The 50,999-nt window shown below is 34.6% G+C and overlaps 3 protein-coding genes across 3 annotated transcripts; 2 read left to right on the top strand and 1 right to left on the bottom strand.

Annotated features, from left to right (window-relative positions):
- Nucleotides 1–20,320: 20,320 nt before the first annotated feature.
- LOC138317408 (uncharacterized) lies at nt 20,321–27,904 on the top strand. Its single transcript, XM_069259045.1, has 4 exons — nt 20,321–20,599; nt 24,770–24,879; nt 25,296–25,500; nt 26,256–27,904. The coding sequence occupies exons 2-4, from the start codon at nt 24,790–24,792 to the stop codon at nt 26,300–26,302; spliced, it is 342 nt and encodes a 113-aa protein (XP_069115146.1). The 5' UTR covers nt 20,321–20,599; nt 24,770–24,789; the 3' UTR covers nt 26,303–27,904.
- A 2,008-nt stretch (nt 27,905–29,912) lies between these two features.
- Nucleotides 29,913–41,103, top strand: LOC138317406 (uncharacterized). The gene is made up of 12 exons (XM_069259043.1): nt 29,913–30,065; nt 32,550–32,640; nt 33,246–33,352; nt 35,782–35,952; nt 36,982–37,093; nt 37,494–37,577; nt 38,134–38,171; nt 38,326–38,367; nt 39,737–39,875; nt 40,042–40,162; nt 40,361–40,498; nt 40,681–41,103. Exons 2-12 carry the CDS (start codon nt 32,554–32,556, stop codon nt 40,857–40,859), a joined length of 1,218 nt encoding a protein of 405 aa, XP_069115144.1. The 5' UTR covers nt 29,913–30,065; nt 32,550–32,553; the 3' UTR covers nt 40,860–41,103.
- A 3,418-nt stretch (nt 41,104–44,521) lies between these two features.
- LOC138317407 (complement C1q subcomponent subunit B-like) lies at nt 44,522–49,508 on the bottom strand. Its single transcript, XM_069259044.1, has 4 exons — nt 49,392–49,508; nt 48,681–49,094; nt 45,573–45,769; nt 44,522–45,130 (listed from the first exon to the last, which is right to left on the bottom strand). Exons 2-4 carry the CDS (start codon nt 49,066–49,068, stop codon nt 44,912–44,914), a joined length of 804 nt encoding a protein of 267 aa, XP_069115145.1. The 5' UTR covers nt 49,069–49,094; nt 49,392–49,508; the 3' UTR covers nt 44,522–44,911.
- Between the last annotated feature and the right edge of the window lie 1,491 nt (nt 49,509–50,999).

Genomic DNA, 50,999 nt, shown 5'->3' with positions numbered 1-50,999 from the left:
AAATAAACAGGAATAATAGAAGTTATTACTTTGTAATGTAACCATCGGTAACAGGATTTTAAATTTAATCAAAGAGATGTGTGAACAAATTATCCCTAAAAATATACCGCTCATGTGTTTGTGTATTTCATATTATAGTGAAATGAGATCACAACGTAGTCTTTTAATCACGCGTAAAGGTTTACACTGTAAAATTAAATTTCGCGGGTACAAAATTTCGCGATTTTTTGTTATTCCCGGATGTTTTTTTCGAGAATGATTGCATCCTTTGAAAGTGTCATTTGTGTCAGCGTGTGCTATGTTACTCCATTACCTATGAATAATTTTGCGGGGTATTTTAATTTTGCAATTACAGTATAATTCGCGAATTTCGCGAAATTAAAACCCCCCAAAATATTCACAACTATACAGTATACTATGTTTATAATTACATCATGCGTATAGTACCATTGGGCATCAGTGCTTAACGCATTTTACGTTAGGTTTCGCCCAATGAAATATAATGACAAAACAATTATCCTGTACATATATGTTTATATTATCTCCAGACCATTTTCAATGCATAAAGGAACAATATAGGTGGTCAGTTATCCAGCTTGACTACGAAAATACTCTTCTAAAAGTAGTGCCAAGTCAAGCTTTATATAGAACAATCACGCCGCACGCGGCCGTGTCAAAAAATATAATTCAACAGAATCCGGACAACCTCCACATCAGATGCGGCTACTGTATCTTCTTTTGCTGTTATTTAACTCTAAATTTTATTTCCTTACGGTGCTAACGACTCCATTTTAATTACCATCTCTTTGTTGCCGATTCTGACAACTTTTTTCTCTGAAACGCTTTCGTTCCGCCATTTTGCTTCTAGTATGCAACAATGGTCATGCGCAAAACTTTAAAAACCCAAATCATCGCAGTTTCATGTGCATATAACCCCGTCCGCCACACATCGGTTATAAAAAACAAGGATTTCCTTAAATAATGTATTCAAGAAGCCTTTTCTATTTCATACACATTCAGAAATTAAGTTGGGGTATTTAAGATATATGTTTTTTTTAAACTTTTCTCCCGTTTATCGGGTTTTACAAAACTTTGGGCGAGACCTACCTTTCACTTTTTCTGCTATTTGTTAATGTAAAACCATCTTTTCGTGTGATCAGTTTTTAGCACAAAATCAATCTTGAAAATTAAGCGAATTCATGATATGAATTCAAGCTATCTATACGATGACAATGCAAGAAATACAATTTTATTTCGGGCTACAATTCTGACAAGAAAAGCTTACAGATTACCGTGAGATGATCGCCACCACACGTAAAATGTATTGTTTAGCTCCATTGTCCACTGTGTAAACGTTAAGTATGAGCAGGTAAATTATTTTTAAATATTTAATTAATTCATGTCACCAGGTTTATCGTGGACCTGCAGGTAGGGCGTAAAAATTGTACCTGCTGTCCCTATGGCATGATCGTAAAAGGCGACTAAATTTAGGATCTTATCTTTTCTCTTCTTCCTAACTGACTTTATCTTTCCTAATGCCTCCCTTGGTACAGCCTCACTTTTGGCCTTGAGTTGAGCGTTCGCCCCTGTGAGGAAGGCTCTGGGTACTGTCCCCTGGCCGAGACACACCAAAGTCTAAAAAAGTGGTAGTTTCTGCTCCTGCTTAGCGCTCAGCATACAGGGAGTGGGACGACTGGTTCGCCCGTTGTCAGTATAATGTGACCGGGTGGGGTGTGTTGCTTGGTGTCTTTGACGGCATGCTTCAGTGATATAGCACTATAAAAAGGGCAAAAGTTCCACTATACAAGAAGACACAACATGAATATACCGCAGTCTCCTGAAACACGCACCTCGCACAACATACACGCAACACACCGCATACATGGGAGGCCGTCCTTACATGACCATAGCTGTTAATAGGACGTTAATTAATCAAACAAACAAACAAAATTGCCCGTTGTCAGTATAATGTGATCAGGTGGGATGTGTTGCTTGGTGTCTTCGGTGGCATGCTTCAGTGTTATAGCACTCTATAAAAAGGGCAACAGTTCCACTATACAAGAAGACACAACATGAATATACCGCAGTCTCCCAAAACACGCACCCACGCACCTCGCACAACATACACGCAACACACCGCATGCATGGGAGGCCGTCCTTTCATGACCATAGCTGTTAATGGGACGTAAGAATCGTGCCACACAAATTATGTTCATACCAATGTCAATACACTTCGTTATAGCTACAAGAAAATAAAAAAAAAAAACCAACAACAATATTTTAAGCAGGGAGTAGAAACAACTACTATATAAACTATGGTGTGTCTCGACCAGGGGACAGAACTCAAGAGCCTTCCTCACGAGAACGCTCAACCGAAGGCCAAAGTGAGGTTAGGAAGAAGAAAGAAATAATAATATCCTAAGTATCGCCTCTTACGATCATGCAATATGGGGCTCCAGGTACGATTCTTACGCCCTACCTGCAGGACAGACTAAGCTGCAGGCATTTTATTTAGTTTATCATATTAACAACCATGGCTCATGAAAGGACGGTCTCCGATGTATGTAATACGTGGTGCGTGTTTTGGGAGGCTGCGGCTTATTCATGGTGTGTTGTGATAGAGAAACATTTGCCCTTTTTAAATTGCTATTCCATTTACTCATGCCACCGAGGGCACCAAACAGCACATCCAACGTGGTCTCATTACACAGACAACGGGCAGACATAGCTGCATGGAAGTAAGGAGTTTATCAACAGGAGGTAATGTATGTGTAACTTTGTTTGTTTGATTGATTAATTAATGTCCTTTTAATAACCAGGGTCCATTTTATAGTGCTGTATCACTTGAGCATGCCAGCGAAAACACCAAGCGACAAACCTCACCCGTTCAGATTATACTGACAACGGGCGAACCAGTCGTCCAACTCTTTTTATGCGGAGCTCTATTCAGGAGTACACACTACCGCTTTTATATACTATGGTGTGTCTCGCCCAGGGAGAAGAACCCAAAGCCTTCCTAGTCAATGCGTTATGTGACGAAAAACTTATCATTTTAATGGCATAGTTATGGATATGAGCACGGCAATTTATGTAGCTTTAGACAAACAGTGGGTAGCTACTGTGATTCACATGACGAAATATTGCTCAATAATCACAGGTTATTTCGTGCAGAATTCCGCAAAAGTGTTGACAAATAAAATCAAGTTTCGGTCTTTCTGGGGTTTCTCATAAAGATGTCAAAGGTGGAAACGCGTCGTTCAAACAACCTTATTTATGAGCAAATTAAGCTGGCAGTTATGTATCATGAACGAATCTGGTAGCACCTAGGTGCATCACGCTTTCGCCACGTTATTAATTATCTTACATGGCTACCCATGCAATACAGCCTCGTGATGTCACGGCGTCAACACAATTACTATTTTCTCTGTAAAAGTTTAACATGTTTTTCATAACCTAGGCTGATTTTACTATCAAAATTCAAACAATGGTAATTGCGTTGAAAATATTAGGCCATTTTCATGTATGGAGAATTGACTTAAGTCGCGGGATTTTTTCAAACATATTACAAAATCGCGGGATAGCATATTTGAAAAAGAAACGCTCATTCAAACAAAATTTTCTACCCTCGGTATCACAAAATGTTGTAAAACCCCCAATAAGCCTCGGGTTTAACATTTGTTACCATGGGGTAGAATAGATATCCTATCATTCATGTACGCGTATGGAAGAGTCTTATTATATTTAATTCAATAATCTTTGAGAATTTGAAATTAATCTACTGGTTATTAAGATTGCGACATAAACCTTTAATATTAGCTTACATGAACTTGCTTTGTGTTTAAAACTTCTTAATAATCCAAAATATATATCAGTGTAACACAAATTCAGCTGCATGTTATATACTTACAATTCAATTTTAAAAATATAAAAAGAGCTTTCGAGACAGACATGATCATCAAAGCGTCAATATTTAACAAATCGCACATATTCGTATGTTTGTAACCAGTGCAACATAATAAGGAATTTCTTAAAATATTTGTTAAAAAATAAAGCACATAAAACGATTTTTATACTTGCATGTTCAAACTTTAATTTTTTCATTTCTACCTACCCAGACGCTATGTTTTCTGTTGATCACCACCACCCAAGAGGAGGGAGTGGGGGTCGGTCCAGCTATTCCAGGGGGTACCATAATGTTACTTAGTGCATTTATTTACTCTATTGACGATTGGTTAACTAGGGGAGAAGTAGGTAGGCGACTACATACTGAGATTTAGTACTAACCCCACACATTAAACTCAATATACTGATAACACAGGCTGGTCCTTAGGTGCACACGACTACAACCTTAAATAAGAATCAACATGACATCATTACAGCGGAATAAGGATAAACCAGAAACCTGGAAATATGAAATGGTTATATAGGTTTAATACATAGTCATTTAAATTGAAAATCGAAGATTTGTAATCACATGAATATTGTTAATGGCCCTGCAGGTAGGGCGTAAGAATTGTACGTGCTGCCCCTATTGCATGATCGTAAAAGGCGACTAAATTTAGGATATTATCTTTTCTTTCTCCCTAAATTACTTTGTTCTTCCTAGAGTCTCACTTGACACCACCTCACTTTTGGCCTATGATTGAGCGCTCGCCCCTGTGAGGAAGGCTCTGGGTTCTGTCCCCTGGCCGAGACACACCAAAGTCTATAAAAGTGGTAGTTTCTGCTCCTGCTTAGCGCTCATCATAACGGGAGTGGGACGACTGGTTTGCCCGTTGTCAGTATAATGTGACCGGGTGGGGTGTGTTGCCTGGTGTCTTCGGCGGCATGCTTCAGTGATATAGCACTATAAAAAGGGCAACAGTTCCACTATACAAGAAGACACAACACGAATATACAGCAGTCTCCCAAAACACGCACCTCGCGCAACATACACGCAACACACTGCATACATGGGAGGCCGTCCTTACATGACCATAGCTGTTAATAGGACGTTAATTAATCAAACAAACAAACAAAGGATATTGTTAAGCTTGACCTTTATATTTCTTTCTCTAGTCCTACAGGTAGAGCGTTAGAATTGTAACTGCTGTCCCTATTGCATGATTGTCAAAGGTGGCTAAATTTGGGATCTTTTTCCGTCTTCTCTTCCAAATATTTCCCTTGATAAGCCTTCGAGTTTGGCCTCTATTTGACCGATCACCACATCCCCTGACCGATACGCATGCATGTAGTCCGTAAAAGTGGTAGTTTTTGCTTCTCATGTTTAGCGTTCAGCATACAGGGAGGGGGACGACTAGTTTGTCTGTTGTAAGTATGTGTGTTGTCTTCGGCGGCGTGCTTTAGTGGGACAGCACTATAAAAATGGCAAGAGTTCATATATTACAGGACAGCACACCAGGAATATACCGCAGTCTCCGAAACTGCAGCACGCAGTCCACATACACAACACACCGTATACATGGAAAGACGTCCTTAAAGGGTCATTGCTTTTAATATAAATAAACTCCATAAACCAAATGCATGTACTTAAGGACAAATATATTATAGCCACTCCAGCAGGTCTTGTTCGGCTAGACGCTTTACCAAAGCAAAATGTAACTTTCAAACATATCCAAACCAGACCATAACCTAAATTTCAATTTCGAAATGAATTTTTCTTCTGGATGAGCTTGTTCTGAAAACAGATGTGTTGTCTGTGGGTCACATCTTTGGTGTATTATTGATAGACAGATAGAAGGAGCTAATTCGAAAGTTTTGCAACATTGAGGGGCCATTTCAGATATTGATATTTTACATTCAATTCATATTTTTCAATGTAGTGGAAAATCAAGCACTTCTGATTCGATTTCGATCTTTGTTTACACGAATATATACCGTATAACGGTTGTTTTGTCAGTGTCTTATTTGCGCTATTTACGCCATAACATGACATTAAACAGGCTTAAATTAATTATTATATAAGTGAGAGAACATGGGCCAATGAAGTAATATCAACAGTTATTTTTCATATAACACTGGATCCTTAAAGACATATGTCTGTAGGATACGAAATACTTAAAGTAGTAAATATAGGGCGAAGAAGTAATTCTAAAAGTGTGGCAAAAGATTCTCGAATTTTCGAGGCGTGTAACAGCCTATACGTCATGGTTTTAAATATTTCATCGACTAATCTTGTCAGACTAATTAATTAGTTAAAACTTTGATTATCTATGTTCTTTTGACAATTGTTAATTATTCACACTACCTTATAGATTGTGTGTTTAATTGAAATTCAAACTACTACAAATACAAAAAACATGTGTCAATCGGGTACTAAACTTTATAGTTTATATGTACTTTGAGATAATTCTTCATTAACCCTACTGATTAAACTATACATTCTCCGCCTAAACGGTTAATGAAACATCTCTTCTCTTCGTAAGTGAAAACATATGATTTATATAGCACTTGATTTCTACGCCATGTGGTAAAATTAAGTGACCTTCGTCCAATCACGTGAGTATGTTAGTAGGTCAGTGAAGTAAATTAGTATCTTCATGTAAGTCATCGTACATTTACACCAGGAAAGAACAAAGAAAATTTCTTGTTACCATATAGGAAGTCGGCATAGAGGAGATGGTTAATCTAAGAGTTTGATTGTACATTTTTCATTATTTTCTCTAGAATTTTCAAAATTAAAAGAATTTACTAATATTTGCACAAATAAATAAACAAACATTTTTTAATAAATATGAATTCTGACTCTGCTGTTTCAGCGAGACGGCACTAAAAGGGGCAAGCGTTTATAGAGATATAGTATAGATATACCGCAGCCTACCAAATATACAGATGTTTACACACGCAATACATTCATGTATGCTTCTCTAGGCTACACGGGCTAGTGCGGCAAACAAAGAAGCGGAGAGAAGACATCCACGTATGCAAGGAAGGTCGTCCCTAAATGACTCTAGGTATTGATAGTACACTTAGCCTAATCAGTCGACCTACCTATCCAGCTTATCATCTACACCATACAGACATTCACACACCACTTTATACACATGGACGGCCAACCCTAAAGATCATCTTAATAGGACGTCAAACTTAATAACCTAAATGAGGCCAAAGTTATTTATCGAATAGAATGCAGCGCTAAAAGTACATTTCAATGTATTCATATATCGTATATAGCCAAACGATGAAAGCATCCGAGCTGTTTTTCATCACAATTTGACATTGCACTAACATTTACTGAAATATAAAGTTTATTTACGTCGTCATTGCGTTACATGTCAAGTAGGATGCTATCAAATATGCATAGTTGTTCTAATAATATACAGATCTTTTATATAAATCCGTCAATATGGCATCAAGAGATATTTTAAGTACAATATTTAGATATCACTGACATCCCCTTCCTATCTAATAAGTTATTTTGAATATGTGTATACACTTTATTTCTGAAGTTCGTAATCCAAATGCACCATGGTGTTATTAGAATGAAATTTCTCCGTTGCATCACCATGCTTTTACTTACCCTTATCACATTTAGGAGAGTCCTGCCTGTTTTTTGGGGCCGCGGTGGCCGAGTGGTTAAGATGTCCCGACATATTACCACAAGCCCTCCACCTCTGGGATGCGGGTTCGAATCCCATGTGGGGCAGTTGCCAGGTACTGACCGCTGGCAGGTGGTGTTTCTCCGGGTACTCCGGCTTTCCTCCACCAACAAACCTGGCACGTCCTTACATGACCCTGGCTGTTAATGAGACGTAAAACTAAACAAACCAAACCAAACCTGCCTGTTTAAGGGCGCAAGTAAAGGAAACAAAAGCAAAGCAAATTTTATATTAAAATGCTAATCCTTTCCTTCAATCTATCTCAAGAATAGCACAGCATTAAGGAAGTAGGGCGACTGGTTGGCAGTACGATGTGACCGGATATGGTTAAAGTTTTGTGTCTTCGGTGGCAGTGATATAGCACTATAAAAAGTGCAACAGTTCCATTATACCAGAAGAAATAACATGAATATACCGCAGTCTCCCAAAACATACACCTCGCACTTCGTACACACTACACACCGTATACGTGGGAGACGGTCCTTACATGACCCTGGATGTTAATAGGACGTTAATTAATCAAACAAACAAACAAACTCAAGCGTTGTTCTGTTCTGTTTACTTAATCTGAACTAATGATATTCAAATATATTATAACTTCATTACATTGAAATTGGTACTATTGGTCTGTATTAGAGCTTGATCTATTATCGTAAACCTATACACTTTAATTAATAATTGCAGTATTATTACGTCTTCTCCCAAGCACGCCATTCATATTGTTTTGGCAATGGTTATTTCACCAATTTGACACTAATTTGCCAATGCAATACGATATTTCACCACTATGATACTAATTTGCCAATGCAATGCGATATTTCACCGATAGAATATTAATTTGCCAATGAAATATGACAGATCTTTAGAACTCACGTACTACTTCACAATAATACTGCTGGGAGACATATAAAAACAGAAAAATAACATGTGCAACTTATCGAATATGTAAAAATTAAAAAAATTAAATAAATAAAAACGTTGAGTGCTTAACAGTTGCCATGTACCAGTATTGTATATATGTAGTAATACAATGATGTTTTAAAGATGTTTGATATCACCATGATAAAAATAACTCCAATCGATCTACTGGTAAAAACTTACTACAAATTTAAGGACGAATGACCAACAAGCAGTCTAGTACACATATAGTTCACCTCTTGTTACCGTCTTCATCTGTTAGTACATTTTTGTCATAGTAAAGTATAGGCGTAAGCTATGCTAAAACCAATAAATAATCTAATCAGTTTCGAAATCGACTGGAAACTTCCGTGAACAAATTAATTGATAGATACGCGACTTGTTTTGACAACTACGGAAATTCTCTATTGGTTTATGGTTTTGCCGTAAAAATGGCCGTAAACTTTGTATATTATACATGATAAAGGTCAGTGTTTCGATTAGCCAAGTCATAATGTGACTCAGCTTAAAATGAAACAAAGACTAAATAATACAATCATGATTAAAAAAAATCGAGAACGTGAACAATCTTATCATGTTACCAGTTCGATTCCATATTAGTGTATATATATATATCAATCTCTTTTCCTCCCGCTATATTATATACATGTACATAAATCATTGATTTTCTTTTACCTTAGTTATTTTCCATTTCCTCTTCCTTCAGCATGTGTACATTTCTTATGTTATTGACTTTGCGGCTATTGCTGAACTCTCGTTTAAATAATCATATATCTTTACGCTATTGCCCGTTTATGGGAAACATTGTTTTACATTTTAATATCTTTATGGAAATCTTTATTTGTTCTATAGCGTCAGTATGAACCTTGTTAGTTGGTTAAGATATCTCACTTCACTTAGATAATCATTGTTTTACTTATCGCTTTGTTGTATCCCCCACCCATCCCCACCCCCGCATTATATAAATCCATGTTAGTTTATACCTTTTCGCTTGTTTTTGTGAGTCAATGTTTTCGTGTCCTCTCGTGGTAACGTATGAACATGTGTATTGTCATGGGTGTACTGTAGAGCCAATTTGTATCAGTATGAACGTATCTGTAGACTGATCTGATTTCCATTATGTTAAGCGTTGTTCCATATGAATCATTTGTTTTCTGTTGATGTGTTCCGAATCCCTCCGTACATCCTTACGCATCTCATTCACACAGCACCCCGCTAGGAACACTGCTGATCATATACAAGCAGACATATCGGTTTTTCCGTTTATGAATCATGTTGATGCGGTGTACTCTTACTGAATGATTTCGAGTTGAAGATAGTATATATCGCCTTAATTTGTTATTTTCACAAGCACATAATTCATGACACAGATACACTTATCAAATGATTTAGTAATTTTTAATGTTCCAAAACTCGAAGCACGAAGACGAAAACTTTATGTTATATCGTACAGTGGACGTGTTTGCTTATTGTTAAGAGTAATTAAAATTATAAAAGAAGTTGGTTCTGTATTGACCCATATTTGTAGCATATTGTCTCTTTAAGTGGCATGTGTTGAGTGTATATCTGTTATTGCATACAAAATCGAGTTTTATCACATGAAAATGTGAGGCGGTGTCAATGGAAAACGTTAGGAAGATTTGGTTTTGTTTTATTAGTTTAACGTCTTATTAACAGCCAGGATCATGTAAGGACGTGCAAGGTTTGTTGGTAGAGGAAAGCCGGAGTAAGCCGAAAAACTACCGACCAGCGGTCAGTACCTGGCAGCTGCCCCACATGGGATTCGAAATCACGACTCAAAGGTGGAGGACTTGGGGTTATTTGTCGAGACATCTTTTAAAAGCACTCCGCCACCACTGCTCCACGTGAAGAAGAAAAAATTTAGTTAAGAGGAAGAGAAAAGATACGATCCTAAATTAAGTCGCATTTTACGATCATCCGATAGGGGCAGCAGGTAGCATTCTGTTGAGCGCTTGCCCCTCTGAGGTAGGCTCTGGGTTCTGTGCCCTGGCCTAGACACACCAAAGTCTATAAACGTAGTAGTTTCTTATCCTTCTTAGCGCTCTGCATTAAGGGAATGGTTTGTCCGTTGTCAGTATAATGTGACCAGGTGGGGTATGCTGCTTGGTGTCTTCGGCGGTATGCTTTAGTGATATAGCACTACAAGGGCAAAATTTCCACTATACAAGAAGACATAATATGAATATACCGTAGTCTCCCAAAACACGCACTACGCTATTCATAGGCACTACTTACATGGCCCTGACTATTTATAGGACGTTAATTAATCAAACAAACAAATCAAATTTAATCACATACTAATATGCAGTGACTTCGGCCATGTTTTTTTTTATTTGCATATGTCACTAGTGGACTATAACTTAGAGCGCTGTTATTCGCTCAGCATTGTGACGTCAGAAAACTAAAGAAAATAAGAGGATGTGGTATAAAAATGGCAGCAACCGCTGGATTGTTGCAACCCATTTTGACGTTGAATTTCTTTTCAATACATGTAATAATTTAAAAAAAAAGAATCTTAAGTTTGTGTTCACTGCCATTAAAAAGTATTTAGAAAAAGAAAATAGGGTGAGCAAACTTCAGTTACTCGTTCTATACTATGGTAACTAAAAAGTACAATCTACATCGGGGTATTGCGTTCAGGTACAATAGAATTGGAATTTTTATGTGATTAAAACTATATAAATATACTTGACTATCAGATTGTACAATGTATATGATAGAACAATAATGGAAGTCCGAGACAACATGAACATTTTCTGAACAAACATCTTCGGTTCAACAGCTAGCGTTTCGCAGAAGCAGTACGCTTCAACATATTGTAAATCGCTTTTTGGATTTTTTTTTCAACAAGACTAATCAGAGCGAATGTACAATTGTCTAGCTATAATTAGTGTTGATATGGAGATAGACGTAATAATGTCAATGGACTTCCTGTTTCGATGAATGACTTATTAGTTCTTAATAACCATTAAAGTGTTTTTATTTGAGAACTAAGATTACATAAATGTGCGGGGGTGGAGGTTAACGTTCGTGCTTTTGTCATCTTAAAACGAGACTGTGTAAATCTGCAGTAAATTCCTCAGATATTTTAAGATGATTAATTTGCTCAGAGTAATAATCTAAGATGTGTAGCTTTAAATGTCATTTTAATTAGCTTAATGTGAATAAAAGCTTGTTAATGTGTTTTCACATCCGATTGGTTTTGGAACTCAGACGACATGTTTCTGAAGGCGTCGTGTGGTTGTTAGTATACTTCATTAGCGCCATTAGTACTGATGTCGTTGTGGGAATTTCGCGGCATTGACACTAGTGGCGACGACAAAATAATCTATATCAGACGATTTAGATAAACAATACGTATATATAGATCAGCAACTCAACTTTGATTATAAATTATTGCATTACAACAGGATTATAGGGGACAACCAACTAAATATCTGGAAAAAAATAAAGGATTCCGTGTAATATTGATCTTTTGCTATTGGATCGATCAGAAACCGACAATTAATCCTAACGAAAATGTTCATTGATATGATAGAACGCCATTATTCTAAACCGCGATATTAGAGAGATCACAACATTTAGTTGGTTTACAATCCGATGGACACAAAACATCACCGAATGAAACGTAGAAATGGAAAAAATGTAAACGATTATTGGTGAGTACATTGAAAAATAACGTAATTTTGTTGCGATGATCTGAAATCAGGGGCAGCTGTAGATTTTACATATGTAGTTGGCAACCGATTACCTTTTCTAGTTTTATATTTTTTATCTATTTTATTTCTCATGTAAGAAGCTTGGTATGGGGTCGATTTAATCCAGACGAGAAACCATATACAGTGTGATTTATACAAGAAAGTAAAAATTATAAAATAATTTGAATTAGTAATGCGATGTCTTTGCATAATGGAAAAGTTTATGAATCTCGATATTGTAGGATAGCTCTAAGCTGAAAATATTCGGCCAAGTTCGGCTCTCGTATTGTTTCTCTCAGTGAAATGATGTTATTACGTTTAGTAACTGCTTGAAGACTATAAATCAACCATGCGTTGGCGATAATAGTTCGTTGTACACATGGATAAGCTTAACAAACTATTTCCGCACAACAAAAAGTGTTTGACACAGGGTGTGGTCACCATAGTTTGTTCCGAAGTTATTATTAGTATATGTCTAAACTTCGTTTGGGTCGGGGGTCTCTAAAAAGGATTGTTATGTTAAATAATGGTCATGTACAGGTATTGTTTTGATCATTTAGCTACAATAACCCAGCATGCTGACCATTAATATTACCAAACGACGTCACAATAGTACCACAAATATATCATTTCCGGGATGGATAACGCATGTCCCAGAAATAACTCCGATGGTTTTACGTCTAACAACTCAAATCGCTATATATCATGATGATAATATGTTATGGTTTTCATTAACATTTTAGGGATAGTCTTAGTAAAGTATCGAAAAAAATCTGCATGTTCCTTTTAAACTTTCTTATCGTAACATGGATTAAGGTTTAAACCCTTGTAGATATCATTTCGTACGATACTGATTTTCATTTTAATATTTTTCAATATTGTCAATGCCTTTGATTGATTGACAGAAAATAATTCCGTTGCACATATAACTACTGATATCTAGTACATATAGCTTTCGATGGCTGTCAATGTCGACCTTCGCTGTTACCCATAATATTATGATTGACGAATACTGTCTTATCAGTTATTGTATTAAGTAAGTAGTGGTATTGCACGGTGTATATTATCTTAAAAAACCTTAAATCTCCAGAAGATTTGTTCGTGATATTGTTGAATTCGAATTGTAAAAAAATACCATGCACGACAGATAGAAACAACCAACACTAACGTCGAAAGTAAGGCCTCTGTGCCCAATGTAGCCATTTCCTTTGTATGATATTGCCAATATTAACTGCTGTAAAATACGCAGTCGTGGATAGAAATAAGACATTAAAAGATATTTACCGGTGGATATATGTGATTTATTCTGCATGTGTATCCTATTGTGTTTTAAATTAGTATGTTCTATTGTGTTTTAATTTATTCTATTGTGATTTAGTATATCATGTAACTGTCTTCCACTGTGATGTGTTGGTATCATAAACAAAGTCATTTAAATGAATTTGAAGCCATGGTAACTATATCAAAATTCGTCTTTGTCAAGGCATTATTTCGAAATCGATGGATATTTAAAATTCTCACCCTCTTCAATTTAATACAGTAAAGCATCTTGTTTACTAATTATAATCTTTAAAAGCATAAGTATTATTCGTATATGTATTTTCTGCGTTTACAATGAAAAAGTTTAACATGGGTTTCTCGTAATGATATGCACTGTTTCATTTTAAAATGCACAGAAATGTCCGCATAAAAATGCCATTCAATAAAGCATGCGAAATAATGCTGTATTTTGCTTTTGTAGAAGGGCTGTCCCACAATTGTCCATATCAATATATTATAACAAAATTTTGAGGAAAAATCAAATACATAATTTTACTTTAGCATAGATGTAATTCTGAAGTTTTTCGCGCTGCCCTGTCTCACATAAACTATTTAAAGGTTTTTGATATAGTGCCATATGTAATAAGCACTCAATAATATCCATTCGTTTACACATTTCGTGGCAGATATAGCAATTGTGACTGCATTCACCATAGAGTTGGTGTATATAAAACTGACAAGTAATTATAGTCCTGGGCCGGTCAACGTCATTCCGTACATCTACTTGGCGATAACCTACGGGACACCTGGTACTGAAGAATGCCCATCAATTATATCTTGCGCATGTTCACCTTCAACGCAGCTCACCAGCCCAAGTTGGTATACAACTGAAAATATATTCTGGAAATCGAAAACTGATGTGAAATATAAACTTTATTTAATATTGGTTGCGAAAACCATATAAAACCACTTTCGATACTCGCGAGAAAACCCATGTGATCGGGCAGGTGAGCTATTCTCGTCCCTGCTGGTAATATCCTGTCCTGATTTGTAAGTTTCCGGCAGTGGTGATAGTCTTTCAATATCAAACGGTAGTGTGGAGGTACCATGAAAAACATTGCATCCAGTAACGCCGAACATGGTATCGCCAAGGGAAACACTTTGTTCACAATTATATCCTAATATGGACAGTAACGCTTCCAGTTCTTCTGTTATGTTTATGTTTAAAGATGCTCCACCGCCGACAGAGCATAAACGATATTAATCATTTTAACAATAGTTGGTGTCTTATCATGTACATATTTGTCTAATTAACACAAAAAGTAATTTAAAATGATTTATTTGCTTTTGGTGCATCCGATATACTTCATTCCATTTAGGACATAGTGCAAGGGATTTTTTCCCTGATGCAATTAGATATTTTTAATATTTTTTTTATCTTTTTGTAAAATTAGAACCTCAAACTTGTCAAAAGCAAGTAAATGTTGTAACTGAAGAAAAAAAATACCATTGTCAGAAAATCATATGTTGTTTTTTTTAGCTTGTGATTGTTGTGATATACAGAGGTGGTAATTAAAGCAGATGATTTTAATGTTTCTAAAATGCCGCCATTTAAAAATCGCCTTGTTGCTGTCCTTTGCCATCTGAGCAACTCGGTCAGAAGACGTTTCGAGAAAACACAAACAACGAAAAGATATAATAGATGAAAGATCACTATAAATTCTAATGCTAATGACTTGTTTCATAAGCCGCGGTCAAAAGTCCTTTGTAAAGGAGTTAACTCTTACCTAAAATACACATCATTTAAAGTTGGTCACTTGGCAGCCAGAATGACCAACATCTGGTCTTTGTCCGTAATTTATGCGTCCAGACAACACTTGATATACGTAACTAGTGCAATAAACGACTGGATACAGACCTAATACAGAAATAGCATTGCTTTGACTGCATACAGCATCACTATATCAAAATGGCAGAAACTGTACTCTTATTAACTGATGACGAAATCAACGGAATGTTTGTTAGAAAGTTTAGTTTACTTTCAGTTTTATTTTTTCCAGGAGATAAAATGCTGTTTTTTTTGTAATCTGAATATATTTTTTTACATTCAAACACTATAGACGAACAAGCGATCTTTTTTTTTTTATTTTACTGTAAGATTTTAATGTGTATAACGAAGTATAGGTATTATATATTTTTACCTGTGGAAACTATATTAATGATACTTCATTTTAGATAGCCATTCAATGTGACATATGTGTATTGATAATATTCCTTACATTTCTGAGACCCAACTTTCCAATCATTCACTACTCATTTAACCTGCTAGCACAAGGTACATAATATAATGAATGGCGTCCGTTCTCTGTTTTCCCATGATTTAACACAGTGTTACCGTTTCCTTTTGAGCTGTGTTTCTTTCAACTGCAAAAGGTTATGTCCTATTGCCTTTTCCGGGTTTATTGATGACAGTCTATTTACTTCTTAATGACTAGAGGAAATAATAGTTTTGGGTCGTTATTGTGTATAGTATTCCCGGTAGTACTCGCTATCGTTTATTGTATTTTCGGTATTATCTTTGACAGTATTTTGGTTTTGATTAATGTTGTATGATGGGTGTGCTTCGACAGGTTTTTTTCTGTATGTGATTATTGCGTTTTTTGATGGGTGACAGTACTAGTATTTTCGGTATTATTTGGTATCTTTGACAGTATTTTGGTTTGTGATTGATGTTGTATGATGGGTGTGCTTCGACAGGTTTTTTTCTGTATGTGATTATTGCGATATTTTTTATGGGTGACAGTACTAGTATTTTCGGTATTATTTGGTATCTTTCATAGTATTATGGGATGACGTAACACTACAAGATTTGCCAAATTGCCCGCTCATAAAAGTTAACCCTGTTATGTAAAAGTATCATCCGCGGCGTGCATTAAGTGTTAGTGAACTAATTATAAAACTTTGAAAGTCAGTTATAATTTTTTGTGAAGAAGGCCCGCAATTTGGCAAGTTAAAAATAAGGAAAGAATCAACGTACAAAGTCCACTTCCGCGTACTATTTCTGAATGTGTGGCACGCTAAGTATATCTATCATTTCTGAGTGGCAATGTGTGGAATGCGATGTTGTCTGATCGTGTTCCGGAAACGAATGCCTGCTTCCGAATCATTAATTACATATGCTAGGTCGTCGACAAGACGCTTGAATAACGTCCGTCTATTGCATAGTGAGGTTGAGGTCTATGAAGGTCAGTTACTGAACGTCGTATTGACGCATGTTTACGACTACAAGTATATATGCTACATAAACTACAAACGAAACTAGGGATACGGGCGACAAAACAGATTATTTATCAGTATATATAAACATAAACAAAGCCTTTGTTCCAAGAGGAGATGACAGTACTATTTACTTTTGATTGTTAAAGAAAGTTATTTACGATAGAGTACCGATACAATGACCATTTCAGAGTATCTTCAATAATTTAAATTATGTCATTATTGCTTTATAAATAAAAAATAAATTAGGTCACGTGTGACATCAATATAATGGCGGGATGCTTTCTTGAAATAGGGTCTTTGAAGTCTTTGAGTAAGAAACCTGACGATCTCTGCAAGGATCTACCGAACATACCACATCTGTATTTTATTTGAAAAATTTATGAAAATTCGGAAGGTTACTTTCGGTATTGTGTAATTCAAAACATAATGGAATAAAAAGATTATTTGCGCAATTCGACATTCCGCCTTGGGTATCTGTTGCTGGCATGTTTTGTATTGAAAGCAAACCGCAAAATTTCGTACAAATGCATTTCATTTCTTTACAGATTTGAACGCCGAAAATTTGCCATTATGCATTTCAATACGAACAACATGAGTTACCGTACAAGATTTATTATTTTCGGAATAACGCCTTCGTAGAACTTTGCTAACAAGATCTGGATCACAAAGTTTGTATTTTACTCTTGTACATACGTTATATACAGTGTATGCTCACATGTCAGTGAACGGGAAAGCCGAAAATCGACAATGAAAAAGTTGAAGACAGATTGAACGTTCTTTCATTTTGCTGTCTATCTTATCCCCATATATTACCAATGTAGGTCCCTTTATTTAATTTGTGTCGCATCTCACCCCATTGTGTCACCATTCAAGTTCAAGTTGAAAAATAGATATATTGTATGACTTTTTATGTATGTAATAGTAGACATTCCAAGTGATTTTTTCTACCAAATGATGATTATTGAGGCTACTGCTATAACGTTTGTCTGCCGGAAAAAGACACAGGATTTTGATTAAGTACAGACATCGTTTTAAGGATCGTTTAATCTACTCCTACATTACAACTTTGCCATTATTGGAAGGCCACTCCTGACCAGCAAATGTAACATATTTCTGAACGAAAGGTTTTATTGTTACAATGTATACTGGCAATCATTTTAATAACTATTTGTATTACCACAAATATAATGTACCAACGAAATAAATGGGCGTTTATTCAGAGTCTTCACTTCCCGGAACGGTAGCGGAATGGGAAGCCAGCGTAAAAGAAAAGCCAGAATAGGAGTACTAACAGTTTCGTTAATAAAAGGTACACAGGTATTGTATAGCTGTAACTTTCGTGATTTAACCTGGACCGTTTTCACCGGGGCTTATTTCGCTTATTATATTTATAGTCTTTGGCATCGCATTTAACACGAGATGAAATTGGGCGAATTTGGATAAATTCGCAAATTTAGCGAACTCAAAACCCGCAAAATATTAGCAACTATATGGTATGACACAAGAACTATATTTGCATATTGGTTAAAGAAGAACAGAATCAAAACTTTTTCGTTTTAAAGGTTTTCTTCAACATACTGTCGAGGCATTTTCTCATCATCTTAATGAGAAAGCTTCAGCTGTTTTGACCGTCAAATCTCGGCAAGCCTCGGGTGATCACCCAAAATATTACTTTCGTTGAGATCAAATCCCTGTCCACTTTTCAGACCCATGCAAGATTTTATTATTTCATAATATCTGCAGAGTTAAAGATGTTTACAGTATAGCAAAGGATTTGATTTTTCTAATAACCCATCCAATGTCTTTCGCTTCAACGAGTTGAATTAACTTGATTTCAGCGGATTAAGTAAATATTCACTTGATAGAAATACTGCATAACTATTTGTTTATATCGTCAATGTAAACGCCATAGTGTGACATGCGTATATTGTTGTTAGTTCACTGCAGCTATGAAATCGGTTAATTAAAATGACAGCGCACCCTTAAGACACGCTTTGAGCTAAATTCATCCCAAAGGTGTCTGTCCTCAAGGTTCAATATTGTTATTCTTCCTGCCTCATGATATACGGCTTCCCATATTGCCTCATGCAAATTAAAATTACGCACGTATATAATACCGGACAAATACACATGGCCAGTTAACTACGAATGCATTGCAATAGCGTTTGTATAATATACCTTAGGAAGAATTGAATGCGGTAATATAACCATACATGTAGGTATTTGTCTTCTTTAGGTGTATCGAACACGGAGATAACTTTTTGCACTGGGTAGACTTATCGACTGCACAATAACAAATTATCAATACCAATATTTATGTATTTAAAATGTGATTTGATACTTGATATTAAATGTCCATGGCATACTGTGCCGACATTAAGTCAGTAAGAAGTTACAATAAGCACGTAAAACATTAAACGTTGTTCTCAAGGATTTCTTCAGAGTTTGAATTAAGGTAGTAAATGGAATATTTCTATATTAAAATATACTTAAAGATTTAATTTGTACATCATTTTTACTGTAAACCTACGTTGTCCTGATTTCGCAATCCAAAGTTTGTCTCCACTGATTGATAACAATTTCTATTTCATCGAAATGTAGTTTCATTTAATTAAACTTTCTCGAAAATCAATATTCGCCATCTTATTCTGAAATGGAAATTCTGAAATTGATTTGCCGCCAACGAAACTAATTTTACAGTAAAATATTATGTTTCCTCCGAAGACTTCGCTTTGAGCTTCCGTTTGGCATATTCAGTAATCAAACGTCATCAGGTAAACAGAGGATTAGCACGTTTGATGCATTATCTTTGTGCTAAAAACATTGATCTATAAATAAAGTGATATTATATTTTTAGAGAAAGAAGGATTTAGTATGATAATATCTGTCATAACTTACTTTCGGGTAACGTTCAGTTGCCTCAGTAGAAAGATTTTGATTTAATGCTTGTTTTCCTTTGTCATTGTACTGACTGACTGTTTATGAAATATTTATAGAAAAAAGACTCATTTTTATCAGTTGAAACGTAAAAAAACAATATTTGATATACAGTTATTCTATTTTTGAAATTGTATATATTGTAAATGTATCTCTGAAAATGCCTAATCAGTTCACGATACATCATTCCAATTGATGTTTTATATACGCGTAACTCGATAAGATATGAAATCCCACATCATTGTACTTGAAATATAAAGAGAGAATATGTTATGAAAACCCACATCATTGTACTTGAAATATGAAAAGAGAATAATTAGAAGCAGTCTTTAATCATGTATTGATCACAAGCAAAACTCGACAAAAATACTGAATTGAGAAGCGTCTAATAACTTATCATTATCCACGCGGGTACAGACGCTAACATGCACAGCTTGTCCATGCACTCGGTAACCCCATGTAAAAGCGGTCATATGATGGACCGGCGCTGGTAATGCGACTGGGTGCGGAAAAGTAGGAAACCTGGTCTCGGAAATAATTGGCCGATATCTGGTTATCATTTTGCATGCATGCTCATGTAAATGATGTTCGTTTCGCGCTGTGCCATACGTCATCGGGTTAACCACGTAAACGGGGTGCGCGCGCATCTTTATTGAAATGTTTTGAAACAGTTCTGATTAATGTCTACGAGAACAATATATTATACAAATCACGTGACTCGCGTTTTGACCATTACTTATGAAGCGATCAAAAATGATTGGACATTTCATCCGAGAATTCTGTACTTATATAAATGTGGATGTGGATGTCTGTCATAAGGACCATCGCCTTAACTGGATACACAGACCGTACTATCACAGGAACACCTGTACAATCCACGCGCTTCAGGTAAGTCTGTCTGTCTAGATATAACACTTAGCGTAAATATATACTAACCGTTGGACATGTGTAGCAATCATTCATGTATTCCATTACATTGCAGAAATATCTATGGAATGATAAATATATAATAAAGCTTTATCACTTTACCTTTTTTTATTCTGTACATGTACTTATTTTAATAAATATATGATTATCAATAATATGTAATGTACATCGGCAGCGAGGATTTGATCAATAATGGAACGATACTATTTTTAATGATATCCAAGTCCGAACTTTCAGTTTTTACTCGACTGATCAAGTCACCATTTACTTATTTACTTTTTACTTACAACGTAGATCATTAGGAATCACTCAAAGTACTTCGCGCCCCGTAAACACGTGTTTAATCTTTGCCGCTTCATTTATGACTTATAAAATTATTTCTTATTCTGTTATCAATGGACATTACACCAATTATATTACATTGTATTTCAGTGGAAGCTTAGGTTGTCCGAGATCTGTCACAGATAGTGGTAAATTTTCATTGCCTCTTGATTATTCAACATTACTATTTTTGTGATGATGACTTTTTGACTGTCAATAGCAATCATAAATTTACTCTTGTGACACTTACTCACATATAGCTTTCCCCCTGTGAGGAAGGCTCTAGGTTGTCACCTGGCTGTAAAGCACCATAGTGTTCCTGCCTAGCTCTTAGATTAAACTAAATAGAGTGGGACGACTGGTTCTCCCGTTACCAGTATAATGACACCGGGTGGGGTATATTGTTCGGTGTCTCTGACGCCATGCTTCACTAAGATAAATCTACAAAGTGAGATAGTCTTCGATTTCCACCTGGCAATGGCTCCAGACGAATATAACGTAGCCTCCCAAAGCATGTTTTTGTTTACACGCGCAATACATTTTCCCCAGGGAGCTAAATACAAAGGGAATTATCTGTGACGTTATTCCTATTAAACCAAAACAAACCAGAATAAAAAGTCAACAGAAATCCATCAACCGAATATGTAACTAACAGCCGGAAAATCTCAGTTGCAATTTGAAATGCAATATTCAATTATGGTCCTCTTTGAAGGGATATATCTAAAATTGTCTCCCTGGAAAGAGTCATGTTCTCGAGGGCGAAGTCCGAAAGAAAATAATTTGTTTCTAGGGAGGCAATTCTAGATGTATCCCGACACATAGGGACATAATTATTTTATTTTACCGAACAAAATTAAAAAAAAATATATATATATATAGTAAAAGGACCCATGAAGATATTTTCCAATGCCATTGCTAAATTCGTCAGGCTGCAAAAAAAGGCAACATCATTACAGATAACGTCAACTTCCTGTCACGTGCGGAACATCCAATTGGTTATTTCCCTCGCATTCCGACAATTTTCATTATTAAAACGAAATACCGCAGCATCCCAAAACGTTCCTAAGACAGTCACACACACACATCACATTATACTGGGGGAAGCCGTCCTAAATAAACCTTCTAATGATAGTAGGATGTTAAGCCAAACGAACCAACCCATTATCGTTCTCGATAAGGTCCTACCTCACGATTTCTTCTGAAGACTTATTTATCTAATAATAACAATATATTGCTAAAATGAATTACCTAGATATTTCCTAAGGGGTTGTCCTTTACCATTTGATAGGTATACATGTATATCACCCTGGAATGATCAGGTGCATTTTCTTAGATAATTTAATATTTAGGAACTGATACATATATTACATTTATAGGTGTTTTCTTTATGCAAGTTATCCTACATTTTTATTCTTTAAAGACAATTGTCAAATTTGATAAATTATTTCGCCAAAAAGTGTATCCATGTCAATATTCAATCATCATCTAACTTTATTCAAAGTGAGTCAGCTAGTACACTAACTGACATATCAGTGTCCATTGAACCTAGTTCAATTTCATGTTATTTTGTGTGTGTGTAGGTAGAAGCTGGTGATATAACATAAATGACGAGCCATACTCTGAACATACGGACATTTATCACTTATTACCTGGCGATATCGTGAAATGGTCGGAATTAGGTTTCTTAACTTTTGATTATCAGAGATCAATATATCTGATTACTCGAACTTTAAGAACACCTGTTTCCGGGAATTTATTGTCATAATAACGGAAATTAAAAAGACCCGTTAATGTGACATCGCCCTAACGTGACATCTGTAAAAGCTTTGTTATACAATCTATCTCGCACGGAGCAATCCTGTCTGAAAACAATATACCTTCTTTACTACCATTAAAGCCCGTTCATACAATAACTTCTACTCCCATATGGTTGACTTGATAAAATGTACCTACGAAAATTAAGAATGTTATATGGTATAGTATTAAAGTATTATATAACCTAAAATATAGGACAAAGCAGATAACTGGTAATGTTCCCAAAGTGATATAAGTTACAAGACAATAACCCGTGGTGGTCTTGATCAGGACAAAAGATTGAATAAACTCGACACAAAGCAATTGATCATTATCAAATTGAATTTTATAGTTAATAACGGTTATTTCCCAAGAACGAGTTAGCCTTTAATTAATATTAATTATTTACAAGTATCATAGAAGTTTTATAGTTAGCAATCGCAAACATTAACATTGTAATTTGATTTTGATTAATTCAAAATCGTAGTATGTACGCGAACTATGTCAATGTTTTGTAAGTTTCCGTTAATAAGAGAACACATACTCCCACGCGAAAAAACTTCCATAGCCATTCAAGACGAAAACAAAAACAGCCATGCATTAGCTACAGAGAGCGTGCCCTTGGCCTACACTTTAAATATCTGGATGTTTCTGATTCTCAACAAAAATTTGCATGTTTTCACAGTATGTGTCCAAAACGGATGTAGATAATACTATCGCAAACTGACATAGTCTCCGTGGCTGGTGTAAAACTTCATTTTTTTATCGCAGCAAATATATTCACCGAGAGGAATGTAGAGATCCCATGTACTTTTATAATGTGGTGCGCAATTCAATGTTGGTAAACATACGGAAGAGTGACCTTGATGTTTGTTGACCTCGAGGTCACTCACATTAACACTTCGGGAGTAAACATGAACTGCTTGAAGGACAATGTCTATTGGAAATAAGAACCACATGTTGTGGTTAAATACCGGTAACCCATGTGTGGAATACTGGCAGACATTTGGAGCAAGTTTCATGGCTTATCTTATGTTTCCCATGATGTTTAAAAGCCAAAGGCACATAATGCTAATAAACCATATATCATAACATTAAACTGAAAAGTGTAATTTCATTTTCATTTTTATCAATAACCGTTATCCTCTATGATACAATCCATACAAGTTTCCATTAATTACGTTGTATTTGACGCAGATTTTCTACCAATTACACTTACTTCAAGCAGATATCGGATATCAAATAACACTATTGAAGATGGAATGATTTTAATTAGTTGAAATTTAAAAAGTAAACAACACGTAATTTGTTTTTCTTTGTGTTTATTTACAAACATTTTCTTGAATCGTGTGCGAAGCATATATATGTATATCCGCATGCTTGAGTAGGAATACATTTGTAACGTGACATGCCAGACTATAATAGCGCATTTTTACTTGACACCTTCTGCCTGGTTGCTAATGAGGACTATACATCACGCAGAAATACCAGTGAAAGGACTGTCGTACTCTTCCCACTTCTGCTGGTTAATGTACCTTGTTAAAAGCCTCCCTAATAGTTCTACCACCTGTAGCACATTCTTAACATAAATGGTATACCATTGCTAGCCAAAGGTCTCTATGGCTGGAATTCCATTGTCATAAATCAATCGCTTACGAAAAGCTTTAGTTTTAACCGACATTCGTAAGGTTGAATATGTTTCCTCTTTTATCAATTACGAGTCAAAAACACAATTACGTCTTTACTTGGCTATAAAAATAACCTCCAGAGTCTGTCGTTTAAAAAATCATATTTACACATACTTTTGACTTATTATTACTGATAAATGTGATCATAGTTAAACGTAAAAATGCAAGACGTTCCTTTGTTTGAAATACTTAAGATTCAATTTAATCAAAATGCAAACTACTTAACCGGTGCGGACAATGAGTTAAATGACATTTAAAAATAAAACTCACTTCTTGCCTTTTAATAAGCTGCAAATCATTTCAAAGCCATGTTCTTTTGTTCTTACAGACATCACTACATTAAACGCAATGATGCTTCGCCTAATCATAGTTACCTGCATGACGTCATCAGTTCTCGCTCTTCCTCTCCACAATATCTTCAGGAGAAGCCTCGTAAAGGTGAGTGCAACTTGCGAGTTGATTTGTAGTTTTGTGTTTTACATAAATGCTAACAATTACTGATGAAAACTGACTTGAGGAAATATATCGTCCTTTTGCCATATGAAAACATAACCTGATTACACAACAAAATGTAATATATATCTTAAATGCATATCAACAGAATACCTATAGGATATATATCTTAATCAGATTGGCGATATCGTTAAATGAGGGTATTTAACTATAAAGCAGGGCTGTATACAGTTGTGTAACATTGATATTGTGCGGTGAAATAGACAACTAACACATTTTTTAAATCCATATTAAGTGAAAGTTTTACGCACATTATGTATTACATTTTCCCGATTCCGTTTTGTGAACTACATATAAATTCACAGTGAACATTTAGATTGGATGTCACTTTGTTTTTCCAGCGATTCGGAAATGAGAACTATGGAAATATGGTGAACTACCTTGTACATCAGATGTTAACTGCACAGGGCGAAAGTTCGCTAACAGAGATAGATACCGAGAGACAACTGTTGAACATTGGAATCAATAGTGATACCGCCAAAACCCTGGCCGGCAACTTTTTTGAATGCTGCGACAGAAACTTCGACGATCGCCTTAATACACAAGGTGGGTTTAGCTTCTTTGTACAAAGTTAGTCGCGTGTTGATACTATAAAGTCTAAATACGCGTTCAGTGACATACAGCTCTTGCCCTCCTTTATTACAATTGCACTTGATGTAGCCGGTGTACACCGTAAACTTCTACTATAAATATTATATCCCATCATCTATCGTGCCAAAAATAAAGCTTCCTTCTTGCTTATGACTCCTTTCAACATTTAACATTTCAAATGGGATTTCATACAGCCTTATATTTATTAATGAGACATATAGGCTGTTCCTGATTAGCTTTCAGCATATATTCAGAACGTTCAGACTAAATGTGTCAATGGATCTTCGAATAATAATAATGGTTTCCATTTTGTAAATTGTCAAGTATGTATATTACATTTGAAAAAAAGAGAATTGCTTAATATTGGAAACGCCTTAGTATCATTTCTAATGTATTTCATTTTAATGCGTGTGTCATCCTTATAATTATATCCAATCCCGTAAATTTCCAAATTTCTGCATGGGTTCTTTTTTTTTCTATGAAATCAGTATGACGTTTATCAACTTATCAGACGCAACGTTACATGCGACGTCATTTTGTGCGTTATTAATTAACAACATATATTTCTAAACCAATGAAAAAGCATATTACAATTACAATCTAGATTTATGTTGTGACGAATCAACGTGAGCTTTGACCGCCTAATTTGTTTGTTGAGTAATATTAACAATTTGTTAACCTCTCCTAAATGTCCTATTTTGGTTTTGCAGAACTCAGGCGAGCCATGTTCGTGTATAACGTTATGGTATATCCCTGATGTAACTCGAGAATCCTTGCCCGGAATTTCTCCACATTCCATTCGACAATTCCTTTGTCCAGTGCGTGCTCACTTCACGGCTTGGAGCATATGTCAATATTTTGTTCCCGTTGTACTTGACGTTGCTATACATGACAGTGCAGCTTTAGTCAGCACGGAGGATGGACGTCCTGTTCTTCTTCCGATTGACCTCTCTTTGTGGAGGTCGTACTTACAACCGGAAGACATTATATAGACCAATCACGTGACATTTGCATTACTTGCTTTGCTTGTATATGGTTTCGACAACCTTTGATAATATCTAAGCATTTTTGAAAGTTTGCGATGATTGTTCGATTGTATCTACTATTTTTGTAGTCAGGTAGATTTTATTAAATTTCAACATTATGTTTACATCTCCAACAATTTTTTGTCATATTCCGATTGGGAAAAGTATTTTTATCCATTCAAGGCAGCGCTCCTCTCAGTAACAATGAAAATATTGTACACACTGTAATTTTTTACAGAAATTTGGAAACCATAAATCATTTTAATACCTCTGTCAAAGAACAGTGCATGTTTACGAACTTTCCCCTGAATACTTACCGGTAGGTTGAGCCCACATACGGGTGATGAGTTTTTTGTTTTGTTTGTACACGGATGCATTTGTTGCATGTTTGTATGTCAGCGCTTTTGGTTTAACGAACGAATCATGTTGATTCCTGAACAGCTTTCAAAGCTCGTGAACCGTGATGATACGGTTCTACACACGTTTCAGTGGGTGGAATAGAGTAGAAAGTCATTATATTTTTGTAACAATCATTTTGTACATCATTTCAAAGATCAATTCCATAACTATTTAATTTGTTCTTTTGTGCCCTGGAAAACTTGTTATACCGTATAGAGAAGTAGAACTTTAAGAATATGCACATATGAGGTACAAGTGTGAATCTAGATGGCATAATCCACCATGTCAACGTTAAGTTTTATATTGTTATAACTTGATATGCGTGGGTCTACAGAGTATTTACTACACATGTAAAATAGAAGTAGAATTATCTTCTAGGTGTATGATGATGCCATCGTATGTTAATTAACAATAGACAAACAGAAATATTATTTATCGTTCTGGCTGTCTGTCTTTCACAATATATTGGAAGTGTGTCCTATTCATTTAACCGTAAGACGTAGCTATTTGACCCATTGAATTTTTATATGTAGATTGTGTTTCCTACTGCATCGCATTTTGTAGCATAGGTGTAAAAATCGCTTAAGCAATCAGCGTTAGAGAGACTTATTCTTCCTGGAACGAAACTGGTATTCAGTGAATTAAGCGATTTCCGTTTACAAAGTTTTAAAGATGAGTTTTTTTTTTGCAACTTATTATTATTTATCATATGTTTTTGTAAGTATCTCTCGGGTTGTGGTGATGTTAATTTATAAATTAAAATAAAGCTCAATTATGTATCGCTAATATTCCTCATGTTTGCCTGACTCATTGTCATTGACTAGTAATTGACAATACGTATCGTTGTTTTCGTTGAAAATGTATTGATTTTTTATGTAAATATGTTGGCGTTGAACTTAATTGATGTAAATAAAATGAATTATTTTAAAGTATGATTGCTGCTTTTATTTTTCTTCTTTCTACACGATTGACTTTAACTTTAATTACTGTCAGCCAACTTTTGTTTGCGGCGATTGACATGTACATGTACTTACACATTTTCATGTCTAAACTCTTATTCACGACAATTTAATTCCTGTATTACGAGTCCTATGATTCCATTTTATCTTTCTTTTAAAGATGCTCCACCGCCAACGAATGGCATTTTTCTTTACAACAACAAGAGGAGACGAATTAGTATTTTCTTCAGTTACAAAATTTACTTACTTTACACCATTAGCACCATTGAAAAGTCTGAGCTTCTTGATTTAATTCAAGATAAAATTATTAAAAACAATTAATTGCGTCCCGGAAACATTCCATGACTTTATGCCCTATATGGAATTTAGTACTGATTGTGCATGCATCGAAAACTCAAAAACAAACATAATTAACTTAAAATTCATTTTTGTGTTAGTAAGACACATATAAACACCATTATATATCAGTTATTGTTCAAAGGATGATTATCGCTTACTGTAAACCATTTTTTCGCGGCTAATTATTATCGCGATTTCTTTTTCATAAAATTTTCGCGCAGATTTAGGTTCGCGGATTTAAATTGAATCAATGGAAATTTTGTAAAGGTGCAAGTATTACGGAAGATATCAATTCGCGGAGATAAACTTTCGTGAACACCAGTAATATTTTCTGACAATAACCCACCTGTGAGGATGCTTTGAACACAGAGGACGTGAACACCAATAACACTTTCTGACAACCCACCAGTGAGGATACCTTGAACACAGAGGTCATGAACACCAGCGACATTTTCTGACAATAACCCACCTGTGAGGATACCTTGAACACAGATCTAGAGGTCGTGAACACCAGCGACTTTTTCAGACAATAACCCACCTGTGAGGATACCTTGAACACAGAGGTCGTGAACACCAGCGACATTTTCAGACAATAACCCAACTGTGAGGATACCTTGAACACAGGTCGTGAACACCAGCGACATTTTCAGACAATAACCCAACTGTGAGTATGCTTTGAACACAGAGGTCGTGAACACCAGTAACATTTTCTGACAATAACTCACCTGTGAGGATAATTTCATCTCTGTACATAGCAACTGTTGACCTGTTCCCCGTCAAGCTATGGCGTATAGAAAAGATTTTAATTAGTTTGATACTAACAAGATTTTGTCTTATAGAGAAGTCCTGAATTGGACTTGTATGTTTTTTTCCTTTCCCTTGGAGGTGTTATAACGTTAGAAAACTTCAATCCAAAGCTACAGTTGGTAGTAGACTAAAGGTTTCACCCTTTAATATTATTGTGTGTGAACGCAAAATAATTATTGCGGTCACACGCAATAGCATTTGCGTTCGCAAACAATACTGTTAGGTTTGCACACAATATTTCTTTTTTTTTTTTTTTTTTTTGTGTCCTGTCCCAGCCGCCGTATAATGTAAAACGAAAATGAATATATAAATGAAATGTTAATTTCCATAACGCGGGTTTTTATGTTCCCCCTGTCGTATTAATTACTGTGCGTTAGTTATCACTGCGCTAGACGGCAAAATAGCGAAATGAATTTTCACTACTGACAAATATTATCCAGAAGATCTTACATTATTTTATGTATAAACAGAGTCTGTTGTGAGGCAAAACAGTACAACGTTTAACTGCATGACATTTTAAATTCATTTTGATATCGATACATGTACAATATACTGACAGTACAGTTCAGTATCTTTTTATCAACATTCCGGCAATCTTCTAAGGTATGTGCATTTCCCTAATATTGTCGGAAATACCTTGCGTGTTTTAATAATATTTTATTCGGCACTATATATATAGGTACTTTTAAAACAAATGTTGTACATATACATGTATTACGGGAGACAACTCCGTTTGAACGTTACGTACATGTATGTGAGCGAATGCACCTAATGTTTATGACGATGATAGTTCACGCACTTGATATTAGCTTACACGAACTAAGGGATATGCTGATTAACGACTTACATTAAGGTTATAATGTGTTTACTTGTTGCTAAATTTAGACTTCCGTGTCAGGAAACATTGATTTAGGCCTAATGATTTGCGATTTGTCAGCATTTTAAATAGATATTACTTACTCAACAGATTCTATTTGGTTCGTCGGTTCTGGTGAGTTACGTTTATTCCCCATTGCGATTTTCAATAAGTGAATACGAAGTGATTAACAAGAACCACAGGAGTCTGACGTTCTGCCAATAATATACTCAGAGACTAAGGCCGTTTTCGATATACGGTTTGACTGGTTGGACCTATTTGTTCGTTTATTAATTAAAGACGGACCTAATGATTTTATATTGTTTTCAGACGAGCCTTGACAAAACCCTCACAGGCCTGTATCAAAAACTGCAGGTACGCCAGGATTTATACTTGAAATAACGACTTTAACCAACGGTCGAACCGGTTGTTCCTAATAAACAAAAACGGTCTTAGTCGCTGATAAACTATAGTATAACAAAATAATCCTATATACTATAGGGGTATTTTTTTTATATATTTATATTATGTATTATTGACAGAAAGTCAAACTCCTGTGCAAAAACTTTTTGACCATTTCGGGGATTTGACTAGGCCCTAAATGAGGCTCGATTAAATGACCATGCTGACCACGTACACCTCACTTGCATTTAATGTTAGCTTGCGTATATACAGTAGACCTATTGCACACTGTTGTATGTGTACTTTTTTCTACTCAACAAAATTTGAGCCTCCAGTCTGAACAAAGAAAAGGCAGCTGGTCCTGATATGATTTGTATAAATAGTTAAGTTATAAAAACAGGGAATTTGTATGAGTTAGAGAGTTAATCTGGTTCTTCTGTTTGAGATATTGAGAATGTCAATCTGCAGGCCATTTATTGCATCAAGGATTTATAAGTGAGAAGGATTTGTCACTGTCTCTTTAGACTACAAAACAGGTTGGACACACCCCTGCATATAAGTACCAGTTACCTGTTTGAGTAATCAGTAATATACTTGTAAGTTACCCAAATGAGGAATGCTCTGGAAAAAAACCACATAATGTTGTGTTAAAAATTATCAAAAAGGCGTCCTAATTTTTACAATGCCTTACAACTGATTTAAGACTTCTTTTAGCTTGTTTCTGTGCATGAAATATCAAATTTTGTTGTCTTACTTTGTTGTAGCCCTGCAGGTATACGTAGGGCATTAGAATTGTACCTGCTGCCCCTATTGCATATTCATAAAAGGCGACTAAATTAAGGATCTTATCTTTTCTTTTCTTCCTAACTGACTTTATCTTTCCTAATGCCTCCCTTGGCACAGCCTCACTTTTGGCATTGAGTTGAGCGTTCGCCCCTGTGAGAAAGGCTCTGGGTTTTGTCCCCTGGCCGAGACACACCAAAGTCTATAAAAGTGGTAGTTTCTACTCCTGCTTAGCGCTCAGCAAACAGGGAGTGGGACGACTGGTTCGCCTGTTGTCAGTATAATGTGACCGGGTGGGGCGTGTTGCTTGGTGTCTTCGGCAGCATGCTTCAGTGAAATAGCACTATAAAAAGGGCAACAGTTTCACTATACTAGAAGACACAACATGATGAATATACCGCAGTCTTCCAAAACATGCACATCGCACAACATGCACGCAACACACCGCATGCATGGGAGGCCGTCCTTACATGACAATAGCTGTTAATAGGACGTTAATTAATCAAACAAACAAAGATGACAATTTTGGTGTTCTTGATTGACTATGTACAGTGTAATTCAGTGCAAGTGTCATGGTTGAATGAGTTTTACCTGTGTTCTATTTTTAGCACCATAGCAAGCAATGGAGGTGATTTAGTTTGTGACTTTTTCCAAAATTGAGACAATGAAGTTTGTCCCATTTTCATTAATAATGTACAAAGTTAAGTTAGTAATGCATGGTGCCATGTCAAAATTATTACCCTGTTTTTTGATAAAAAAGTTTAAAACAACTTCATGCATTTTTAATTTCTTTCACATAATTCCTCATTTGGGTAACTTATTGATTACTCAAACAGGTAACTGTTACGCAAATGGGTAAATGTTACCCAAATGCAGGGTTGTGCCCAACCTGCTAAACACCATGCGAGAATTTAAAAAAAAAAAAAAAACGCAAATGAACCAGAAATAAAAACCATTTTCTCAACAAATTCTTGTTTTATCAAGCCAAAAGAAACACCCATGTGAAGATTAATAATTTTCACGATGTTTAGTCCTTGGTATACGGATGGAAAATTTAGAAATGTCTTGTATTTTCATTTTAAAAATATGAAAGCTCATGAAATGACGGCCTGCTTCAGAAAGTAAGACGGTAAGCCTGGCATCCGTAATTCTACATCAAAGGTTGCGCCCGCTGATATCAAAAGAAAACCAGTCGTCGCCCAACATCAGGGTCAGTGCACAAACACCAAAGCGCTCATGATGTATTTGTGGAAAACCCCGAGTGACAAATCCTTCTCATTTATAAATCCTTGATTGAATATACACACATAAAAAGTATATGAATTTAAACCTTGTTTGAAAGCTCATAACTATAAAGGTCAAAGGTTAAATTGCAACATGTACAAAACATACATGTATATAGCTGATAAGATTTCATTATATTTTTTTTTACAGAAATATGAAATACAAGACTGTGAGGGAGGGACAACAAGCGGTAGTGTATAACCACCTCGGGGAAGGCCGGTTGATCATTGGACCGGAAAGAGTAAGTACACATGTACTAAATTGATGAAGCAGAGTAAATATTAATTATTGGTTTCTTGACACATCAAAATCATAAAGAATTGTATAATTCTGAATATAAACTATAACAGAAATATCTATAATTGATAAAGTAAAACTTGTTTAAGCAGATCTACAGCTGAGTGTAATTATGCTAACTTTTACACCGTAGTGCACTACGTATACATGTACTAGTGAATGTTCTCTCTCAGTTTTGCAGTACTATTGCAGGTTATTTTTATAGCCTTAACACATTCAATTCAATAAGCTCTTAGAATACGTGAAAATTTGAAACAAATACATAATAAACATGCAGCCATGTAAAGGGCTGCTTATTACAGTAATAAATAGGACCAAGTGTTTTGTAAAATTATTGCAGAATGAAAGTAATCCAACAATTTGCAAAATAAATAAAAAAGAAACGTATACATTTTTCATATTTTAAGTCTGCTTTAGACGTATAAGTGAGGTTGAAGCCTCAAAGAGGCGAGGGGCTGTGACCATGGGTGTTTTTTTGTGTTAAATACGGTACCAGTTTTGACATATTTGATCCTGATCAGGTATTGATTTGCTGTTTCATATGGACAGGTGTTTTTGTACCGAGAGAGACTACAGTACCTAAAGTCATACACCGCCAACCAGTACCAGTTTCTGGTACTAAAAGACAAAGATGGAATTGTAACACATAAGCGAGGGTATGTACAGAGAGTCAATAAACAAATAATGATTAGTTTTATTATTCGATTACAGATGTACATATGTACATACACTTCAAAGTCTTGAAATGTGAGAAATAATCTTACCATATTGACAATATTAGTACAAAATATAATTACAAATATGCAAATATGCTTTTAAAAATATGCTTCTTTAGTACATCACATGACAGAATATTTTATTCTGATTGGCTACACACAGGGATACTATTTGCTATAGTGCCTGGGCAAGTGGGCACTATTGAAGTGGCACAGATTTGAATATGAATGTATTGTGATATCACTATAAGATGACGTCATATAACGTTGCGCTTCGACCAATGTGTATGGGGATGGAAACAAATGTTGCTTTAGGACAGTTCACTCATGTTCTAAATATAACAGTGATATACTTTTAATCATTCACGAAGCTGAATCCCATTTTATAGAAATACAGTTTTCTGTGACAATTCATATGAAGTACTTTTAATGTAACAAAATGATGATAGCTGAGGTGACAAAATGATGATAGCTGAGGTGTCACTTGACATGTTTCTGTTACGATGATATGAAAACAGGTCTCATGTGAGGGTGATGTACTAAATCCATAGATAACTAGAAATTGTCACCGGGACAATTTTGACGGGCTTTTCACCTAAAAAGCTACTCCGTTCAAGGTCATTCATAAACACACTTGGCAGTGCTTATAAGTTTCTAACATACCAAAAGTCCAATTACCAGGTCTTAGGCCTTTCAGAACTTTACAATATGTCATTTGAAGATTTTTAGGATTGTTAGCCGAGTGCGCTTTGATATAGGTCAAGGTCAATCACATTAACAAACTTGGTAGGCATTTATGTCAGTATGCTTCATGCTTAATATTAGGTCTCTAGGCCTTCTAGAAATTGATAAGAAGATTTTTTAATGATTTTGTCGAAAAATTGCATTTTTGAACTTTGTCCCTTATTTCCAACCGGAAGTTGACGTTTTACAGAAAAAGTTGTCACAAAATTCATTTTTGATTCTACATAACATATCCAAAAAATGAAAGTAATTGGATTTGTGGTTTACGAGCTACGGCTGTCTCAATGAGCTGAATTTTTCACAGGATTATTTTCATAACTCTACAATCAACACGCACTTTGTGACCTTGGATGAAGGTCAAGCTCGTTTATTTTTTCAAACCCGATAGTCAACTACTTAAGCTTACTTCATGCAAAACGTGAAGCCTCTATACTATGTAGATCTTGAGAAGAAGATTTTTTCGTGATTTTCACCGAAAACGGCGATTTTGCACTATGAGTCAATATAAACAACCAGAAGTTGACATTTTAGAGAAAAATGTACAATTACAAAGTTTCTCAGTATGCTATTCTACACAACATAGTAAAAACTGAAAGAGATTAGCTCAGTGGTTAACGAGTTGTGGCTGTCTAGGTTGAACGGAAGTGACGTCATTGCGGCCATATTTGAATTTGAATCAACACCATATTAACAAGAATTAGTCACGGTAATCAGTTGAAGATCTTGTGTAAGTTTGGGCTTGATCGGGACTGGTGGAATCAGAGGAGATGTTTAAAAATATAATTATCGAAATTTGCAAAAAAATCTTAGTTAAATATTAATTACGTCATAAAAAATTAATTAGTGGACTAATTTTTAATTTGAAGACATCAAAGCCTTCAGAATGAGATACTGCATCGATGCCATGGAAAAAATTTGGAAAAAATTGAATAATGAAAAAAATTCTAAAAATAGTCACTTTTTTGTAAACTTTGACCTCTAGCGAGCTTTTTAAAAAGACATATTTTGTGGAAACATGTCATGGGTAAAAGTTAGATATGTTCATTCCCTACAATAAAATACTTTCAGATTTGCAATAGCTTTCATATTTTTTGAGTTATAGCAGTTTTTGTGGTTTTAAGGTTTTACGTCATGGCGGCCATTTTGGAATTTTTGACCTACTTAATTTTGTTCATGGAACTCCTTCAGATGTTTGGTTTAAACATACTGAAATCATTTTTAACCCGTGTGTTACCGTTTGACCGAGAGAGCGTTCACAAAAACAGGAAGAAGAATAATAAGAATAATAATAATAATAAGAAGAAGAATAAGAAACTTAACGAAAACAATAGGTCTTTTCACCAAAAAGTGAAAAGCCCTAAATATACATGCATGAAATCATATGGACAGGGTGTGTATAGACTTTACCTGCATGCTGCCTGATCCAAAATCTAATCTTTTGATATAATTTAGTATTATTTCTTAAATGAAAATATAATTACAACTAATCCTAATTTGAAATTTTACACTTTTATTTGGCCTGACAATTTTACGAACAAATGCTGCCTTTTCTGACATATGTTAATTTCTGGGATATGTCTTATATCGTTGTCTGGTAAGTGTGTTATGGTGAAATTTGTTTTCAGACCCTGTGAGATCTTCTTTAACCCCCTCGTGTATGACAGTATTGAAATCAAAGACGCAACAAAAATAGATGCCAACCACCTAATAGTGGTTTACAAGCGCCTCAAAGACAATGATGTTCAACGAAGAATCATCCAGGGTCCCACCGTGTTTGTACCGGAGGCTGAAGAATGGTAATATTTTCACTTACTATACACACATGTAATTGTCTAAAGATCTGTATGAGGATGTAAATAGGAATGAAGATGTTCAGAAGAATTAGAAAAATATGAATCTTTATACCACTCTATCTGAAACATAAAAAGGCCCTTTTAGTATATTTCAAAGATGTACTTTCCTCACTCGATACTAGTTATCTTGTCACATTTGCTACTTTTTGATACTTATAAAACGAGTAGCAGCTGCAAAGTACACACGTAGTTTAATTACTGGATCTTAGCACTGAACTTATAGTTGTATACATTTATATACCCTACAGTATTACTTATCATAACTTGAGCTCAAGAAAAAAATATCAAAATGAAGTTGTCACTTCTTTTGCTACACTATTTGAGTATTTGGCATGTTTTTTTATCAATGTAAAAAATTCATGCATTTGGGTATACATGTACAATTTTGAATAAAAAAAAAAAAAATTTTAGTCTTTTGAACAAACTTTATCATGACAGTTAGAATCTTTCCCTACCCAAAGTTGGTATGGAAATGAAATCACAACCCTCAGGGTAATTCATGAACATCTAACCCGAGGGTTGAACATTCAGGAGTTCCCTGAAAGGTTGTGAATTTGTTTTCACACCCTTATACATAGGGAATGATTCTTTTCTTCAATATAGAAAAGAAAAAAAAAAGAGAAAATAGCCTTATATATTAAACAATTTCCCCGGGACATGAACATGGTTCCGTCGTCTGCACATCAATATTGATGACGTCATCGACAATGCACGCCACAGTCACACTGAATGAAGTCATGACGTCATATAATTGTCTTAAGGTTCAAAAGGTTAGTGTGCAGAATCTGTCATACCTTAGGGGTTGACAGAGAAATCTCCTACGGCTAAAACTGGTGACAAATCAGTGAATGTTCGGAGAAACTATTTTCTGCATGTCTAATTATATTAACTAAGGGAAAAATCCAGAAAAGGGAATCCCTGTACATTAGATATGGATATTTTTTACAGTTATCTTTTAAAAACTTGTTTAAGGCTTCATCAATTTTCCTGGCATGGCTGTGAAAGTTCAAATAAGGCTAGAATGATTCCAGGACTCAACCAGTTTACCCAGCTAGCGGTAATCCCAGACCAGTTCTACTATAATGTAAGTCTATAATATACAACAGTTGAGTTTACTCAGAGAGGGGTAATCCAGTTTCACTATAATAATAGTCTAAGTCTTTAAGATAGATAATTATCTTTAAGTCTATAAAATATATATAATTACATTTAGTTTACAAAATTAAGCTAGTATGACGTTGTGTCAGTCACCAGAATATCCTTCCATTGAATGGTCTTATTGATTACACATTTGATTTACCTCCCTTTAAGTTGGATATTAGTTTCAATATGTTTTTGTTTTTAGTGATGAAGTAACTAAACAATGTACACCTTTTGTTTTGAATATACTTGATTGTATTGCTATCTTATTTTTGTTCTGCATGTTTATCTTGGAACCAACACCAACCAATCATAGACCAAACATATTTTTTTCTGATTTTCAGGTCCGAGATGTCAGGACATTAGATGATACAATGATTGTTGTGAAACTCATGATTTTCTATGAGCTCAAAGAAATACTCAAAATGGTGAGTGTCATTCTTTCCATAATAAAAACAATTATGATATTCATTAATATTAAATGATTGTTAATTCAAAGTTTTGTGCCTCATGATTATTTTTAACACATTTGTATTTTTTAATGTGGAATTCTGTTTAATACATTACATTGATTTTGATAGATAATAAGTGATATTAGTGTTTAAATGTCAATGTTCACAGATTATGTCCCCAAAAGTTGTTCTTATCAGAATAATGAGCTGATGTTTAATGATATAATGTTAAAAAATAACCAAAAAAAAAAACAAAAAATCAATTAAAATGTCAATACAGATTAAGTAAAAAAAATTTGTTTTCTTATTAATAAAAACAAATTTTTTGTTATATTTCCAAAAAGCGAAATGAATTGAATGTTGGTTTGTTTGAAACCAATGAATTTGTAAATTGTATTAGTTTTATTTGTTTGTCACTTTAGTATGCTAGTGATTATTGTTTGTTTGTTTGTTTGTATAGAAGAATGCCTATACCTAGAATGATTGTAAAGTGTTCTATCCTTAACAAATCATCTTCCTATCTTTTTCACAGCTTGATAAAACACATGATCCCATTGCTGACATGATAAAGTAAGTACTGCTACCATGGTAGATTATTTGGATAGATTTTAACTTTTATAATTTTAACGAAAAATCACTTTTTATGTCCATTCATATTCAAATATGCTTGGAATGTATAAATTAATGCGTTTGTTTTAATTAATTACAATTATGTTATTTTCAGTGCAGTATGTGCTGATGTTATAACATTCGCAGGCAAGAATACGTAAGTAGACTGGGGTTTATTATATTGATGTAATCTTTTCTAAATGAAGAAAATCTTCTCTCTTTCTGATGCTCTGATCATTCTACTTTGACTTTACGCAAATACCCGTAGTAAGTTTGTTTCCATAACTTAATTGTGAAAACTTCTAACGATGATGGCGTAAACGAAAAATGACGAGTGGATAGGTAATATTAAGAATAAATTAGCATTATTAGGACTAGGTTATATGGTTTACACTTACATTCCTGACAACATTTGCTTTTCAAATATTAAAACAGAGACTGGTTGATAGCACTAAGCATATGTGATCTTACTATATATATTATATGATAATTAGCACTAAGCAAAATGTGATCTATAACTATATATGTATATATAATAAAGTCATACAGACACCCATATAATATTTCTATGTAATACTGTGTCTAGGTCTATAACTTTGCTGGCCACAAAACACTACCCAATATCAGATACCTAGTGACATTTACATGTATACAGCACGATATATGCTGTATCATACCAAATGAATGATACGTTAATTGTCTGTCGTGAGAGTATTCTTATTGCCATATCTTGTACAGTTTGTTAATAATCATCCTCTTTCTAATGTAAGGTAGTGTTATATGGCCGGTCAAGCTATAGACCTTGACACAGTATTACAGAGCAAAAAGCCTCTGATACAAGTGTTTAAATGTGCTTTCCTTCTTTCTAGTTTATCAGTAGGAAAGTTATGCGAGATGGTGATGGAAATATCACTATTTGTCAAATGATTATGATAAAGAAAACATTTAATATTAACCTTATCATGATATCAACAGTGGTTCATATATATTATAAATACAGACATGATAATAAAACTAATTAACACGAAGAGAAAATACTTATCAGATACATGTTCATGTATTCATATAAATTATAATCAGGTATTTGCTGTTTATTTCAAACTTGGTAATCAAATATGGATTAATCTCATTATCGATTGTTAACAAGTCTTTGGACTACACTGAAAGTAATTAAAACAAATCAGTGATCGCATATGTGGTAACCATGAATTTCAATTTTAAAATTAGTTTATTTTAGGTTGTTCAGTAATAAGAGTTCTCCAACAGATGTTGTACCGTATTTTCTGGAGTGTAAGTCGCGACTTTTTTCCCTGAAAATCGGGAGTGCGACTTATATACCAGTGCGACTTATCCGTGGACGAAAACCAAAATCTGATGATGTTTTTGCTTTATTATGTCAAGATTGTCATGTAAAAATCGTAAGTTTTACTCGCAGGTCATGTTAAGTTATACATTGAAAAATCGCTGTAAAAGTGTTTTAAAAATTTAAGGTATATATTTTGAGTTAATTCCTGTTCTATTTACAGATTTGAAGATTTCCTGAAGAATACTCATAGATTAAGTGAGTTGCCATCATTCCCTCAGCTCACACAGCGAGCAAACAAGATTGGCTATGAAATACAGAAAGTTGTGTTCCGAGGTTATCATGCCAACGACCGTTTACAGGTATGTAATTATACCTAATTGTCAATTGTCATACTCTCTTTCCTAGAAGTTGTATGACCTTCTCTATTTTCATGACCATTGTTTATATATTACAATGAAGATGTATCCCTGCCAAAAGCATACAGCTGCCAAGAACAAATATTCATTTCGTTTTGTTTTATTCTAGATGATGCAAAGTTCAGCCATAGAATCAAGGACACAGTTGCGTTTGAATACAGAGATTGAGGAAATGAAACAACGTTTGCAAAATTTCAAATTATCAAAGGAACAAGCACGCACAAAGTTAAGTAAGTATTTTTTAAACTAGAAAATCTCATTTATTTTATGCTTGATAAAGTTTGACATGTGCAACATATTCAGAATTTTCTGAACATAAGAGCAAAGAAAAATGGAGAAAATAGTTGTGCAATTGTGTTACTATTATGCCTTATTCACAAGTGTTGCAATATATATTTCCTATGTTATGAATACATATTACTTTTTAGTACAAGACATGGAGAAAGCTGAACAGGACCACAAACAGTTGATTGCTAATATGAAACAGGTACATGACCTGGAGATAAAGCAGATGGACCACGAACAGGCTCTCAAGATAGCAACTATGACAACCACCAGCAAACTAGGTACGCTTTCAAATCTCCGGTAAAGTTTACAAAGAAAGGTCAATTCAGGTTTTAAGAGGATAATTTACAAAAGAAATGCAAAGCCACAAATAAATGTAAAATGATGTTGTTCTGTAATAGGAATCAATTTGTTTAAAATCTTTAGTGAGAGTAAATGACTAAAAAACATCAATATTTTTCAGATGACCAGAAAGATAGAAACAGCAAAGACGTTGAGCATTTATCAAAATTACGTGATTTAGGAGTAGATGTGACTTTGTACCTGACTCTACAACATACCCCATCAGCTGATGAGGAAATACGGGTATCTACAGTCCCAAATGGTACGGGTAGCAGGTCACCTACATCCACCACCTTATAAATGCCCCTTTATATGGTTTCTATGCATATTTTTATACGTACACTACATTTATATATATACTGACACTTCTAATTAAACCAAACAGGTTTCCTGCTAACATAATTGTCATACAAAGTTAGTTGACGTTTCGTTGTTCTTTATACATTTTTAATTAGCTGTCATCAGTGATATGAACATACCTCAGTTTATAATCTGCTGCCTTCTGTGACACATTGGCTTGAACCGCAGTTTTATTATGCAAGATTACGGCACATATATATAATACTGGAAGAAAGAAGATTTAAAATTGGTACGCTCCTAGTAAAAACAATTGTTTGAACATTGAACACTGATGCAATGTTACAGCTATTGTGTCATGCATCAAACATCGTCTTTAATTTGTAGCTAGTTACTAAATATAACCCAAAGATATGGACTGGCCACGAGATCTTATGATGTTCCAGTCGAGGAATTCTAATGTCCCAAAAACTATTATCGTAATACATAGCGTGTAGATTTTTCATGTTATCTGAAATTATTGAAAGACTAAAACGAGTATCAATTAATGATGTACATAATTATGTGGATATTTTATTGCATGAGTTGTTTTATATAATCTTGTTTTTACCTCGTTGTATAATTTATGAAATATGTCATGAGAGTTGTATATTACTAATGAACTGTTGGATATATAAACCTATTTCAAAATGTTGTATTAATCTTGACAATCAAACTCTTAGTATACTGCGATTAACTGAACTTTAATATTCAATTTATCCCTATGTTAACTTAATAATCAAATTAGGGTTTTATGTTTTCTGTTGAAAAACACATATCAAATTAATGTGAGCCTATTTTATTCATAAGATCTTTATTGTACATATAATTATAAATTCAAATGAAAAATATATAATACCATATAATTGCTAAAATTAATGAGCATAAATTTGGTTTTTAAGGGTAGAACACAACTGATATTGTTACTGAAGTATTTGAGTAAAATGAAATGTACATCTGATTCAGTTTTCCCTTTAGGGATAATTCTACATGCCAAGAACCTTACTCTAATTCAATGTACATAAACCTAACGATGCAGTAATTCATTAAGAATTATTTTTGTCTTTATTTAAAATGTAAAGAGTTGATACATTATATCTAACATAAGCTTTCATGTAATCATGTTGTCGATTCAACGCTTATTTAAAGTTATATGTGCGGTATTTTTCATTCTCACGAATCAAGATGAGCTTTCAATATTTTATTCATTACCAAAATTTACCAATATTTTGAGAATTTCAGTACTTTCAGTGCATAGGTTGTAATTTTACAAATACAAATAAGAACTGAAAATAGTTTTTGGCAGTAAAAATGATTTATTTACATCAAAAGTGAAGTGAAATTAATACATAGGTCAAACCATGAACTTGTGGTCTACAACTTCATTAAACATTGCTACAATGTTGTTAGTAATTGTAAAGTTACTTCTCCATATATGTATCCTCCTAAGATACAAAAGGCATAAACAATAATTTTACAATGCATAATTTCTATTTTGTATCATTTTTTGAGACATCTGAATTCATTTTAATGATTTCCTCAGTTTAATTTATCAAACCTTATGGTTTTCAATGGATTAATGGAAAAAAAAAATAACTTGTCATTTTTTTGCCCAATTACGGCACATATTATTTTCAATGTTTAATGTATTTAGTATTTATCTTGTTTATATTTCATCGTTTTGATATTATTTCTTATAGTTAACTTTGGATTTATAAGTATAAATGATCCAGCAAAATGACCATAAATGGGTTTTTTTCATTTGAACATGTACAGTCAGAGAAGGAATTAAGTATCATTCTCCGTCTTCACACTTTTCTCTCTTCCGAGGAAAATCATATTGTAGGAAACATAGAAATGATACATTGCTAAAATTCAAGGTGGCAGTGCAATGGTACAGCTATTGTATCATGCATCAAAACATCGTCTTTAATTTGTAGCTAGTTACTAAATATAACCCAAAGATATGGACTGGCCACGAGATCTTATGATGTCCCAGTCGAGGAATTCTAATGTCCCAAAAACTATTATCGTAATACATAGCGTGTAGATTTTTCATGTTATCTGAAATTATTGAAAGATTAAAACGAGTATCAATTAATGATGTACATAATTATGTGGATATTTTATTGCACGAGTTGTTTTATATAATCTTGTTTTTACCTCGTTGTATAATTTATGAAATATGTCATGAGAGTTGTATATTACTAATGAACTGTTGGATATATCAATCTATTTCAAAATGTTGTATTAATCTTGACAATCAAACTCTTAATATACTGCGAGTAACTGAACTTTGATATTCAATTTATCCATATGTTAACTTAATAAACGTGCACGTGTAGTTTTAAGTATATCAAAATAGGGTTTTAGATACATGTTCATGGTAACAACAAAAAGTGTTTAAGGAAGGGTAATTATGTAGTTATTTATTGCACAAACATATTTTTTAGGTTGTTAGCCCGTTGATTGAATACACCTGGCGTTCTTTAGGAACATTGTTAGCCCGTTGGCTGAATACAACTGGCGTTCTTAAGGAACAATATACCATATAGTGGTTATTTAGTATTTCGACATTCTCAATATAATTCGTCATATGTGTGCTGCGCTGATATAATGTTTTCTGACGCCTCCATCTTTATAAAGTTGTTTAGGTTCTTGACGTTCTATATATACCTATTACCGGGGGCCACTATAGGAGTTTAAAATAATATACTGGTCGCAAGTCATTTTCCATGTGTACACTAGGTTTCAAAAAAAGTTTGACTTTCCAAAATCCAACTTATTACAGGTACTAAATAAATAAAATGACTATCAGAACAAAATGAAATTACCCCTTTAACATGTTAATATTGTGATATTTATAATAAGTACTTTTATTAATAAAATAATATGTTTTAATTGGTTTGTTTATTTTCATTTCAGTAATTTTGGTTTACTAGTAAACTGTATAAATTCATGGCGTGAATGGTTTTTAGCATAAAAAATGAGGTATATATTTAGTAGCATACTGGTAGTTCGAAATGATTGACCAGTAGTTCAGTGACACATTTTATTTCATACGCTGTAAAGTATGGTCCTACACTGTAGCTATATTACAGATAAAGCTTAATACATGCCATCTAAAAGTAACATGATGCAAGTCGGCGTCTGATTTATAGCTCACCTGGTCCAGCGTCTGTCCTTCCGTCCGTCAACAATCGACCTCTTCTCCATAACCAATGGGCGTATTTTTTAACAAAATTTGACTGGTAGCACCCTACAGATTGAAAATGGTCGGGCTGACCCTCCAGGGGCATGAGGGGCAAGCCAAAAGAAATTGGCTATTTTTATATAAACGACTTTTTCTCTGAAACTAAGCATGGTATAGCACTCATAATACAATGGTAGCATCTTTATAGGATAGTTTTCCCCACAGAAATCCAAAATGGTCATCATTATCCCTAAAGTGGTCAAATTACAAAAGTCGACCGATTACCATGAAATCGAAAGTTGATTTTGGGGACAAATAATAGCAAAGTCAAGGTTTTGAAGAGGTATGATGATCCAAAATGGCCAAAGAAGCCACCTTATGACGTCTGAAGGTTCTGGTCATTATTTGTATTAATATGAAAAATAAAAAAACATTGCAGCTTACACTTTATTAGGTTATAATCAACAGAATAAGGATTATACAGACAGCTTTCGAGTTGATGAAACGACAAATTCAGACGAACGATTATCATAATGCATATAGTTAATGTATATCAGTTTTGTTATTATTACTGTGTTTCGTATACTTATGATCTCGAGACTGACAACTTAATTACACAAAATGCTTAAATGTAATGCAACTAATAAAAAATTGTATTAATGAAAAATGGGAAATTCACCAGATGCATTATTCATTTTCATAACAACGGAAAAAATGGTATTTTTGAAGAAGTAGTTGAAGCATATTACATAATAGATAATCGCATATTTTTTATTCATCATTAGCAAACCTTGGCTCCTGGATGTCAAGTGGTACAGCTGGGCTATTCTGCGCGACCGATCAGATGCCCACTGAATACGGTGTGTCTACCATTGAAATACGATTGCATTCCTCGCCTGGCGATCAGGTAAAGCACCTGGTCCTCGAAAAGTGACAGATAGATGTTATTTGATGACGTGCTCAGATAGGGCAGACTCGTGCCAAACACTGTTAAAACCAATTCGTCCTCTTCTTCACCACTTTTGAACAATTCAACCGCCGCCTGTGGAAACAAAATACCGTCATTAATTGATATATTATTAAATAACAAAAAATAGCCTATTAAGTATCCACGATTAGAAAAACTATGAAGGCTTACCATAAACTGTTACATTCTATTATTGCAAGACTTAAACTTTGTGTTACATTTTCTTTCTGTTTCATTCTTAATATCTAAATAATCTGTAACTTTTATCAATCACTTTCGAACCCTATAATTCGCGTCAAATAAATAACAAATATGTCCTTGCTATGAGAAATATGTCGAACGTAACGTAAATATAAGAAATCATGAATTTTGTATTGATCATTGGTGTATGAAAGGCATTTGAACATATACCGGTATTTCACCCGTGTAATTTAAATATTTGTCAAAATGCCATTTATACATTCCGTAAACAAGATTGCTCTTTTTTAAAGGAGATGAGATGATTGAAATAGAATACCGTTTTTCCTGTCTGTGCTGTCACAGCAATGTTTAAGAGATAAACACCGCTTTCCGGTACCGTAAATTTCCCTTTTTGACTTTCATAAGCTGAATGACTGTTGTAGAACACACTTGTATACTTCAACATCGTGCCATTCAAAGGTCCCAAATCGGTGTCCAGAACGGCAAGAAAGAATACTGTGGAACCACAGTTCCCTTAAAGATAGAATATGGTAAAGAGAGCAACCAACTAAATGGTAATTACATAGACCACAGTGTTAAACTTTGTTAAAGTTTTGTACTGTATTATCAAAACAAAGAAATATTAGTTAGGTATTGTGTTCTATAATTAAAGTCTAGGTTCTCATATAACACTAGATAGAAAAAAAAGTATGGGTCCTTCTGCTCAAACTCCAACCAGGGTAGCTTTATTGAAATCAGGCGCATTTTGCACTAGTCTAAAATATCCGGGAAATTCCTGAATGTTTTTTCACCTATCGCTCATTACACATTGTTCGAATATCTTGTGAACCCGAACCCAGTCCCTAATCGAAGAGTAATTGATAACTTGGTTATCTAGGAACTAATTACCTGCTCTGACAGAAGTGTTTTACCTTATTAGGTGAATTCATTTGCCTAAAAAAGCATTCAGCGGCCGGGTTAAAATGTCTATCCTGGGTTTAATCGTGTATACACAGGGGCCATTTCGAAGGTCTCTTTTTATTTAGTTGGTCATCCTATGTACCTGCTTAATCGTATTGATGAAACTTTTTTATTAATTCGTAAACTTATTAAAAATACTAAATTCATGACGAGGATATTTGTCAATTTCTTATTTTAACATGTTTTCACGAAGCAATGTAGAACAATACATGTATTGTTCTATATTTTGCTTCTTGAAAACATATAAAAGAAATATTGACAGATTTCTCGACGTTGTTAAGTATTTTGATTGATACTGTTGAAATCCCATCGTTGATTAATACGATTAAGCATGTACAACATGTACGCTGTACCCTTACCCGAGCCAAAGTCACGTACAAATGTAAGTTAAACAAATGCAATACATAACCACTGAGGAGTTGATGAAATTATTTTTAGACAAGAACATGCATGGAATAAGGTAAACACGCTACTGTAAGAGCGATTTGAGTAGTTCTAGACAAAACATTCTTTACTACACTGACAAGGGCCGTGATCTTGACATCCGACCACTATGTGTAATGACGGATAGTAAGCGAGTTTGAACATTTCACAAACTGTACACTAAAAGTGGGTTTTTGTCATATCACAGTAAAACCAAATAATCTTATTGCTAATAGAACTGGTTATTTCCGATATATGTGCAAATTTTCATGTACTCTTAGACTGATTTGTCCCTTTAAAGGCCCACTGCCTTTCAAAAACAAAATTTAAAGGCTTCTTACGAGTTATGATTATAACATAAGGAAATTGATAACGATTGCCTAAGTGGAGGTCACAACACCAAACAAATGTATGTTTCCCGCGTAATTTGTGTTAACAGTGAATATTTATTTTGCTGTTTGGTGTTGTGTATTAATCTAACGTGCGATAAATAGGACGACGGCGGGAAACATAATAAGTGCCGTGTTATGGAAATCAACATTTGATTCATTGAATTAAATTGTCCAGAAGGTGATACATCGACATAGTAGAATAACGGTATACCAAACGGCTCTGAAGTTAAGCATCGCTCTCTGTAAATCTTCAAAGGACGTCTTATTGAAGTGCCTTTAGTTTATTTTGTTATGACCATAATCCAGGGGTCGATATATCGACAGCGATAAGAACCCCTGGAATTTCGAGAATATGACACCTGACATATTGAAATCGGAGGCCTCATGATATGGTTGGGAGGTTACAGTGATTGACACTACAGAGTGGGACGACTGATTTGCTCCTTGTCCGTATAATGCGACCGAGCTTGCTATGCTTGAATTCCGTGGAAATATAAAACTGCAAACGTTTTCACTATTTCAAAGCGACACAACGCAGATATGCTGCAGTCTCAAAAACTCTTAACGCCCGCATGCACAGGATGTCGTCCTTGAATGACACTGAATGTTAATATAATCAACCAAAAATCATTAGGATAATATCTGTATAGATAAAACGGCCATTCACGTCCTTTTTATGAATGATTGAATCCTGCTCAAAAAGCATATTTTGTATATAAATTAGGAAATATTTTTACTTCTCAGCTACAATCCTGACAATGTTAGTAGACCAATTTTCATGTCATGAAATGAAAACCGAGACACATACCATTACATCAAAAATAAACAGTAAGCAAGGTTTGGCAACTGAATTTCGCAAGTTTGGTTTAAAAACAATTTTGGAGCGATTGATTTTCACGGAATAAGAATTTTATAAACTATGTATATAAGACTATTTTTTTCAATATATGTTAACCAGGCGAAATGATATATAAAAAAATATGAATATTAACATTCATATATTTTTTAATACAAATCGTGATATGTAACTAGAAAAAGATATATCGATTTCGTTGCAGCCTCGGGTTATATCCAGTCAATTTTCCAGTTCATATGCACCATCACAAAGTTACAAAAGCACAATCTCACACAGTTGTTATAAAGTTACATCGCTATTGTGCTATTATCCGTTCATGAACTAATATGAGATTAAATGAGTAACAAAAGTCCATGAATTTCACGGAAATGTCCACGAACAAAAACAATCTTTTCCTGTTAATATTTCAAAGGCAATAGCTTGTTCAAATTAAAAAAAATATTTGAAATGGAGCCAATGAATTGTCCGAAAATCAAACTTAATTTTCATATTTCTGAATACACAGTTCTAAGATACGTACTTAGAGAGACATATATATTCAGAAAGAGTTTTATGAAGTGAGCAATAACCCACACATGACGTTACCATATGGTATGCTTTTAATTTATCTTTCTGGTCGTATCTTGACTAAACATAGCATACATCTGAAACATTTCGGACAGGGATAAAAATAGAATAACGTTACACCATACACTCAAATTAACCACCTAGAAGTCTAATGTCCATCTTTGCATTCTTGTTTTACAGGAATTCGTAGTAATTCGATTGATACAAATTAACTTATCTTACGTACCTGGTACCCCAGCTTCACCCTTCGGTCCAGGAAATCCATGGAGACCGACGAGTCCTGGAGGGCCAGTCATTCCCCTTGGTCCCCGTACTCCACGGGGACCGGGAAAGCCTCGTTCTCCACGTTCACCTTTCCTGTGTTTGCACTCTACCTTTAGTTTACACTCAGACGTTTCGTCGGTATTATCGTTTACGTCATCGTCGTTGTCGTCGTAATCGCCGCTATACACAGGTATTTCTGGCAATGCTATCCTAGGCTTTGGTTTGAATCTTCTCTCGGTTGAATCGTCGTTATTGCTGTTGACATGATACCTCGAATATCTCTCCTTGTTTCCATTAACAAAGGTTACAGCTGAAACAATGGCTGCCAGGAAAACAACTGGTAACTGCATATCTGATTAATGGATTGTCGCAACGCCTATAAAGTGAAATTAGGATTCTGTCAATGATATGGTTATGACGGTATGGTAGACTTTCAAGGGACTTATAAATCAGGATACCTCACAACACAATATATATGAAGAAAATTAACGAAGTTGTATAAAAGTTCCTACAAATATAATCCCTGTGTTAAAAAGTTCTTCAAAATGAAAAGTCGGATGATGATACATGAATTTATATCTAAATAATACTAATAGTAATACACTAAAATTGTATACACAAAATTATAAAAAACCAAACTGTTATACAATATATTTATAAATAACATATTTACCAGTTATTGACTTTATGCATCAGCTTCCGAAGAGGAACTGAAAACTCGGTTGACAAGTAAACGTATTTGATCATATTGCGCAGCAAGTAATTAGAAATCGGTTATCTGGGATTTCCAAAAGAAGCGTTTACTGAAACCCCCAAAATTCATGTTTTCTGGAATTCAAAAAAATGGTACACTGCTCTACATAACGGCATCCGGCATCACAAGTCATGTGATATTTAGGTATTGGAATGTCGAGAATGGTTTATTTGCTGTCATTTATATAAAACCCAAAACGTTTTATCGATGTGTCATACAATATAAATATTAAATGCTTAAAATTGTTAGTGTTCGATACTTTGTATAAGAAATTCCGTTATCAATTGGCCCTGTAGAATTGTACCCGCTACCCCTAAAAGGTGACTAAAGTTTAGTTCTTATCTTTTCTCTCTTCTTCCGAACTTCCTAATTTATTCCTAACGTGTCCCTTGACACCGCCTCACATTTCTCTTCCAGTTGAGCCCATGCCCCTGTGAGAATGCTCTGTCCCCTGGCCGAGACACATCATAGTCTATAAAATTGGTGGTTTCTGCTCCTGCTTAGCGCTCAGCATAACGGGAGTGGGACGACTGTTTCGACTGTTGTCAGTATAATGTGACCGGGTGGGGATTGTTGTTTGGTGTCTTCGGTGGCATGCTTCAGTTATACAACACTATAAAAAGGGCAAGAGTTCCATTATAGAAGAAGACAGAACACGAATATACCGCAGTCTCCCACAACACACATCCGCACTTCATACACGCAACACACCATATACATGGGAGACAGTCCTTACATGACCCTGGCTGTTAATAGTACGTTAATAAATCAAACATCAAACCCATACAGAAAATCAGACACCCATTGACATATCGTCCTCTCTCGTTTTATATCTGAAACCGATCATTATATTTCACAATCAGAGTTGTGTCACCTACATGGTCTTCTAGAGTCAGAGGATGGTGTAATGGAATTTATAAAAGACTGCTGTTATGTAAATTGCACAAATGGGGAACAGAAAACATTTTGATGTCATTGTTTGGTAAAACAAACTTAGTTCCAATATTGATATTACCAAAAGGTTTATGCGAGAAAAAGTTCAATATAATCTCCTGGCCACTAAGACAATTGGATCAGAAAAGGAAGTGGAGCCAAACTGTTTAGCATCTTATTGAAAGGAAAAGGAATTCGAAAGTAAACTTTACTTGGGTCTCGAAATTCGCGAAATTAAATAGAACGCGTCAGATTCTTATTACAGAATATCATTTCTTTATCTTGATTTGAAAATTGACGGCATGTTGTAATTAGACGAACACTCTTTTAAACGGTTTTGCTGCTGTTTGCATGACCGTATACGCATCGTACCACTCCCTGCATTGATGGTCGCTAATCAGAATGGTTTTGAAAGATTTTAGTATCAGGAGATAGGAGCCAACGTTTTCCTTACAACAAAACCTCTGAATTTAAGGTCAAAACTGATGACGAAGAAAGAAGATACATTTAGAAAAAATAATCACACATATAGTCTAGTTGGCTCTTTCAGCCATTCAATAAGAGTGAAATGAGTACAAACGGTCAGGCCATGAA

The sequence above is a fragment of the Argopecten irradians genome, chromosome 3 (genome assembly GCF_041381155.1).
Source record: "Argopecten irradians isolate NY chromosome 3, Ai_NY, whole genome shotgun sequence".
Classification (NCBI taxonomy): Eukaryota; Metazoa; Mollusca; class Bivalvia; order Pectinida; family Pectinidae; genus Argopecten; species Argopecten irradians.
This window is presented reverse-complemented; position numbering and strand designations above follow the sequence as displayed.

Excerpts from the sequence above, each read along its gene's own strand:
- LOC138317408 (XM_069259045.1), top strand. The coding sequence starts at position 24,790 with ATGATGCTTCGCCTAATCATAGTTACCTGCATGACGTCATCAGTTCTC. Across the intron at positions 24,880-25,295 it reads TCAGGAGAAGCCTCGTAAAG|CGATTCGGAAATGAGAACTA; the intron begins GTGAGTGCAACT and ends TTGTTTTTCCAG. Across the intron at positions 25,501-26,255 it reads CGATCGCCTTAATACACAAG|AACTCAGGCGAGCCATGTTC; the intron begins GTGGGTTTAGCT and ends TTGGTTTTGCAG.
- LOC138317407 (XM_069259044.1), bottom strand. The coding sequence starts at position 49,068 with ATGCAGTTACCAGTTGTTTTCCTGGCAGCCATTGTTTCAGCTGTAACC. Across the intron at positions 45,770-48,680 it reads GGGTGAAGCTGGGGTACCAG|GGAACTGTGGTTCCACAGTA; the intron begins GTACGTAAGATA and ends TCTATCTTTAAG. Across the intron at positions 45,131-45,572 it reads CAGCACAGACAGGAAAAACG|GCGGCGGTTGAATTGTTCAA; the intron begins GTATTCTATTTC and ends TTGTTTCCACAG.
- LOC138317406 (XM_069259043.1), top strand. The coding sequence starts at position 32,554 with ATGAAATACAAGACTGTGAGGGAGGGACAACAAGCGGTAGTGTATAAC. Across the intron at positions 35,953-36,981 it reads GTACCGGAGGCTGAAGAATG|GCTTCATCAATTTTCCTGGC; the intron begins GTAATATTTTCA and ends AACTTGTTTAAG. Across the intron at positions 38,172-38,325 it reads CCCATTGCTGACATGATAAA|TGCAGTATGTGCTGATGTTA; the intron begins GTAAGTACTGCT and ends TGTTATTTTCAG.